This window comes from Ischnura elegans, chromosome 3 (assembly GCF_921293095.1).
Source record: "Ischnura elegans chromosome 3, ioIscEleg1.1, whole genome shotgun sequence".
Classification (NCBI taxonomy): Eukaryota; Metazoa; Arthropoda; class Insecta; order Odonata; family Coenagrionidae; genus Ischnura; species Ischnura elegans.
In genome coordinates this window covers 82,771,913-82,832,860 of record NC_060248.1, presented here as the reverse complement: position 1 = coordinate 82,832,860, position 60,948 = coordinate 82,771,913, and the positions used below count along the sequence as shown (strand labels likewise).

Here is a 60,948-nt window from a genome sequence, read left to right as displayed (position 1 = left end):
ATGGATGTGAAATATGTCATTTTTGGAGATTCGTGGCGCAAACCATATCTAATTGTGATAATATGCTTTGCATGCACGATACACAGTTATTTTTACATATAACATACGATTTCCATGACCATTTTCCAGGGATAAGGTTTTAAAAAGAATGGGAAACTCTAAGAGTGGTTCTTTTAAATCAATATCTCATGCTAAAATCAGTATCTCGCGCTTTTTTTTAATATGAAAAGACAAGTAGGCTGTTTAAATCGATTTTTCAATGAAGTAAAGTCTAAACATATTTCTAGAGCATGTCATATCATCCACCATAAGTTATTCAATATGGTGAATGATACTTGTTTTTTATGAAGATAATTAAATTAATAAGTAATGAAGAACCCGGAGCAATTATTAAAAAATTGATATATTATTATTCCTTTGAAAAGCCATGGCATCGACATTGACGTTCTGGCAGTGGCGGATCCAGAGAGGGGCTACAACCCCCTTTTCTGGTGTTCGATTTCCTCTAGATAAAATGATAATTTTGTTCAGTTATCGACTATATACAGGAGAGGAGAGTCCTCAGAGGACCCCCTTGTCCCTATCCTGGATCCGCTGCTCGTAACAGGTGATGGAGTATGCTTGGGATGAATCCGTTAAATCATTTATTTTCAAATCTAGTGACTTCTGCTCACAGGGAACCATTGCTCTAGGCGTCTAGACAAACGTCTCCCTCCTAACCGTCCTCACCAGACGCGTCCTCTAGCCTCTTCCCAGCTCTGCCTACGCCCCTCCGACGAGACCACAAGGGCTCGTTAGGGAGGGCAAGGGGCGGTTTCCCTGGATTCGTCCTTGATCCGCCAGCCGAGTCGGTCACGTGTGTTTACATCTGTGCCGCCTCCCCTCTCCTTTCCCCCTCCTTTCCCTCCCCTCCATCGCGCCTCGCACGTTCCATCCCTATAGCGACGGGCGCTCGTGAGTTTCAAAACAATCCACTGGGCGCCTCCGTGGTGGGACGACGCGAGTCTCCTGCTGCGCTCTCCTCCTTCCGGCTGGCCATCCCTGGGCGAGGCTCGTCCACCGCTTAGTGACGCTCCCGAGGCGTCCCTACATTCCCTAGAGAGCAAGCAGTGCGTCCACAGGATTCGGTCCAGCACCCTTCGAGCTGAAATGGGCTACGTCTCCTTCGCTCGAGTAGAGGTGTGGACGCTCCGGACCTGACCGCGGAGGTACTGTCGGTGTTTTGGAAGCTGTCTGGTTGTCGTGCGACAGCCCACTGTTGACTGAATCTTCAAGCTCTGCGTGGACGGTCAGGGAGATAGTTTTGCCCACAACGCGACCAGTTGATTAGTTTTCCCACCGATTCTGCCGCCAACCGTGCATCGTGGAGGGTTGGCGCGATCGCATCTCGTTCTTGAAATCAAGATAGTTGGTGTGACTGGGGCTGTGACTCCTCGAACGCTGCTGCTCAGGCTGACCTGGGAATAGTCTTAGTCACGACTTATTCAAAACCCACCTACCGACTCTACAGTTTTTCGGGCACCGAGGTATACGGGTGTGATTTCCCCTCGTTTCTGTCGTTAAGTGGGTACAACAAATAAATTGTCCATTTCCACACCTTTTGCAGCTTTAAATTCACCTAGATAACTCGAACAACTAGCAATCCATTGGAACAGTTCGGTGCAATTAAATTTTAAGCCTTGCTGTGCGCTCTGTAGGTGGACCGTTCTGTGACAGTCTCCGTGTAGAGCACGACTAAATTCTTTCCCCCTCGAGATTCTCATCAAACGATTTGTGAGAACGAAATCAAAATCTTAACAGTGTACGTTTTTATTCCTGTTGTAGTCAGGGATAACATCGTAACTTAAGGGAATTCGTGTGCCATATTATTTACTGGTTGTCGCCGCCGTGCTCTGAGGGTATCGTGGGTGTGTTTCTAAGTGCCATTGAAGAGAAGATTGAGTGTTCAAGATCTAAAGTGAATTTCGGGAGTGCCAAGCAGTAATACACAAAGAATGGTATCCAGTGCTTGTCTTGAATAGTGAAGGCGAAGATTACTGTGAACAACGTGAGTATTTCTTAAATTATATTCTTAAAATTGCCTTCTTTTTTTCTCCCTATGTTTTTCTAGGAAAACTAAAAACTTAAGAAGATAGGAGGAAGACGAAGCTAAGGCCTGTTGGAAATTATTATTACACGGTAATGTCATCTCACTGGGAAAAAGGATGAAAAAATACATTGAGCACGAAATGTTCTCCATTTTTATAAATTAACATTAGAATTGAAGGGATTAATGGAGCAAAGTGGTATCCCTCGCAAGGAATATAATTAAAATGATAGGTTCTTTTTAACTTGTAATACCTATGTTGGAGTAGAGTCGTGTGCATTTAGCTCATTTCTTCTGAATGAATACACTTTAGTTAGTCACGGCTCAAATGTTTCTGGTTTCAGTAAATAGCATGCAATATAAATCAAAGAATATAAAATAACGTTTCAGATAAATCCATTTTTCTCTATGCCATTTAATTAAGATATTATTTAGGCCTGTGATCGGAACCATACCATATCAGTAACAATTCATTGCAGGTGGAATTATGCAGTGTAACTGGCTGCGGTAAATTATTCGTGTAATGGAGAACAGAGGATATATTTTCCTTTCCGATTGTTTTGGTGATTATTCCTATCTAAATGAATTCAATCATGTTTGACTAGATGAGATGGGTCATTATGACAAAATTGTTGGCTGCCATAAGTATCGAACTATCTGATTGAACTATAACTAATGTTGAAGGTAACGATTTTATTGTGACATATATCCATTTCATTTGACGAAAATGATGCATCAACATTCTGTCGTTGTTTAGATACCTAAGTGTGAGTTTCACACTGATCGAAGTATGATTATTTTCAAAAGTATGTGTGATACTAATTTGAAATTTACATCTATATCTACGTAATATCCTGCGAGCCACCTTCAGGGTGTTTGGCAAGGAGTAATCAATCACGAGCATGCTAGAGGATTCCCACATGCACTCCACACGGTCATAAGAATATTACGCATACTAGCAAATTATATATCCTCATTAATGCAAAGGCAAAAATTAACTACTACTTATGAAGGCAATCTGACTATGAAGCTAGGACACAAAATACATGCTGTTAGAAATACTAGGAGCCTTTCCCATAAGTTATTGCTAAGAATAACGTTTGACTTCAAGCATTTTTATATTGATGTATTTAATGATAAAATTTGTCAGTGGCATATGCGATTTATTCGGGTAACAGGTCATAAAAAATGTTCACTGAAGAACTTAACGATCATGCCTATACGAAATCGAATTGAAAGAACGGTGGAAAATGTTTCAGTATTTCACGATTAAGAAAGGAGCTCAATTTTGCGGGTTTAAAAACACACCACAAATTGGTCATTTCTTCCTAAGCCTTCCATCGCGAATCCCGCCGAAGTTTGAAAGCGAATTTGGGCGAAACCGTCGTTGTGCCCTTGGTCATTTCCGGATATTTCTTGATCCGTTCAGAAAAGTTTCACTTTTAATCAGGTGCCTTACGTCTTTTATTCCCTCCCAAGGGTAAGACATAACTCTTTTTTTAATCTCACCTCATTACGTATTCTTGTGTTCCATTTTGAAACTCATTCGTCATGTCAAACTCCGCGCGGTCATATCGCATACAATTTTTATTTATTTCGCCGGGCACCATGAATTCAGTGGCCTTCGCGCTGGGTAATAAATTATTCTTATTGTTTTGTTTCAGAATCGAAGGTGTGAAGAAGTGATCTGAAGATTGTGAATTATTCACTCATCACAATGGAGGAGACTCATCCACAGTATTACGATCACGTGTCGGTAAGTTGCCTAGTTATTATATTTTATTTGTAACCTTATCAGCCTTTCCTGTGAGTTATTGCTAAGTATAACGTCTGACTTCGAGCTCTTTTATGTGTTTAAAGTTTTACTTTTAATCAGATGCCTTACGACTTATATTCCCTCTCAAGGGTAAGACATAACTTTTTTTAAATCTTGCCCCATTAAATATTTTTTGTTCCACTTTGAAAGTCATTCGTTTTGTCAAACTTCGCGCGGAAATACATATTCTTGTTTGATGTTTGATGCATAGTTGGATGTTGTGTTGGTGTTGGATACATGTGATTGATGGATTTTTAGACACGCAACTTGTGTATGTGGTGTTGCCTAGTGTAGCTTAAGTTTAATTTAATTACGGTTGAGGTGAGGAGGGGATGATTTAAAGCTATTTTTTTTAGAAAATAATTCTTTTGAACTACTTAAAATTAATAAATTCTGCGGTGAAAATGTAATTTTTCTGAGAAATATTAAAAGTGATCCACATCACAAGTTACAAGGTTACAAGCGATCCACGTTATTTAAGGATGCAACCATTTCTCATAAAATAAAAATCTGTCATTCTCGTGCATTACTGCTACGGATGCATCGTCAGTTCATTACACACGGAAAGTGAATTACGCGGGGCTCGATAATCATCCCAGAGATTAAGGCCGACATTGATTAACGTTTGCGTCAAACCTTGGGACATTTATGCAACGGGTCTTTTGTGAACTTGTTTTCCTCGGTGCAAGGAGAAGGTGGGTATTTGAATAGGTTCGAATTCCTTGTGTCAACAGCGTGCCACGGTGTCGGAAGCTGACGCATGTTATCGCTCGCGAGAAATCAACCGATCACCTGGGACTGGGGTGATTAGTGAACAGTTAGTGACTGCTGCAGACTAACGAAGATGTTCATGGTGCTGCCCCGTGCACGCCACAGGTTCTTCGAATGTCATCGCGTGAATTAAGATTAGACTGATGCCTCTAATTCCAATTGGGTGGGTTAAATGGTCGAAAACACCTGTGGGGGTACTCTGAATTGTTGAGTCCTGTACATCGTAGAATTCCATTTTAAGTGAGGAAAAATAACAAAATTTACTTTTTTTACAACTTAACATTTGATCGGCGACTAGTTTCGATACACTGACTTTATACTGTACTGTACAAAAGTTTCAAGACTAGTAGTACAAAATATAAATGTGTTTTGTACCATTAGACTTGCAAATTATAGAAACTAATCGACGATTAAAATTTAATTAATAGAAAGCATTTTTTCCTAGCCTTTAGGCATGTTCGTTGATCATTAAATCCTCTGGAAATTTTTATCACTTAAATATCTGATGTTTCACCAACGAATTATTGGAGTGAATTTTATCTATCGAGAAAATCGCTCGGCTCCGAAAGGCCGGATTCCGCTTCCTTTGCTCGACATTAATCGTGTGAAACAGTATATGCTGTCACTCATATTCGACACTTAAGTCATTGTATTCCATTCCAAGAAATCAGAAGAGAAAAAAATTCATTCACTCCGCCGGTTTTATTTCACACGGTCCAGGTTTCTATGTGAGTTTTGGTCTCAAGGTGCTGTGGGCTCCCGTCAAAACTCACATCGTGTGTAATGCAATGCGACTGCTGATATCATCAAAATGATTTTATTTTTCATTTTTAGGAGCATTTCATATTTACAACAGTTAACCAATAACCGATTATCCATAAACTAAATTGAAAAGAAGGGTACGAGTCCCTCAAACGATTCTTCTGAAAATCGGATTTTACAACCGTGACTTGCGAGATAGCGTTGCCAAACGACCAATAAGACAGGTTACCTTACACAAATAATCGTTAACTTGCTCTCTGTATTTTGAAAGCAGATACTTGATTTCATTGCAATGTGGCAAAAATTATCTGACCCAATGGAAAAAAGATTTCCGTCTTGAAACTGTTCAAAGTGAAGCGTTCTGTTGAACATATCGGGATGAAAATTACATGTGTGAAGACTCAAGTGACAATATATTATTTGGGGCGTAATGACTAAAAGATTTGGCACAAAACAGCTTATTATAACTGAATAACGTTGATGTTGTGATGAATATGAATTCTACAATGATATGTAATTCGCTACAACATTCCGTTTGTGAGATGAGTTGGCACCGAGCATGTTATTTGGTTGGATAAAGGTGCCAATAAACTCATCACGTGGTTTCAACGTGATGAAGATCTTATACGCTTACAAATTAGCCAAGCCTTACACCACATCTCTCTTGAACTCGACCATGAAAGAAGGCGGGACAGCCTTAGAGACTCCTACTCCTGAACTTGCCACACAATGGGAATCAGATGGATTAACTTGAATGTCTTGAGTTGATTGTTAGATAGACACGACCTCTCAAGGGCTGATCGGAATCTTCGGAATATAGCATTTGTTACCCAGCAGATATGCATGGGAAAATAATATTTCCATCTTGAGCTGTGACCGAAGCAATATTAGAGAGATTTTAGAGATGTATTCTCGAGAAACATTTTTTTTTCTTTTCCTTCTTATCCACACTTTCTCAAGATATGAATTTTCTATCATTTTATCGAAAAAAAATTCAATGAGCATGAGATTATATGCCAAACGGAAAACAAAAGCGTTTTAACTTTTGATGCTCTATGATCGCAACGACGTCTTTTTCTCGGATAGTTATGTTATAAATGTGAACAATTGACAATTAACGATATATTCTTTAGGCTTACACATTCAGAGGGATAATTGTAGTCAAAATTATCCTTTCGTTTGGCCTCTCATCCAATGGTCATTGCTTTAAAGCGACCTTGATGACTGGGTATTGCTTCTGTTGATACGGCCTCCGATAAGGCAGGGTTTTACAGCCCCTATAGAACGACGTAAGGCCAACAGTCGTCTACTATTACACGTTGCGTTGCAGGACTTCGACCTCTTCTCCCTTACTAAATTATGTTGATTCAAAATAGCTTCTTGAAATCGCTTTCCGGTCAATCCAAGTTCAATGACCATTCGGCGGAAAAGAGGACGCTATCTCATTGTTTCATTTATTAATATCACAGAAGTGGTTTCTTACCGAGCTCTCTTCGCGCTGAAAAAATTTAAATGTTAAATACGGCTATAAGTGATCTATTCTGGATATTGTTTAAAACGAGGATGGAGATGCTGGACAATGATAATTAATTCCTCTTAAAATAAACCTGCGTAATGGCTTAATTATATATTTTTTTAAATCAGCCTTAAGTCAGAAGAGAACTTAATAACGCTCTGACCTCCTCAGGGAGAAATGTTTGACAGTGATAGGATATCTGGTAATTTAATTGGCAATAATATATAATGGTTTAATAATTTATCAGCATGAACTAATTCGCTATTTCCTTAAAATTTCAATTCAAAGATAAATAGTTGCTTTGCAAGTTTTAAGAAAAAAATATATTAAATGTCAGTGTTGCCAACTGTGACATGACCAGGAATCCCCTTAAAATATTATCATTAATGTGCATGGTGACGGTATGACTGACGACACCCGTAGTTGGCAAATTTTATTTGGCAATATAGAAGTCACTTTCTTCATTGCTTGGGATTTGGATCCATCTCGTAAACACTTTGTAGGATTCATTAACATTTGAGAAGTGTAAACAATTATTAATGACATCTAATTGACTCCTATTAGAATTCAATCGATTTGATTCGTCTGATAATTGAAATGCTAGAATAACTTAACATAAAAAACACTCGAATTTACTGGGCCCGTTTTCGGATCACTACTTCAGGAATCCAATTGATGTAGACCTCTTGAAGACAATTTCCATTATCCAACAATCTATATCTTATAAACTTTTTTGAAATGGTCATCACTCTAGATCTAAGAATTCTAGTTTTAAAATAAACGTCTTAGTCTTCTTTAAAGTAAAGTATCTATCAAAAGGCATTGGTATTTATTTTATAAGAGCCACATCTCCTACATGTAGAGAGGCGATTCATATGCTCCTAGGTCACTGTTCCTTATAGATATGATACAAACTTATTTCTCTCAAAATAGACGAGAATGTTATTATTGCATCGATAGCTTCATTAATAATTAGTTTATCACATACATAATGAGCCTTCCATTTCAATAAATTATTGGACTAAATTTTCACCCAGGCTATGAAGGACTTTTTGTCACCTCTCTTGGAATATTTACGCATCATTTGTAGCGGCAGTCGCTGAAGGGTGACCGACTTGGAGTCTCTTGCATTGGGAAGGAAAAATAAAGCAGAAAATGTCTTCCTATGGCCTTCTTTGCTTATAGCAAGCCCGAAATCAAGGGTACACGAGATGGGAACCCAGCCATGGCAAGGTAGCCCAAGCGATATCGTGCTAATGACTTTTTCGAGACATTTTTCCACAGTGAATGCTTTATCTAAAATTTACGAGAAAGCCAAGGTGAGCGAATGATATTTCCAACTAAAAATTACCTAGTTTCATAAAAACATACGTACTAATAATACAATAGAAAGATTCAGTTTATAATTTGAAAAATTGTAACGCCATTTTGCTGCTGTATCAATTTTTACTGTCATGTATGATTTTCAATTTTCACTGGTGATAGCTCCCCTCATCTCATTGACGACGCGATATTATAACTTTCAAAACGCTTTGAAACCCTCTTAATTCAGGAGATCCGTCTAACCTGTTTAGAAAAGACCCTTTTCCCCCAATCCTTCACAAAATCTAGCCCCTTCCGATGACGGAGGATAAAAAGACGTTGACTTGTAGACCCTGTAGCTGAAATGTAAACTCTTGAGGTCAGTTAAAATCGATTCCAGGCAACTTCATAGATTATCGGAGACAAAGCTCCAAGTTTCTTTAAAATTTTCGACCTGCATGGGGCGAGTATGGTTTTTACGACAGAACTCCACAAGGAATGATTTTCCAGCATGAAAATGAAAAAAATACGTACACGCTGCGAATAGATATTTACTATCTATGAACTATTATCAACCATATCATTTCATGTAGCAAATCGCTGATTTGATGCTACCTTTAATCGCTAATGAACAGCTATTCATTGATTAAACAAGCTCTTATCCGGAATCTTTTTTACTCTAAGCGATTCCAAGCGCGTCCAACCGTTTTCGTTTCTCTTTATTTTTTTCTTTCCGAGCATTCACCTACAACGTTAGAGTTAATAACCCGCGAACCATGTCTTTTGATGTTAGAATCCAAGTAAAGCCAGAGATCACCTCACCTTGTTCAAAAGAAATTGCACTAACCAATCTTAAATATTTTTAACCGGAAATAAATTAAATTAACTCTCGCAGGATTTTTATTATTCGGATGGGCTCACCCATTTAGAACATTCATCAATAACTCAGCATTTTTGCTTTTTCATCGTATTTTATTTAAAGAATCATTTCCTAGATAACCTGGTTCCAAAGTTTTAGCGCAAATGCTTTCTTTTACTTTTACTCTGTCAATTCAGCTGCTAGTGTGACTAAATTATGGATATATTTTTCCTCACAATGAAAAATATAAGCTTTACAGATAACATCTACCAGATTTTGATCTTGTAAAGGAGCAAAAATCTGCAGTGCTAACAAGGGATACCGACTTACAAAAAATATTGGGGGGACCCAAACCGGGGATCTTGCCCCGGGAAGTTTTATAAGTAGTGAGTTTAAAGTTTTTTAAGCATTTTAGAAGAGTCATATCAACATTAGAACCTTGATAACTCCAATCTCGATATCTGGACACTCCAAGGAAAATCGACAAGCCTGACACATTTTTTCCTCACAGCCATAAAGAATTTTGAGGGGGCTCGGGCCCCCTCATGCCCCATGGAGTTGGCGCTACTGTTGCTAACCAAGATAGAAAATATCCCAATCAGAATTTTTCCCAACTCAATGGAATGATAATAGAAGGGAATTCGGGGACAAATATATGAACAGTTCAGAAAAAGAAATGAAGAAAAAGAGGATAAAGGGAAAAAATGATAAAATTTCCCGAAGAGGGATTTTTCGCACAACAAGAACGGGCTTACACCGCCGATGAAGCCTGGACAGATGATGCCATTAGGAACCAGAATTGCTGATGATGTTTAGATCGAAAACGCACCATTTTTATAAGGAAAGCAGTTACGAAATTGCCTGAGATAGAAAAGAATGGTATAGCTCGAGAGAAGTAGCTCAGGCGGAACTTTTCCGGAGAAAAAAATCAATCGCTGGGAACTGTTCCGGTCGTATACCTTACCATTTGAACGGCGAAGGGGATTCTGTCAGCATTGCACGATTTAAAACAGCAGAAAACTTTCACCGTTGTCATGGCTGAAGTTTTTGCCATCACTTTGATAGTCACGCTGTATTGTATCACATTTGGCCGAAGGCAGCTACACCACGGGAATGCTAAATCAGAATTCTTGAAATGTACCACGTGAGTAAACGGAATGGCTTTCAACGAATACTTATCCAGATCGACGAACCTGATACAGCACAACCAATTTAAATGTAAAAACTCAGGCAATTTTATGCCACCTGGTACTACGTCTTACGAATCACCTTCTTTAAACGTTTAGGTGATAACTCGTAGATGAAAGGTTTTACGTCGAGTAAGGGAATTCCCCTCAATCAAGACTTTAAAAACTATTCAGCATCATTAAAAAAGTGGTTGTCGAGTGTATCATAGGTGTTAATGATTTTCCTTTATGGAAAACACTACAACTCACGACAGTTACCCGCATGAAAAGTATAAGCATTACTTTTGTGTCCCTTTTTCAGCTTCTAATCCTATTATTTTCGTATTTCACTAGACTGCATGCAAACATAGTTGGGAAAACAGGTTGGACACGGCCAAGTCGTGAAATATGGGGCTTTTTTTGTAAGGAGTATGATCACGGCACACTATTAACTCGACAGTGGAGCCTATTACGTATCCCAGAGAAACTGCAGCCAGAATTTCCAAAGTCATTCCAGCCTGGGTTGCGTCATCGAGCGCAGTCGCGGAACATGTGATAAAAACCCAGGAGAGAAAACTTTCAGCTATCCCCCGCAATGACTCACTCCCGAGAAAATCTCATTCGCAGTGGCTGTTTGCGAGGGCGGATCCAGGATTTTTTCTGGCGGCGGAGGGAGTTAGGATCTGACAGGCAAACGGCCTTCTCATACTTAGAACAACATACAACAGTTACTGTACGAATTATACTTTTTATTTTAATATAAAAGTTATTACTATAAAAATATTAATACGTTATACATGAGGGGGTGATAAGCCAAGGGGTACAAGTGATTTTTCTCTAAACAGAGTTGGGTACAGAAATTATTTTAAGAAATATACAAGAACTAAGTGGCAAAGGTATACGAGTTAGTGCCTTTTATGTGCTGGTATCGAGTGAAAAATTAAATGCAGTACTAAATATCCAGTTGATATCGTTTCTTATCTTGCTTAATTCCTGTACCTAACTCTGTTTAGAAAAACAATCACTCGTACCCCTTACGTTCTCTCCTCCTCATATATAATAACGACAGTTTTCTTTTGCTTCCTTTTGAATACTTATTTTTTGTGATTAAATCGCGATCATTGGCGGATAAATCATTACGGATTATTTTCATCTTTGCATGGCATGCTCTATGTGGTCTCAATGATTTTCTGACACTCGCTCTATATCATCTCGGTTCGCTACCTTATTTTTTATTTTACTAGGGATATAACTTTTGATACCTTAATCATCGAGCGAAAGAAAAGCATTTCAAGTACCCTCTACACTTAACTCTATTACTGATTAAACAAATCAAAACGATAGCAATGATAACGGGACTTTTTAATAATCTTATCTATTTTTTAAACGTCTGCGGGGCGTCACGGGGCGCCCCCCACCTAAATCCGCTCATGACTTTTTGTTTCCGTAAGGAAAAATTTCCGCGTGGTCAAAAGTTCACCGGAAGAAATTGAGGAAAGTTATTTTGAGACATCAAATACTTCACCTTTTCTTTCGGGAAGAACGAGATTCCGGGATGCGAAATTCTAGGAAAATGGCCGATGATTTCTTCATGGCTTGCCGCGAACATCTTCATGTTATCATCCGCGGTCACAGCGGTGGTCTCTGCGGCGGAAGAGAAGCAGTCGGAAGTAGCGCACAGATTTTAACCAATGTCTGCGAGAAAATGGGGAACTCCCTTCATGAATTCAAGATAGGAGCCAATGAAGATCAGAAAGGCCACACATTTCCCATATGTCAAGGAACTCGTTTACAACAGCGATATTGATGGTTATGATTGAATAATTATCAGTGAAAGAGAGAAAGAGTAAAATATTTACCATGAAGATTAATAAAGTAATATAAGTAAAAGTTGGTCTTTTGGGTTCTCTCGCGTGTTGGTCGCTCAGTATGGCATACGTTGGAAACGTTTCCGTTTATATCCTACACCTAACGGAAGAAAATGGAGCGCCTCCAAAGCATTCCGTCAACTCTGACTTTAAAAAGCGGGAAGGAACCCGGAAGACCGTATTAGGTATGACCTATTGGTTGATGACATAATTTGTCTCATTTATGAATTCTTACATGCAGTATTTTTCATTATCATGATTAAAACTTTGCAATCCATAACTATTAAGCATTTGTGGAAACTCTTGGTTTAAATTGAATAATATTTAGCTTTTCATTAATAGTAGATACGATTCTAAAATACGTTTTGCTTGTGATTTTCTATCATTCTGGAAAGTATTTCTGATATATGGTTATAGAAAATTATTGTGGCGTACATAATTTTCTATGTGATTAGTATGTTTCTTACATGCTTGCGGTATATTGTACTGGTATACTGTACTGCGGTATTGTACTGGTATATGTTTCTTCTATGAATTAGATTGGGGCACTGAGTCATAATCGTCACACTCATGCATGTATTGATAATAATTCAATTTCTGCCTTGAGCGAAACCGTAATTAGTCAAGAGCAGATAAAACACTTGAGTATTTTCAGCCGATGGCTGTAACACTAACGGTCTAATCAGCATCATTTGCTCTCAACACCGCAGGGAAGCAAGACAACGTCCAAAGTAAAATAGTGAATCAGACACAAAAATACTTGAGCATTAAGTCTACAGTTAAGGATTTGACAGAAAGTTGTACACAGAATGAATAAATAAGGAAAATAAGAAAGGAAATGATTCATTTACAGGAATTATTTAGAGGATATTCAAGTATACATAGTAGAGAATGCATCCTCAACTTTCTCAGAGTTAGTGTTTTTTTGAAAGGTTCCCTTTGACACATGGATGATTAGGCATTTAGAGAAGGTGACTGACATCCGAGGTCATACGTGCGCTTTGAATAAAGGGAACGGAAGGGTGGCGAGGAATACAGCGTCAATGTTTGCCCCTTGTCAGTACTATGAGGCGGAAAGCCTTAATTTTATCGACCCAATTACCTTCATAATATACTCTGAGGTATCCAGAGAATTAATGGTCGTAATTATCGCATAATACCAAAGCGAATGGTTTAAATCCGTAGTATTTTTATACATAGATATGAATAACGTGCATTAACTTCTTGAACCATAATTTTTTCACCGAAAGTTTGAATAATAACTTCTCTGGTTATTTGATCGAGCCTTAATTTAATGAGAACTTGATCGAACACTTCGTTGAGAGAGGGGTTAAACGCGAAACGCTAACTACGAATCTGCTAACTAGTTATTGACTGAGTTCATATCAAATATGTAAACGTCGTAGAAATCGTGGAATCTGTAAAATCAGTCCTCTTTAAACATCCAACACAAGCGACGCCACTTCCAACTAGCTGCTGACTATGCACGTCATAAATATGTAATCTTCGTAGAGATCACGTAGTTAGGGTATTTGGAGGAGTCAACCATCCATTGGGTCATTTGTGCCAGAGGGAAGGAAAGGGAGGGAAGGGTGGAGAGAAACCCGGTGCCGCCATAAGGCTGCTCTTGGAGGCACGGCAGTGATGGGTCGTTCGCGATTGATTCGTTCAAAACGATTGAATCACCATGTGAATCAAAAGACTCGTGATTCTTTTCTCGTATAAGTAAGTTGATCATCAATCAGTACTACTTCCGGAAATGAGTGCCGGGACATCTGTGGGAATTTAAAGGTTTTTACTGGTTTGAAATTAGGGAAAACGCTCAGGAATTGATCGATAAATGGAATGCCACAATATTGATATCGAGTATTAGTTCCTGATTTAATTGTAACGGTTATACGATTTTCAATGTATGTAACGTCAATTGTGCTGATCATGAAAGATAGAACCTCTATTTTGGTGACCACCGAATCCTTTGAATATCGAAATAGGCACTCCTAACGAGAAATAATTCGATAAATGAAGGCGCATAGTCATGTAGATAAGTAAGATTTAATATAAAAACTCAAAATTTTAACTGTCAGCAGCGTGAAAGTGCATCTCAGGTTTGGTAACAAAATCTATGCATTAAATAAATATCAATACCTTAATTTAAAATAACCTATACATTTTACGAGTGCATACATCACATCTTATAACATATAATTGAATGCACTGCGTAGAAAATAGAGATTGTTTTTGAAAATCAAAGTCCAGCGTTTTTAATCAACCAATTAACACGTACCTATATACCAGGCCCATGACGATCGAGAACGAGAATCGTGAAGGGGAATGGTGAATCCCACATGAGAGAAGAATCATGATTCTTCTATGATTGAATCAATTCATTGAATCATTCAAGTGACTTGAATCAAAATTATTGAATCAGCAAAATGAACGACTTGCCCCATCTCTAACTAGCAGTGCCCTCCACAAAGCATCGAGGCAGGGATCGGACAATCTTTGAAATAATCTCCGTAATCGACGGACTTTGAACCCGGGCCTGTGAGCTGGGAACTCTAGCAACCGCACCAACCCTATTCTCTTCATGGAGATGGTAGAATTTGCTTATTCCCTCTGACCTGAATCCTTTCTATCATCCCTCCGAATCCTGAGTAAAAGACCGCTGTCGTTGCAATCTCCGGCCAATGACTTCCTTCGCCTTTCTCTGTAAGGGAGACGCACGAGGAAATAATTTCGCACCGGGGAAAGGAGAGGAAAATCTTCCAGGAAAAAATCACCGAGGCCAACTTTTCGAGAAGAGGAAGGCTTTATATGTCCTCAAGGGCATTCTCTTCGACTATTTCTGAATTTGACATGGGTATCCAAATCTCCCGTATCCATGATGAAAGTGTGTTCTCCTGTTCGTATTTTAAATTTATGCGGCATATTTTCTTGAAAACGTCACTGATTTTACCCCAGGACTAGGGAAAGTGGATGATTTGTAATTGCTTATCAAATTACGAAGAATTTTTCACCAAAAGTTATAATTAACAAAATTTAAATTTTTACTTGGAGTAGATTTTTTTGAAAATGTATGCGATATGATGTCGTAGTTTTTTTCAAGTATAGTTTTTGATTACAAAATTAATTAAAAATATTGTTGGTGTTTATGCAATTAGCTACTTATTGCTTGTCATGCCTACATTCTCAATGTAAATAATATTTAATCATTGGATACGATAAAATTTACTCTTACTTTAAAATAAGTAGTATTTCGTACATCAAAAGATTTTTTTCTCCACTGTCATTTTTACAGTGTAATTTTTACGGGTAAAACATCGTAAAATAGGTTGAATCAGTGCCCTGGGATGCCCATTGTCCACCATTTCTATACTTGTAATTATTATTCTCTCTGGCCTCAATTTCACAATGATAGTTTTTCGTAGATTTAACAAAAATGTATTTTGACATGAGACTAGTTAAAAAGAGTTACGTATTCGTCTCAAAATTATATACTTATTATAATAACTTTTTTCTGGAGCAAGATGTAAACAAATCAGCAGTATATATGACCAAAATTTATTAAATTCAATTTAAAAATTAAACTGAAACGAAAAGCTGTTCACACTGTTTGGTACTTTTTTTAGTTTACACTAGAATTTAAAGTAGAATATTGCATACCAATACAAATGCCTCAATACATCCTATTTTCCTGATTTCTCGCTAACCTTATCCAACTCCTCGATTGTTCTATCTGTGATCATTTTGTCTATTGGTCGACTGAACTTATGATGACAACTTTCTTAACATTATAAGTAAAGTAGAAATAAAGAATTACAAAACTTTGCTTGATGTGGTCATATTCATGTGTAGTGCGTACTCATTGCGTTGTCCTGTTCATATGCGTCAAAAGTGGACCAAACGTACCGAAAACGAGCCTTCTTTTTCGGAAATATTCAACCAATGTGGATTCTTCCGATACCATCTTAGATACACAAAGGGCTTGAAGAAAAGGCGGCGTAAGATACAGTCAACATACTTGACCACAGATTAAAGTCCATCCGTTTCAAGATAAGTACGTACTTCTCAAGTGGCTGAGAAACTATGCTTACTCACGTATATACACGAAAATCACGCGTTTATACCGACTCTGAGTACATTTATTTCTCTGAGAAAGTTGTGTCGCAGCAACACGATTTAAAGCACATATTTAATAACAAATTTTTGTGTACACTGCTAGTAAAATAATTCTTTTCATAGATTACATTCCTCTACGCAAGAAATTAGCCAGACATTTATTTTAGGGTTTGGGGGGTCTACTGCAAGCCACCCGCCCACTTGAAATGCCGAGACTGAACAAACCACACTGGTGCTTGTGCATAGAATTGCACGATACACACTTTATTAACACAAAATTGTAAAAAAATATGGATCTATAAGCAGCAGAAGTTTTTATACGACTGATCATACGCTAATAATGTGTGCCTTGGAAGTATTCTAAATGATAGGGAAAATGAAAATTATTTGGGGAGTTCCTAAAGTTCCCAATAAAGCACCCTACTCTTGGCTATGTCCGCGCCTCTATTGCAGGAACGAAATTACGGTTACTAAAAAATGGATACATTTTTGTGGGGATGCTAACCAGGTGAGCTGGTTACAGACTTTTCAAGGTCCGACTTTGTCCTCCCATTTTGGAGGTTATGAAGAGGATGTAGAGAACTTAAGAACGCAACCGTTGGCCATTTAACTAGGTTGAATCCTGAGCAAAATGAATTCAGTTACTCTGCTAAGAATGAGGTAAATTTTTTTCCAATTTTTCGATAAATATAATTTTTTCTAATTTTCTAGATAATTGACACTTTTTATTCAATTTTCCATGCAACTCATGCAGACATAGTACTCACAGCTATAGTGCTCAGCCAATAGCTAAAAATTAATTAATAAATTTTCAATTTTAATATTATTATGAATATCTCCTTTATTTTAGAACGTCTCTCGTGATGCACCTTGTATGAATTACTTTTCTCTCGTTAGAATTTTTTAAATTGTAACCCATAAATTTTTATCCATAATCAAGCCTGGCTTTGGAATTCTTTGAGTAAAGTTACGGAATTTATGTGAAATTTCCAAGATATGCAACACGAATATTTCAATAATTTTCTTGCGCAATTAATAAAATATAATGATGTAGACATCACTCTAAATTTTCATGAAGAATTAATTTATAATCCTGCACTTCATTAAAATTTATCATCCATAAATTTCGTCCAAGTTCTGGGGCCTGACACAATGATCAGCATTACATATGTCTCCCTGAAGCTATAGATCGCCTCAGTTGTGGATTAAGGCTGTCATCGAATGAAAGATCTTAGCATATGTACATACAGAAGAAAGACTCAAGGTGCAAGAGAATTTCCAGTCAGATATCCACTTCTTCCTTCAAAGATTGAAAGGCGGATCATCCCGGAAAATTCTCAGAATAACAGGGACGGCTTTATTGAAACGTTTCCGCGGAATCGAGCAGGAAAGTAGCGTGCAAAAAAAAAACGTGCACGGGAGGCCACGGGCGGATTTGCACAAGAGGATTTCGTTGCGACGCCCAGGAAATGTGTGCGATCATTAATTGCGTTGGGAAAAACGGGTCACCATGCAAAGCGGTAGAAAACCGGTTCCGGACCACGGCTCCGACTCGGGAAAAACTCAACGATGAATGATGATGGGAAACTTCGTAGGCATCCCGCAAAAGGTTTTGGGAATTCCACAAATTTTCGATCCGAGAATCGAGAATTGGTTCCACCCATTGTACACGTATTGCGTAGGGAAAAATGTGTTTTGCCCAAGGCCAAGGTGAGCGCCTCAGTTCGTTGCCTTTTGAGGGCACAAGTGACAACATAAGCTTCAATCCACTTTTCCACAATCAGAGTGACCTTTCACTTTGTTCGTGGCGTAACCCGCACGACGAGGCAATTGAGAATTGGTAACAAGTTTATGCAGTGCGTACTCAACAATGATGTATTGTTACATTATATGAACATTATTCCATATGTCGGTCTTAATGAGTAGTCACAAAATGTATCTATGATAAATTTTAAAATGAATAAATTGAATAAAATTGAAAAAAAAAAAAATTGAAAGAAGAGAGAGAATGCAGAAAACCCAATAATTATCTATCACCAATTTAAATCAATAGCTTTACGTCATAAGAGAGCAAATCAAGAGCAAAGCTATGCCACTTTTAGGTCTCCTCTACCGCTACACAGAAATAGCCGATCCCACAGCTTTAAAATCATATTTCTCGGCATTTATCCTTCCAGTCACCGGATATTGCTCTCCCATATGGTCCATCGCAGCCCCCTCTAACCTCACCTCTCTTGACAGTATAACAAGCTTCTTCGCCAGAATCGTAAGACGCAAAGTTCCCACCTTACGAGACATGTCCACCAGCTCACTCTTATCTTCCCTATTAATGACTGATCTCTCCCAACAAAGGATTAAAACAGACTTAAAACTTATTCACAATATTCTAAATTCACGCATTGATTGTCCTGATTTGCTTTCATCCATTAATTTCAGAGTGCCTTGCCGACCCACTCGTACACATTCCTTACTCCATACGCCTATCCCTAGACTATCCCTCGTTAAGCGCTCACTCCAACACCACCTTTGCTCCTTGCTCAATTCATTACCAGACAATATTGACCCGTTTTTTCTGCCCTTAAACTCATTGATCAAACTTGCCATGTCCCATTCCTCGGCTAATAAATAAACCTCCCTCTCCACCTCCCTTTCCTCGTGCCTTCTATATTGTTCTTTACTATCTTATGCCACTGCTCTCTGTTCAAATTTTATGTTTGTTACTGCGTCACTATAAATTGGCAGATATGCTGTATGTGAGCAACTCCTTAAATAAATAAGAGAAAAATTAGAGAGTTTTTTCAAGTTTGCATGCGTTAGCATATTAAGTTTCCCAGGAGTTAACATAAACTCCACTCTTTGTTTTCATTTTATTATTGCCAAAGTTTAAACCAGTATTTTTTAAATTTTCATTAAAATGGAATTGATTTAGAGACCGTTAAAATTAAGGTTACTAGCGGTACTGAAAACCTTAACGATGAAATTATTATTACTCAAAATTAATGAGGTTTCATAATATTTCCAAGGATGTATATAATTATTACGGATCGATTTTTCTCTTGAATACAAGTTTATGCAATAATAACGGCAAAATGAAGCTCGAATGAAGAATGCAATTTTTGGAGAAGTATTTTTCATCTTACAATATGACCTAATTTTTTTCATGGAATTCCGATGCATATTTTAACGCAATCTCACGCCCTCCACATCATTTTGCGTAAAGTTCATATTTATGATAAAATAGCATTTGTAGTCACTCCCAAATTATAAATACATATTTTCTCATACTTATCTTTTAATGACCCTAAAATTATAATTTATATACTATAGTCTATAAGGCCTTTATCAGATGAAGCGATGAGAATTATGTTTAGGTACTTACTGCATAAGTTTTAATTCTCTCTTTGCAAAGAGAAATTTTCCTTTCTCTCACATTTGATACTAAGTTAGGAGACCGTAATAAAAGGATCAAAAGCTCAAACAGATCGCAGATACGCAAAAAAAACTACCAACGAATGAACTAGAACTCGTGCTACCTCCCTTTATTTCATTAAGGCGAATATGTTAGGCTTTTTTTGCGATAGAGAAAGGAGATTACAGTAAAGCCACTGAGGATAGATTGCATCACAGCCTGGTTGAGATATGCTGCACTTTCCTTTTTGTTTCTTCGGAATCAACCACGAGAATGCCCCCATTTTCATTGTGCACGGCTCTACATTATAAATAATCTAACTCGCCGAGCTTTAACCTCGGGATAATCGCGGCTAGGGATTTGATATAAAAAAATGGCGCTATATGAGATATTTCAATGCTTTTTTTTTAAATCATATTTACTGTTGAAGCACATCAGCGCGCAGCGTGCAAGTAATCCTCTTTGGGAGTTGTTCCGGAAGTCAGCGATGTCAGGAAGCTGGTAGCGGGAACAAATGATATATAAGCAAGAAGGAAGTACACTACCAAGTTAAAGATAAGTTCATGGCTTCTTTGAAAATAATTTCATCAATTATTTACCTCATAATGGTTAGTTATTTAATGAGCGGGTAAATCCCCCTATGGATCCCCACTCATACAAGGGCGCGTCATGGTCGTCAGGCTAAAAAAATCACTCAGATATTCTGCGTCAGTGACGAAGAATACCACGCCAATAGGCCACGTTCGCATTGAGCCTAGCTTCAAAATAGGAAAGGTCTGGTCTTCAAATGGTAGAATGCCATGTATTTCACCAAGATATGATCGAAAATAGATAAGACTTTGGTATTCATTGTGCTGCGTACATCAAAAAATACCCACGAAATTTCTAATGAGCTTTTCCGCCATAAGATAATCGTCAATTTTTATCATCTACGTTCCATTGAAGTCTTAAGCCGGTCAATTAAGCTGCCTGGTCAATCATGATCACTGTATGTAGATCGAGGACATTTAATTCCAGTTCTTAAAGGATAAAGTACATTTGTACTTTGTATAAAAACTATGGTCATATATTGTCTTGAGAGCATACATATTTTGACCACCCATTGCCACACATATTCGAAATGCGTTCCATAGTTAAACAATTAACAGGATAACACCTCTTCAAGCAAAAAATAGGGCAGTTTCCTTCTTGTCGCTACAGTTGATTGCGACGAAGTGACTTTTAAGTAGTGAAAGTCTTTTTCACTCACAAAATATTGGCTAGACAATATCTTGGAGGGAATGTGTATTCTATCTACGACTAAGCATTTAAAAATTAGTAAAAAAAGTGGCAAAGTTATCATAATTTATGCGGATGTTCTATAAAAGAACGCTTATAGCGAGAGCTGTAATTTGTTGAAGTTTTTCCCATGAATATTTAAACCTTCAACAGAACTTTGGGCCACGGATAAACAAACACAAAATTAATCATTCTTTCGCACTCCTCGTTTTTTTATGACGAAAGATAAACCTCTCGCCGAAGCGAATGTTTTTTATGCAATGTATTTTCAGAAAAATCATTACTTGCGAGGGAATTTTCAATTTGCGATAAAGTAGAATTGCTGTATTTCCAGGTGATATACGTTAATTTCAGTGTTAAAATTTCACACGAGCCGTTTATACAAGATGCTTCAGCTGAGGGACCTCGCTTGAATTTGCTTATAGATCATATTTATTTATTTATAAAAACTTACATCTAACTAATCCTAAAATGAATTGTGGAAAACATGTGAGCAATTTAATTTTCTTGTTTAAAGCACGTTGCATAGTTTCCTTGAAAATTTGTACCTAATCTCCTTGAGTCAAGAAACATAGCCAATTGAAATGTCATGGCCGATTAAAGAATCTGCAAAACACCGCTTGAATCACATATTACAATTTGTACAAGAAGAATTCAAATAAGAGGAGACTTTATTTAGTGCTTACTAAGTGCCTGAAGCCAATATTAAGTCCAGGAAATTTTTTTGTGAAAATTCAATTTGAAAGAAATTTTTGCGTAGAAAAATTATTTTATACTTCATTACATTCTAACCTGGTGATTTTAGATTACGTAAATATAATCACAATAATACACAAACGATTACCACATACCCGCCGACATAAGTTCTCCTTAGTTTTTTCCCCAGTAAGTTGTATTGCGTAATTTTGCATGTTTTCGCCACCACACACTTCGAGCGTTATTCTCGAGCCACGCACATTCACAGCTCCCTCCCAAATTCGCAGGACGATTATGCTTGTCCTTGATACTCGCGTCCCACGAAAACACTCCGACCACTTGAGAAACAAGTTGGCGACATTTGGGGCGAGTTTTTTTTCTCATATATCAGCGCAGCTGAGCAATTAAATAATTCTTCCATGAATTTGGGAGGTATCGCACACTCCGTGTCGGGTATTCAGGCCTCTTTTGACATTCGGTTAACATATGTTCGAGTTTTTATGTAGTTTAAATAACTTAGTACGGAGTTTTAAAAAACAGCCACATTTTTAAACAGCTTTTTATGCTTAACATTTTATAATTGAAGCTGTCAATAGATTTTTATTTTTTTCCATTTCCACTGACATAAATTTCAATACCTTAATTTTTGAGCAAACATAGTTTAACTATGCATCATATGCGATATTTTAAGTATTTAATTATTTTTCTGTCTTCAGAAAAACATTTCGATAGTATTAATTGCATTAAGCTCATATTTTAAAATTAATTTTCAGCACAAATTTCTGAAATAAAATTTCAACAAAAAACTTTTGGAATTGGTTCATTTTATAAAATAGAATAAAACTACGCTGCGAAATTTATTATTTTTAAAGTACCAAAACGTTTGCCATAGTTTCTAAAAAGACAGAGGCCATTTGAAATATTGTGGGCCTTCAACTGCAATTTTTTAACCATGGAAATTGAGCTGAGAATATACGTCCTGAATGAATTGACGAATTTTTATCGGCTTCTAACTGTTTTCACTCGGAATGGGCGATTTGCTAGATTTTTAGCGATATTTTAAGTAGTTTTGGTGCATCAACAAATGGATCTTTAAGTATGGCACCAATTCTAAACGATTTTATTCTACAGCTCATCAAATTTTGAAGTCCATCATCAGCAAAAAATTAAAACACTATTTACGTATTTTTATTGCCAACTTTTGAGTCCTAAGAGGTTTGGATTAATCTCTTATTTCTTTGTCCTGTATATTGCTGCATCAAAATATACTATAGCGTTTCGAACGTACCAGCAATTAAGTAAAATTCTCGTGTAAGTGTACAGGCTGTGCAAGTATTCCATTGTTTTATGGTTAAATTTTCAGCAAAGAATGCGGTAGTGCATGAAGAAAGGAAGCGAAAAAAATAGTCAATTATATTTTTTCCAAGATCGTTGGGCTGCTGGAGTCGAATAGTGCGTGTAAGTTCCTCATGAAATAGGCCTCTGAAATATCTAGGAAAAACTGCTAAGGATCTATTGTTTTTGCCAATGTAAGAAAATCAAATTTTTTACTCTAAAATAAGTGCAAGATCACTTAGTTACGGAAATTATTCCATTAGCACCCAAATTAGGGTCTTCCTCCATTTTTACCAAACTTTTATCTTGAGTAGGTACTCTTATATAAACGGTCAGATGGACAATTAATAGACAAGAGTATTCAATGAATACAGTAAATAAATTAAAATAATTTTTTTCAATACGTAGTATGACGTTTCACTAAGGTCGCAAGGAAAAAGGAGGGCAGAGAAGAAAAACTTTGACCGATGATGTTGAAATGGTCGCACTCAGCTATGTTTTCATTGGAGACCACTTTCTTCATGCCATGGAATTTTGTATCATAAGTTTCAATATTATATTCAGCCATAACCCTAATAGGTACTTATTCATTATATTGAGGCATTCTTCATCATAAGGAAATTTCTAACCCTATCCAACTTTTTTTGGCCAAAAACAATACACCTACAGTTCCCAAGTGTGTACCCAGGATCAAAACTAGGGAGAGGTAAGCCATGGTTGCGCAAGTTGTAGGTAAGATTTAAGCTTAAAAAAGGTGTGTGAAATCAACGTTTGAACGAAGCTATAACAGCTCTTTATTAGTTTTTAACATTATTTACTTGAAAAAAATATTATTTTCTTTAAATACATTTGCGGTTTTTGCTTCTAGCTGCCCCCTCCTGCCCCTCATTGGGTGCGCCCATGACAGTTCCCACCATCCTTTTGGTTAGAAAGATGGCGTTACACTGAAAATATCTGAGGATATTATTTTGAAGTTAAAATATAAATTCGGCTAACGGACATTCATCATTTCTGCATGTATTAAGATATCATTTCTAAGTTAATATTAGCGCATTACGTGTATCAGGCCACAGCCAATGCAATCTCGGGAGGAAATGTTATTTTTTCCTGGTATGAACTATCATCAGACCGTCAACTGCGTCGCAAATGAAGAGCAGTAGGTTTCAGTTTTAAACAAACTGTTACTGAATGGAAATGCGAAAGAATTAGAGTATAATATTGCGATTTGGAGACGGTATCTTGAGATTTTTCAGTGTCATTCCTGCTACCTGAAGAATCTGATTACCTCTGACTGTATTAAAAACGATTTTGAGGTACCTATATATGATCATCTTTATTAATTAATGAAATAAATTTCCGACTACTTACACATATAAAATGAATGTTCCTACCAATTCTACAAGTTAGACCAAAACTTCCAAATTAATAATTGTGTTTCTCAAATTAATTTGGTAACATGCGCGGCTTATTTCATACATGACACTTGATTTTACAACTCTGACAGCTTGAAGATAATACCGAGGCTACTATAAAGAAACCCCACTAAAATTAGCCCCTAACAATTAATTTGTTATTACTTATGCTCACCTTAAATTACTGTTGCATGAGTACACCAAAGCCTCTTTGGACTGGGATGGTCAGTATACTTAAAATGCCTTCAATAGAACCCCTTCCAGAGGCCTTCCAGGGACTACCACGGACTGCATTATTGCTTTTGCTATCCAAGGATCGAGAAACGAAGTAGTTGGCAAGCATGTACCAATGAGTGATGCCACCCCACCTCATTTAGAAACCTGCCTCGCTTTAAAGCTCGTTCCGTCACCCAACACTGTCTCAATATATCCTTGAACCACCGATCACCTGTTTTTCTCAGCTCGACGTACTCAACTACGTACTCCTCGGTGAATGAATTTTTTTCTTTCTTTTTACTCTTAGGGAAGCTTTCCCCTACCATACAGCGCCGTAAGAACAAAAACAAAGCTCATATTTTTCCTCACGTGAAGATTTCAATGTAGCGTAGAATAAGTGATGGAAATGGAAGAACCTGTTCCTTACGCGTGAGCGTCATAATTACGAAGCAATGATGTAACTCGATGCATCCGGAACATTTAAATCAATCGTTTAAAATCAAATAAATCGTAACGGGAAATTTGAAAAGAAAAAAATGACCTCTGTATACTGAAGGGAAACTGAAATTATCCTGTTTATATCGAAATAAAGCAAAACATGGGAAGAGGACTTCAACATTCCATTCTGAAGTTCCCATGCATTTTTTTACTTTGGAAATGATAGCCAAGTTTCCCTCATCGGCTTGAAATGATTTTTCAAATTGCTTTATGGAACGGTTTTGCCAAAACACCTCCCAGTAGGTGAGACATTGGTTTGGATGATTAATAACCTATACGAAGGTTATAATCTTACAAAACGCTATTCATATGGGCAGTATTAGCTCCAGGAAAAATTATTATGAGATGCTTCGTGAACCAATATTTTAGCTTCTTGAACTTCATCAACAATTTTATTTAAAAATATTTTAACTTTAGACTATATTTTACACGAATATAGAGTACCATCAGCTCCGTAAGAAGAACTCTACTTATGGGCCCAGAACCATTCTTCATGCACTTTAAAATGGAAAAAACTGCATTCCTCTTGAGTGGCTTCGCTGATGGAGCCAAGGCCATCGATCGAGATGAAAATTGTAGATTCTTTTGGTTTTTGATGAAGAGGACCTTATTTTTCTAATATTTTCCTTCGCCAAAATTATTTGGATATAAAATTCAGGACCAGGGTCGTTGATGTGGAAATATAATTTTGACATTGCGATTGATTATTGATGAACAGAATAGTGAGTGTTCTTATAATATTATTCTTCCCCTTATTTACTAAGAAATGATTTTTCATATCCCCAGTGCCACCACCATCTATATAGAAATTTTATATTGGAATCTTTCGTCACAAAGCACTTCCTTCAAAATGACTCTTGGTCGTTGATATCGATCGGAGGTCTAATAAAAGCTGCGTGGAAAGTACGAAATTGTTACATTTACCATGCTAAACTTTAGGAATAGGGTGGTTTCCTATTATTTTTTTATTGCCTAAATCGAAATATTATTACTCCTGGAGTACGCATTTCACGCTTTTAGATTTTAAAATGACGATATCTATTTTTCGCGATTAAATAAAAAGTGAAAAATTTCAAGCGCGCGAAAACGCGATGGCTAAGTAAGAATGCTGGGAAAACCCCGTGTGACGTCATTCTGGTTCCCGCTGTCGCCGTGTGAGGTGATCTTGGGGCGAGGATATGTTCGCCGCTGCGATGCAGGCTGCTAGCAGGTAGCAAAGTGCCATGCTATCAGGTGGCGCTTGGCTTAAATAAGGATTATTAATACCTTATCAAAAGAAGAAAACTTTCCGACCTTAGCCAGTTTTAATAGGTGATTATTAAGACATGTTTCCCAGAGCTCTGTGCCTCATGCATGCCTTTGTAATCTCAGACGATGTAAATCTCTTATCTACTCGTATAGAAACTAGGTCCCTGTGACGTCACGTAGAGTTGCATCGCATGGGCGCCAATCTGGCCTCTTTCAAATAAGGATAAAATTGACCGTTGCCATTCGTCTAAACCGGTATTTCTAAAACCAAATAATTTTTATATTATACTAATGGTGGATAACGAGTCGCAATCAATGCCTTTCGTTTTCTTTGATGAAGGAAACTACCCTATTCCCACGAAATAGCGCTCTCATCCATTAATTTAATGGGAATTTTATATTATGGCTGAGTTTCGACGCACGTCGTAGTATTCTTCTAATGATAATCCTCCTTCCTTATATCACAGGAGAGGATCCGTCGCATCCTGGCCATCGTGGTCTCGGTGCTGCTGTGCCTGTCGGCCGCTGTCCTCGTCGTCGTGGGCATGCAGTCCATCACGGCGCTGGCGGCCGTCTTCACGCTCTTCGCCCTCTCCATCGTGTTCGTGTTGGGCGTGATGGGCATCGGTCGGGCGTGCTGCTGCCGTGCCTGCGACGGACCAATCAAGCGCAGCTTCTGGTTCATGGGACCCTCCAACGTCTCCCTCGTCACCAATTCCATGCGCGGATCCACCAGGGACAGCAGCATTGTCGAGGTGAGCGCAAAATCCTTCACGCGAATGTATCGAAATATATACTGTAAAACTCCAACTATCCCAATCAATTGGAACCTCACCCCATTCGGAAATCCAAAAAATTCGGATCATTGGATTCTTAAAAAATCACTAACTCTTGATTAACTTTTTGATATTCCAAATTATCATCATCTTCAGGCGCAAATTATGATTCATTGAAACCCATGTCGCGCTCTGTGAAAAAAGAAGTGGTATAAGTAATTGTGTGATATCCAGGAAAACTTATTGGATTTTTTTCCCGAAAATTGGAGTATTTTAGAGAGAAGATTTAATTTTTGGTGGTAAATGCATTTACAATCAATTTTAAATTAAAAGAGAACATTTTTACAGGTTATATTGCATATGCATACTACTGTACGTACAAGTGTTTTACGTAAGTTGTACCAAAACAAACGCTTCGTTAGTTGATGCTCCTATGCTTGCCTCAACTTCCACATTATCGTCATTGTCTTCCTCAGCACTTTCTTCTCTCAGACTTTAGTATTGATACTACCCTAATGAGATAATTGTGACTCATTACATTTCCTCTTTACAAAAGAAATTCTTTAATCTATGAAATGTTGTAGGTACTCATTAGATTAAATCGTAAAACACTTCAATTTCTCGCGTGAGAGTTGATGATTTACAATTAGTCGTCTCGCAGCAGGGTGTGTCTGCATGGTAAACTGCACAGGAAACGGCGCTGATTAATTAAATTGCCCAATGCCGTAAATATAGATTATGGCCTATCATGCGAGAGGAAGCCTCCCCCTAATTTTTTCATGATAAGATTTGTATATTAGTACGAGAGGAGAGTACGAGAGCACGCAAAAAATGTATGAGATAAAATAAATGTTCGGTGATATGATTTTTCGGTAAAGTCCTTCCCTGCCACGTAAGAGATCGCATATTCGAGTACTGCCTGGGTAGATTATCCTATCCATGGCATGGATGTTCTTGTCCGATTAATTGTTACGTTAAAAACTCCGGTGTAAAAGACCAAAGGTGCTGTTTTCGGTGGTATGGGAATAAATAAATAAAAAAACTTTGGTAGCCGCGAGGTTGACTTCTGTTTAACATAAAAACACAGCTGCCCAAGACTGTAATTGGCTAGTTCCATACAAACGATACAACAACTCGTTTACTCAAACCCGAAATCAAAATTTATCAAAATAATAACGTGAATGGAAGGATAAGATACATTAAGGCGAAAGAAAATACTTCCTAATTCAACCGTTCTCCCATAACTTTCCAACAAAAAGAACGAAAGTAGCCACCCACTTTTCATGAGCTGGTGACATCAATAGAGTTCCGGTTCATTAACTAATTCATGGAGAGCCAGAGGAAAGGAATAACTCACAAGAGTAAACAGCAATGAGCCACTTGGGGCTGATACCAGGAAGCAAGGGAGTAGCAGTGACCATCACGGCAAGAGTGCGTTTTTAATCAATTTGTCAGCGGAAGGTTGTAGGTCGTCGACAATTTAGAAAGAGAAATAGGCAAAGTTTTGAAAAACGGAGGAATGCGGGTCCTTTTTTTCAAACTCAAACAAAATTTCAATCACATCAAATACAAATTAAAACTACAACCTAAATTTTAAAAAAATGTTAACGATCCGTCGATCGAAGACGTTGACTTTTTTGCCCATTTACGCCTGAATATTTTTTTATTTGTACGCAATTTGTTGATATCGGGACTATTTAGGAACCTACAAGGTGAGCTATGACATTTTTACTCTTAAATGATCATTATTTTAATAATATACCGATGGGTTCCATTCGGCATATTTAAGCGTTTAATATACTTTGGTGTTAAAGTGTACCCTACGACGTAGGCAAGGTTTCAGTCGGATATGACATTACACGAGTTACAAGGGCGTACGCAGGATCAAAACTGGGGGGGGGGGCAATCCATGGTTGTTCAAAGTGTAGGTAATATTTAAGCACGGAAAAGGTGAATAAAATCTATATTTTAAGTAAACTAAAACAGCTCTTTATTAATTTTTTACATTATTTGCTTGAAAAAATATTACTTTCCTTAAAGAAATTTGCGATTTTTGCTTCTGGGGGGGCAGCTGCCCCTCCTGCCCCCCGCCGGGTACGCCCATGACGAGTTACGCAATCTTATGCAATATTTTGCAGACTGAATACTCCTTTTAAAATTTTTCTTCGTCTCCAAAGGCCTCCAAAATCTCAGTAACATTGTTTGCATGAAAAAGTCAATATCATGATTACTATACTGGTAGCACCACCGGTAACTCACGTGTTACGGAATGTTTTGGAATCAACCGCTGAGACGGCTTCGAAAATCCCGAATCAATATTGACGGCCAGTGTGTTGCCTGGTCGGTTTCGCCAAGATAAGAGACCTCCGCAAATTCTCACTCGGCCACGGACATGCTGTTCCTCGCATCTCAGAAGGCGACATTGGAATAAACACGACCCCGCTTGGAATTGCGCTGTTCAACACGCACGACTGCCGTCCCACAAGAGACGGCACGCTATTCCGTTTATTTTTTTCACGGCTAAGAAACCTCGTGCGCTGACTGCGGAAGAGTTTCGATAACAGTTGGCTGTAAAGCGACCACGTGATGTGAAACGAAATTCAAGAGCATACTTCAGAGATCATGATTTCATTTTATGGGCTACTCTAAAGCCTGCGGCGTACTTTACGGTTAGCACAAACTGCATTCGAGTTTATAGATTTCTTTGAGCTATTAAAGGCCATGGAGGGCAAAGTTCCTGGAAGAAGAGTTTATTCGGATGGATTCAGATATTTGAAAGTTTAATACTTTCATAACTGTTAAGTCATAAAATTTCAAATGCTTAAGATGATGTAAGTGTTTGGTTAGTTTACTGCAAGTGTATACTTAAGGATCCATACTTTTATTACTAGTGATTTTAAACACCATCTATACTGGTGATTTGCTGCACGACCTTATACTTCTATACTTACACTCGGGATAAAAGTAACTATCCGAGGGAATCTAATGAAATGTGTGGAGCTAAACTTCGCTTTTTTATGAGAGTTATTGTTTCGACTTGAGAAAACCGTTTGGGTCGAATATAATTAACTACTGTACTTTATTCAATGCTTTTCATTACTCTGGTTGTGAAGAAATAAAAAAAGAACATTTTGATGTCGCCTCACGCGGGATATTTCATTTCAAATAGTTTTTATCCAATTATTTTAATTCCAAGGCGGTAGTGACCGTCATCTCCCTCTCATTTGAAAACAATGTTTTATTGGTTTCTAAAATTGTCATCGCAATCGAAAATTAGCCAAGCGTAGATGGATCAAAATTTCACTCTAACCACTATTTCCGTCACTATTTTGTGTGAAATAGTCAAAATTTTAAACTATATAATGTAGGTGAATTTGCGGATGTCAATTAAAGCGACATAATTGGGCTTAAGAGGTTTCTTTCGAGCGTAAAATAATTTAACCTTGGACATAACACGGCAATGATGTATCTTTCCTTTCATATAGGAAAAATTTTCAGCTAAGTACTTACCATGGGGCGTAAGTTAATCGCTGACCCAACGAGGAAACATTGCTCGACTAAAAATAATCGCTCTTTCTTTCTTGAAACGCCATGCGCTGACTACACAGAAAACGGGAGTGATAAAATCGGAGTCAAACAGCTTTCCGCTAGCGGAGCGCCTGGGTGGCTTTTACCGCGATACCTTAGAGATATCTGCGCCACCGCGCCGCGTAATGTGACTAGGTTTAGGTAATACGCGTGCATACAATGAAAAAACAGAATTTCCATATAGGGTAAACGGAGTGGTGTGGTGGATAAAGAAATTTTTCGTTGCATCGTAAACTCACAGAGGTTTAAAATTCGTAATGCATAAGTTGGAAGTATTCTCGCCGGAGACAGTTCGTCGAATAAGAGAATTTGCGGTAACTCAACGTGCGGTAACTTTAAAACTGTGTCGAAATAAAATTCATGAAATAATTTTAATTTTTTAAAAAGAATGCTTTTTAAATTTTAATACCGCGAGCTGCGCGGAAGACTGAATTTAATTTTTTTAATTAAGAACTAATTGTAAAAATTGTTATGCATAAGACAAAAACACACTCTTGAATTAGGTATCTCCTGAAAGTACTTAGTACGGCCTAAATATGCCCGAATGTAGGATTAAAATATGATATTTAATAAATTCATTCAAACATATTAAATCGTGTAGCCATTTTTATTATTATTAAATAGTAAAAATAGCTATTAAAACTACTTTTAGACCAAATGCGTGATTGACAGTCACAAAAACTGATTCGGCTAAGCTAAGTAAATGAAAATATCCCGTCTTACGAAATTTAATTGCGACCAACCTTATCTGCTCCCATCACCAGCGAAATGTGCAGTGGCGCCGACTCCATGGGGCTTGAGGAGGCCCGAGCCCCCTCAAAAATCCGTTATGGGTGTGAGAAAAAAATGTGTCAGGCTTGCTGATTTCCCCCGGAGTGTCCATATATCGAGATTCGAGTTATCAGGGCTCTAATGTTGATCATATGACTCTTCTAAAATGCTTAAAAAACTTAAAACTCACTAACTTTAATATTTCCCGGGGCAAGATTCCCGGTTTGGCCCCCCCCCAATATTTTTTGTGAGTCGGCACCCCTGGAAATGTGTAATGAGAGATTGTTCCTGGTATCGCTTTTTCTTCGATAACGGTAAATTGAAAGCGCATGTTTTCTTCATGCAGTGACAAGAAGTCAGCAAAGCCCTTTCGTCACCTTCTATATAACCAACCCACCGAAGCGTGCCTCATATCCAGGATCACTATGAATTTAGTGTATTTTTTTAAGAGGACGCACTACCTCGGCTTAATGCGTCGCTGCTGGCCATCATTAATGACCATTCTGTATTCTAACCTTGGTTGTGGTGCGCTTAAATTTTTCACTATGCAAGAATGTTTATGCAGTTCCCACCAGACATGGTCCGTTCTAAAATTGATTTTGAGGAAATTTTGACATAAAGCAAACGTTTTCCCCCGTTTATCAAACATACTTTTGCACTATTTGACCCCAATGATATAATTATCACGAAATAGGTGTAAGTATAGTCCTTTATCGTAGAACCTAAACAGCATATCTTCCTTCATTTTTTAAAAATAAACAGCTATGCATAAAATTCAAACTATAAAATTAATATTCATAGTTCTTTCACTGATGCTTGTGTTATAGAACAACTTAAAATATGCGTTTATGTATTCTACACTTTATATATCATTAAAAAAATTGCAATATGGCATAGCGTATTCTTTTCAAACAAGTGGAGTATTTTCTGAAATTATTATACGAGAGTCGTGTTTTCCGCAGAATTAGCGTACCAATGGCATGAAAATAAGAACCTTATGTGTATTTGCCACACAAAGAAAGATGTGCAGTGAAAAGTATTGGCCGATTGGTGTGAATTAAATTATCAAGATGCCGCGCTAACTTTGTCATAACTTTTGAAATGAGATGAGACTTGCATGGAATACACCCAGCCCTTCTTGATGTGCTAAGTACCCACAGGCTTCGTCTCACCGCATTCCCGTGGGAAAAAATTCTTCTGGCCCGCAGCAACTCGTTTACCTTTTGCTTTCTCCCCTTATATTTACTCGCACAAGAAACTCAAGCTGCGAATTTCTTCGCCAGACACCCACTGAAATTATTAAAGTACACCGAACTCTTGGACGTGCGAATTTCCAAGTTTGAAAAGCGAAACTCTTTTGTTATGCACGAAAAAACTTTCTCGCGAGGTGCTAAAAAGAGTGTGTGCCAGTGAACTGCTGAAAAAAACACACTCGAACATGTTGGGAATTGATAACATGCTGCTGTTGTTAAAAAGTAAACCAATTGCACACTCCTGGGATTACTTCGCTCTTTAGATACGCCTTTATGATTAATCCAGGGATCGTAAATCGTATTCGGTCAGGATTTCACGCGGCAGAGCCTCAAAAGTTTCCCAGGAGGATGCATCACTTCCTTGCATTCGTTTTTCATTTAATACCAAACATTTATTCAATTTAAGCTACATTTCCAAATTTGCCTATGTCCGAAATTTAAATATTTATCAACTTAGAAAATATTCATCATCACTAGTCAATAATCCTGAGATTGGTTTGACGCAGCTCTCCATTTCTCTCTCCTATCCGCTAATCTCTTCATAGTTACATATTTCTTCTCTTTTACATCCTTAATAACCTGTCCTATATAACTCATTCGGGGCCGTCCCTTGCCCTTTTTCCCTTCCACTAGTCCTTCAACGATTGTCTTCATCAGACCATCGTGCCTCAAAATGTGTCCAACTAAGTTGTCCTTTCTTCTGCATAAGGTTTTTAGGAGGTTTCTCTTTTCTCCTACTCTTCTTAGCACTTCCTCGTTACTCACACGGTCAATCCATCTTATCTTCATCATTCTTCGGTAGCACCACATTTCGAATGCTTCCACTCTTGACTTCTCTGCTGCTGTCAACGTCCAAGCCTCGCTTCCATAGAGAAACATACTCCATATGTAATATTAATGAGGTAAATTCATCAATTGTAGGGTAAACGCACACATTTATAAGGTTCAAGTTACCAGTGGCGGATACAGAGAAGGGCTGGGTAGCCAATTTACACTAGATAAAACGGTAATTTTGTTCAGTTGCCGAATATATACAGGAGAGGATAGCCCCTTAGGCCCCCATTGTCCCTATCCTGGATCCACTACTGAGTTACAGGGAACATTTTAAGATGACAGTTGAAACTTTAAACGGGTAGTACGTTATGAAAAAGCCCGGTCAAGCGGAAGTGAAGTCTCGTTTTTATTTCACGTTTCATCATCACTGGTCAACAATCGTAAGATTGGTTTGATGCAGCTCCTCAATCAATTGTCATATCAGCTAATCTTTTCACACCTACGTATTTCTTCTCTTTCACATTCTTCTTTACCTGTTCCATATATTTTGTTCGAGGTCTTCCTTTTCCGTTCTTGCCATCCACTTGTCCCTCGACGATTTTTTTCACGTTTCAATGCCGATAAATCTCGATCTTTTCATGCTCCTCAAGGAAAATTTCGAAGTTCTCTCGTCGAATTTCACATTGAAATTTTGCAATAGAATTTACAATGGAAAATGTTCAAGTATGAAGAAAATGTCTTGCTGTCCGATAAATGATATTCGGAGTCATGATGATTTTTGTTTTTCATATTACAAATGGATGAGAAAATCGTCATATGAGTGTGATAAGGAAATTTCTCATTTGGTTGTTTCTTTTTCATCTTCAGATAAAGTTGCAGAAATAGATAATATAGTTCATATAAACATAATGCTCGGCTGATCAATAACATTGAAGTACCCGAGTTATCTTCGCTCCAACATTGATTGGGGTCTGGGTAAAAACAAAATTGCCTTGCCAACTTCCAAGTAGTCCTATTACGGGACTCACGGCTTTTCTGGTTCACGTAAATAAATTCGTGATTCGCTGTGAATATTCCAATACCATTTTGCCTTATATTTATGGGCCAAATATTTTCCTCGCAACTTCCAAGCAGTTCTTTTACGGGACTCGCGAGCTATTTTACTAGTTCATGCAAATATATTCGTCATTTGCTGTGAATTCTCCAATACTATCACAAATTATATTTTTGTCAACCGCTCGCCTATTATTTTAGTAGTGATAATTCAATCAAATTGCTGACTTTCTACACGCGTGTGGAGCGGTAGTAGATGCTCTGAAGCAGGCGCAGGGCTTTGATAATTCACGCTTTCCGAGGCCCATTAATTAGCATGCACTAAGACCGCGAGCGCGTGCGGAAGACTTCCCAACAACCTTCAACCTCTAAATTTATCTCGTAAAGGAGATAAGACGTTTTACTGCTCTGCTAATTTAGATCGTCACGCGCCATTATATGCTAATTGTTTTTCAACGACGCGGATTGAAAAGATTTAGTTGAATTACCGTTAATGGTAGCGGGTATTAACGCTGTTGTTAAAGGAAAATTACGAACATGAAGATTATAGGTTACTTCCCGTAAAATATGTCGCAACAAACAAATATATCCTCCATTTTCCAGATGAAAGTTAAATAATGCTTTTATTTTCCCTACCCTACCCTTCCCCTTTCTCTACCCTACCCACCTCCTTACGACGTAAGTACGATTCAAATTCTGTTTGTATCCTCGTATATGTCAAAGGCTAATGTTTTAATATGCCTGTAGAAGAGAAATATAGGCATTTAAACCTTGAACATTTCTCAGAATGTTGAAACCATGGTCGGTAGTGGGATTAAATATTAAAGTGTGGAAAATACCATTCGTAGTTTATATATTTCCATGGATCTAAATTTCTTGCCGAAATTTTCATTTTCGAAGTTTTAGGGTATGAGAAAAACGATGGAACTACTGTTATTTTAAAAAAAACTTTAACCATGACCCGTGCAGATGCTTTTGATCCCGAGAGTGCCATGATACGATTATACTAATTCTTTCTTTCGCTTTCCCCGGCAGATCCCATACCCGCACAGCACGGACTTGCCCTCTTGGGTGAGCGAGCAGAGCATGCAGCCACCGCCCGACTATTTCACGGTGACGCGGTGCAGCGGCCCGGGGTGCGGCGTCAGCCTACCGCACCGCGAGGAAACACCGCCCCCCTCCTACAAGTTCCTGCACGAGGCGGGACTCATCCAGGGAGAGCCGTTAGGAGAATCGGCGGACGATCCGCCGCTCTTCGAAGTCACGGCGACTCTGCCCTCGGACATCAGTCTGCCGACGACTCGGGTTCCTTTGCCGGGCGGAGAAGGTCCCGTCGCTGGGGAAACGGAGCCTCCGCCGCCGCCACCTCCTCCCATCATCAAGGATGAGGACAAACCGCAGAAGGGAGACGCCTTGCGCTGAGGAGTGAAAGTGACACGGTTCCCTTGACCCAAAAGGAGTCGCGAGGAGAAGTGTGACACTCTCTGAGCAGTCGCAGTTTTGTTTTCAGTATACCGATCTCTCTCTCCTCTCTTCGCTTTCGTTTTTATTTTGCGATTGCCGCGGCTGGACGGCCCGGCGAGGGATGGGTGGAAATACGGTCACAGACGATATCAGGTGGCGCCAGTGGCGGATCCAGGGGTTAGGTGGGCGTCATGGGGGCTAACCTGCCAGCCGTAGTGGGAGTCTGAACAAAATTACTACTTTACCTATTGTACATTGGATAGCCAAGGGGTAGGGGGCTATAGCCCCTCTGTGGATCTACTGCCACTGGGTGCAGCTACTTACCTACTTGGTGGCAAAATAAAATGCGCAGATATTTTTTTGGTGTCAGGGTAGGGATGTCGTGTGAAGGTAAATGCTCGCAAAAATACGTGAAGATAACGTTGGGAAAAGTGTGCATAAGTGCTCAGTCAGTATTCCAGCCAGGCAGGGGCGGATCCAGGATTTGTTTCGGGGGGGCACAAGCAAGGCCGTGTCCAGGATTTTGTTCTGGGGGGGCACAAGGATACCGCGTAATACAAAACGAACACGATGATAATGGGACTTTATTAAAATCTTCCATATTTTTTAAGGTTCTGGTGGGGCACGTGCCCCCCATAGATCCGCCTATTCAGCCAGGTATCTCGTTAACCTCCGTTATATTGAGATCGCAGCAAGATATACGTGTAATTCGTATGAAAGGCCAAATTAATAATGAACATTGTCCACGAATGTGTCATCCTGGATTATATCCTCGTCTGAACTCACCAATCCCATGTGACAAGATGCTTGATCCAGAACAGGAATTCTACACAGTTTTTTTTGCGTCAGGGTGAGGATATTGCGTGCACAAAACGCGTATACTATGGGTAAAAGAAGTGTTGATTGATGTTCTGTCGACATTATATAATTATCGCATTAAGCTTCACGAAGAGGTGATCGTAGGTACATGCAGTTTGTATGAAATTTCGAATTATGTATACAAATTCTGTCTTCCTGAATAGAGTTCTGGTATTAACATACCAATCACGTATGACACGATGCTTGATCCAGGAATACGGATGGCATGCAGGCCCGTATTTATGACCGATGTTCAAGTAATCCAATCCAGAAAGATTCCACTCATTAAATACAAAAAATTTTCGAACTTTTCTTACTGCCTACGAGACATGATGAAACAATCTAGTAAAGCAAAAAAACAGTAAACGGTATGAGTAATTAACGTGAAAAATGGCGCTTTTACCCTAAAGAAAAATGATCTTGTGTGTCCAACAAAGAATTTTCTGAAGTAAATAATTAATTTCGCGGGGGATCACTTAGGAAAGCTGATTGAAAGGTAGCATTCCATGCTGAATGATTTTAGGAAACTAATTTTACATCGATTATGAAACGATAAAGTTCATGGAGAGGAAAAGTTGGTCTACGTCCTGGTATAGAATCAAATGAATCTAAGTATCAGAATGACCAGTCTGAAAGTATTCATTTTGCTTAAAATTAATGTCATATTATCTCTAAAAAACGTTAGTAAATGTGAATATTCCAAGAGGTATATTATGGACGACTTGCACTTCAACCAAACGAGCACGTGCAGGAAACTTCACTCTCCACGACATCAAATATTTCGATTTTTAGGGCCACCAAGTTTTTGGACGTCTATGCTAGAATCACTTAATGACAACTAGGGAGAAAATAATAACACCTCTGCCACTAAATATGTACTTTTGAGTATGAAAAAATATGCATAAATATGAGTGCAAATTTATCTGTGATATTGTTCGCTTAGGCTGCTTCATTTTTTTAGTTTTATTTTTTTTATGATTTAGATCATTAATTTTCGTTTCGTGTGCATCTACGGGAGTTTTTAACGAGAACGGTAGACTAGGGGAAGGACTCCTGCAGCTTTGTACGACTGGAGAAACATTTATGAGCCACGCGAACAAAGGGCGCCATTATGGGACGCTCCCCAGTTTAAAAAAAAACTAGTGACGTTGCAAGTGCGTTGAGCCCAGAGGGAATATGTGCTTGCGGTGAGGCGAAAACTTTTCAGTGTGCATGTGGATTAAAAGAGAAAGTGTGCGAATTATTTTGTGTGTCGCCAGGTTACGAGTGACTGGGTCACCTGCATGCAGGTTAGGTGAAGTTCTGAAACATTCATTGTGATTATCGATCACAGAGACTTCGCTACACTTTTCTCCATCTGTTTTATCCTGCCTATTTCTGCTTCCAAAGGTGCGGATCCCGCATTTTCTATGTCTCATAGGAGTGTGATTTTTACTTAAGCTAAGTCATAATAAATTTGTTTTATTTATGAATCTTGGTTTCTGATTTTTTTTCTCCCAATCCAGAAGAAATTATCGATCAAAAGACCGTCCATGAAACGTCCAACGAACTAAGGAATTTGTTATAACAATATCAGCAATAATGATTTTTTTCTCCTTATCCTGAATAAATAATCGATCCAAAGAGCATTAATGAAACGTCAAAGTATTGAGTATTGAGCAATGGACTTCGACGTCGCACTTCCTGGCCTAGTGGATCATTACCAATACTGTTTCCGTTCAGTAGAAGAAAATGAATCATTGAGAGGAAAAAATGTATTTTCCGTGCAATTTAATACCTCTGTGATACACTTAAATTTGTATAACTAATGCTTCACCAATAGAGGGCTTCAATATCAGTGTACGAATATAATTGAAAGTGCCGAAATATCAAACTTATTAATTTTTTAACCTATTAATTATAATTAACAACTTACTTTTTGGAATTTTATCGCACTTACTATGGGGCATGGGATAAAGATGTTTCATGCCAACTCACAAAACAGTGTTATGATCTCAATCAATACCAATTATTAGGCAAATAATATCTAAGGAACATTGGGTTACAAAAGTAATGGAATTGCACGAAGTACATATATTCTGTCAGTCCACCCTGATTTGCAAAGGCTTAGTTGCAGCAATCAAAATAAGCCATCGGACGCTGTGTACGTGGTACCATTGATGCGATATGATACGAGTGCATTCAAGTATGTCTTGCCAGGAGTCATTGTACGCAAACGCTGGTAAAGAAAAGTTGTAAGGCGCTTTCACGGGACTTTTAATCAATAATTTACTCCAAGGAGATTAAGTTGAAGAGTTTTAGAATGATTACTCCTCATCCCAGGAATTTAGGTTCCAGTTTGGGCTGTGGAAAAGATTTTAAGAGAAAACCAGATTCCTAATTCCAACCTGTCCGCCAGTGGCGGCTTGCCCATAAGGACTCTCGGACGCCGCGGCGCGCCGCCCCTCCAAAGATTTGAAAAAGGAAAAAAAATAAATACCCATTCAACTATAATTATACATCTAATTAACCAAAGTGTTTTTTTTTAATCGCATACATCGAAAATGTAGGGAAAACACGCAAGTATAGCGCGAGAAGTTCGCATTTGTAGCCGCGGGGCGCTGGCCAGAACGTACCAATCCATCGTCATGCAGTTATATGAAGAGTGGTAGTGGTGGGGAATGCTGGTGCTATGACGCGTCTAAGCTTGTGCCCTAGGCAGGGCCGGACTGGGACCTCTAAAAGGGCGCTGCCTTCAACTTAAAAAAGGGCGCAGTCCGAGGGTAGGGCTGTGGGACATTGCTTTGAAATTTAAAAAGTAAATTTTGAAAAAATAGGGTATTTTTTTGCAATGGTTTCAAAAAAGTTATTTAACTATTACAACGCGTATGCGATAGAAGGTACGCTAATTTAACAAGCGAATACTCCAAATGATCATGTGTAATTGGCTTCTCCTTAACATGGATACATTCTAAATATTTTATATTTTAATATTTTCAAAGATATTCATTATTAATATTACAAATTACACTACAGCCACTATTTACAATGTTTGAATAATGGAAAAGATAAAACTTGTAAGTAAAATTAAGGCTATAAATGGGTTTTATTTATGTATAGGTACATTTATGCAATCCAAATCGTACATGAAACAAGAGACGTATTCAACTGTTTTATGAAATAAAACTAATACAAAATGAAACATATATTTGTATAAATACAAAACAGCCTCTGAAAACTGAAGTTATCACTAATTTTTGTGAAAGCCACTTTTTTGGAGCCCACTTTAATTATCAGAAGGAAAGTAGGCGCTTGATTTCCTTGCTTCGGAAACAGAGTTCATCTATAATTTTTTCATTGCTTATCTTTGTGACTAATTCTCGTTCCGACTGCATCAAGAGGAGAGCTTCCAAATTCTCATTGCTCATAGATGAACGAATTCTCGATTTTATGAGCTTGAGCTTTGAAAATGCACGTTCGCAGCTCACTTGGGTCATCGGTATTGTTAAAAGGAACTTGTAAGCCTTATGGAGTTGCGGATACATTAATGAGTACATATTGTACTGATAAAGTATCTTGTATGCACATTTAATACAGGAGTGGCATTTGTTGTTGCTTTTAGACCAAATTATTTCTTCATCTTCATTTTCTGTTTAGAACTTAAATTCACGTCAATGTCACTGGAGTCCTTCTGAAAGTGATCTTGTAAATTCATATTACAGATTGGCCATTGCTCAATAAATGATTCCAGTTCTTCCTGGAGCTTGCCTTTGTCAATGTTGGGGATCACAGAGCATATTTTTTCCTATGCATGTTCTGGTATTCCATTTGTTCTTAACTCAGAGAATCTTACAGGATCAAAGCATGAAAAATCTTGATAAACCCGAAAAACCTTGCTTCCATACTGGCGTTAATTTGGTCAACAACCACATAAAACACATAAACTTTAAAACTCTCTTCACTGCTGAATGGAGTTTCTACGACCTCATCACTTGTTTCATCTGGCATTTTTTCCGTTTTTTTCTGTCTTCTGGCTGGCAATTCACTCTCTATGCTGATTTTGTTGGAATATTGATCCAAAATTGGATTTTCTTCGATTTTATTAATCAGACTTTTTGACATAAACTTGACAAAGTTTTTTGCAGCATGGACAATGCCTGAAAACTCTTCTCTTGTTCTCTTAAGACTGTCTTGAGCTGATGAAATCAAATTCCAAGCCTGTGCATAATCTAAATTTTTTGTTAGAAGATAGTCCGACAAAGGCGTTGTTGATTTGAAAATAATCAAGAACATCATAGCAGTTAGGATTGTTTCAAACGACAAAAACTTTTGAAGAAGACTGTTTGCTTCATTTCTTGTTTTGGAACTGAATTCTTGGGTATTTGCCACGATAGAAAGAGAAATGATCCACTTATTGTACACAGTTTTAGGTTGTTTTCCTTCATCTTCCGCCAATTTCATCCAGTAATGGAAATAGCCAAAGATCTTAGAAGTGGCGTCACTCTTTGATCTCCATCTAGTTGCACCAATAACACCCAACCTATAACTTGGATGCAGCTCCAAATACATATCTAGTCTCTTGTGAGATTCCCTTACAAACACTTGAGTTTGCTGCAGTAAACCAAAAAACGAAATCGAAGCCGTCACAACTTGTGATGTGTCTACCATGAAAATGATGTTACTTCAAAAAATTTAATGTTATTGCATTTATGCTCTTTGAGCGACCTCTAAATGTTAAGCAATTGAGCTGAAATTTTTAGGATATCCATTCTGCACCACAGAGCATATTTTAAGAGGTAGAAATTAAAAATCAGAGAAAATATAAAAAAAAATAGGCAACACCCTACCGAGAAATCCCTAATAGCCGCTGGAAAAACTCGAAGAACAATCGCCTCTCGTTTGGCGCCATGTCGTCTGCATCATAGGTCTGCATTCAGCGCCGCCACAGCTGTCAACGTTGTCTCGTAACGCGCAAACCTTAGCAATGGCGCAGCGTGTCATTGCAATCATAGCATGTCGCTGTCGTCTTAGTTACTGTGTTATCAGTATAAGTTGTTTTTGTATACAAGTGTTGCGTTTTTAATTGATTGGAGCACCTTTTAGAAAAGACGTACTTGCGCCTTGCGGGCGCAGGAACGCATTTTTCTAAGGGCGCACCCTAAGACCACGTTGGTCTAAGGGCGCACCGGCCCACGGGCCGATGGGCCGGCGGGCCAGTCCGGGCCTGGCCCTAGGACGCCGTCCGAGCATGAGCAGAGCGAAGTATCTAGTGAGATGACATCGCCGCTATGGCTAGCGGCATTATAATCTGGTGTCTACTTGGTACTAAAGAGTCGTAGAATACCTTGTTTTGGTTTAAATTTTATTATTGTAAATATTTAAATTATATTATTTTAAATTAAACAAATTTAATACCTAGATAGCCATAAAAACTCACTAAAATACACAAAATATTCAAACATTTTGACCCTCCGGTGAAGTGTGCCCCCCCCCGAGCATTTGACTCACGAGCCGCCACTGCTGTCCGCATGCCACTCTGTTCGTCGGAATGGCAAATTTCGTTACATACTTGCGTCATAGTTTGAGAATTTGAGATTATTTGAAATTAATCTCAAATCAAGCTGTGAATTTTAGCCGCCTCTCAAATATCAATTTGGAAATGAAAGGAGTGCAAGCGGCAAGCAAGAAATTAACTTTTACTAAAAATTCTCCACAAAAAACCATTGCTGTGTTATTGCAATATAATGCGAACTTCGAATAATTCATATTTTGTTGAGGATTTAAAATTAGTGCAGCGCTAAACTCGATTTTATCAGCATGCCATAGTCGTTGTTTTTTTTAATTTGAGTATTTCATTTTTGTAAATATGTGCGATATAATAGTGGGATGCGGGAGCAATTATCAATATCTTGCTAATTTCCTCCATCTAAAAACTACTTAACTATGATAAAACTTTAGCTATTTCTAGTTTTAAAGTAAACGAAATATCATCTTGTTTCATAGAAAAAATGCAGTGAAAGAATAAATTGAATGAAACGAAAAGAATATGAAATAGCAGGCATAACTTATTCACTCCCAAAAAATTTTGATGGCACACACCGGTAATACTAACAAAGGAGAGGGAACTTTCGGTGGTCTCCAAGTTAATAATACCTGAATTTAGTCACCAGCAAATAGCAAAAATGTATGCAAACAATAAATTCAGTAACAATTACGTAAGTATTGTTCCCATGAAATAACATCAAAATGAATGTTCAAATATTGTAAGATGCGAGGAATTATGACCCTCTGAACTCCTCGGTAAGTTTTTTAGGTTTTCCAAAATATTGTGCACGTCTAAACCACGCATGAAAAAAACAACATACATTCACAATAATTATAATAATTCAGGGAACTAAATTACAACTTATTTCATATATTCAACTTCATATTTTTTCGACAAAGACTCAGCAAATGATGTAGGCTAAACAATCCGTGACTGGTGTGCCAATTATTTTGGTACTTCCACAACGCAAAGGGGAAGGAATATGTGCTACAAATTGCACTAGATTATCCCTATTCCCCCTCTCTTCTGAACCAATTCTGACAGGAGATGGGTGTGAAGGATAAAATATATGGCCCAAGTGAGAATCGAAGAGGCCTATAAGAGATTTGGAGAAGTAAGATTGATAGATTGCTACGGAGAATGCAGCATAGGGTCTATGTTGATTTTTGCACCTAGAAAAAACAAATATACTAAAATCATGATTAACCATTAAGGGTTGAGAAAGGTTTCCCGGGAAATATCAATAATAAAGACATAAAATGAGTTGAAGTATGAAAACTATGTTAAATGAAGTAACGTTATAAATTTTTGGGAACAAATGAATGTTATGATTCATGGGGGAAATGAATTGATGCCAATGCTGTGATAGAAACTCTAGTCTTAGCTCATGCGTGAGAAATCAGTACTTCATTTAGGGAAAATTATTTTTTGCATGAGAAAACTAACACTATGTGACTATGGCTTCAATCTTCTCGAGATATACATACTAATGTCTTTCTTCAGCATTTTCTCACTCGGCATTAAGGATTCTTTCCCGAAGCTATAACACTAAGACTCTGTCCTGAGTCCATAGCTGTTTATACTGTTTGTAAATTCCAACAGAGGCAATAAATTAGGTTAGCTTAAGCATCTCCAACTCATTGAGCAACAAATTTGGTGTGTAATTTGAACCCAGGTGAGGCGAAACTCAAGGATCTCTAAAGACAGTACTTTTTGTTCGTATAAGCAGATTATAACGATTTTATAACGATCCAACGGCAATTCACTGACTCCTGCCATAAACATGACACATTTACCTCCACTTTCAAGGGCGTTGATAATTTCTAAGTTAATTCTGTACATTTTTGCTGCTTTTTATTACTCTTTAAGTCTCGCCCTTACATCATTACAAGGCTATAGTCAGGGTTATTGGCAGGGTGAGGGTGCAGACAGGTTGGGCTACAAGAACACGTTACCTACTAGGTGGTATAATGAATATAATTGCAAAATGCTTGCAGTTCAAGTTGTCCAGGTCGAGCGGAAATTCTCCTAGGTCGGGCGGTGCCAAAACTAGGAGAATTTGCACCATAAGCGCTTGGTTCCATTTATTTGAATATCCATCTTAAAATTTCTTTGATCACCAACGCCATATACACATTCCCCAGCGCTCTTCACACTAATGGCCCTTAGCACTAGTATCACCAAGCTACTCCAATGTCACTCCTCTTTTTTATGAATGTGACACCCGACGTGGCCAAGTTTTAGGCAAGATTTCTATTTACAATGCATCGCTAAAACAGTTCCAAGTATATTTTTTTGTTTTTCCTGCCCCACTGTGACAATATTTTTGTTGTTAGTATTACATATTTTGTCATTTTTGGATGCAGAAGATTCTTCAAGAATCACTTTTCAAAAATTATGTTGATTCCATACAAGTCGAAGTGCACCCTCATGGAGATCTAATAGTCTGTGACGTCAACGCAGCTGCTGAACTCCTCATTAAATAGGGATGATGTTGGAAACTTAAATTTTCCTTAAAAATGCATCCAGTAGGCAAACAAATTTAAAATCTATTGCCATCTATTACCTATGACAGCGAATATAGCCTCTGATGATTTATAAAATTGAACATACACAATGAATATTTGGTGAAATAATCTTTTGGAGGACACATATAGAGGTTAATTATAAAAGTTTATTCGCCTGAATTTCATTTATTTTATGTTAAAAAGCTGTTTTGATTATCATATTTTTAATTTACCAAAAATAGGCACGGATTAATTTTTACCGATAATTATTTCATATGGAAATGAAAAATGCGATTACAGACTGTGAACTATTACTCTATAGTGAACATCTACAAAATATATTTTTCAGGCAAGGAACATTACAAGCATGGATTTTCATTAATTCCTAGTTATATGTAATTAATTAACTAAATGCTTGTATCCGAGAACTGAAATTATCAAACGGGATTCCTTTCCTTATCAAACGAGAACCTTAAAAACTCAAGACATACCTGATAAACATCTAATTCGAGTAAAATAATACAAATAGATAGAAATTATGCCAGTCATTCGTTGGTTATCACGGAAGGAACATAAAGCGCTAATATGATTTATGTAACACAGCTTTCTAACAAGTCATGTGTTCTTATCGCAGCTTAAAAAATTTTGCACTCCACGTTATTTTCGATAGTAAAAGGAGTTGCTTCGTAGCGGAGATAAGAACTGCATATTTCACCACTTATTTTCCCACGAAACTGTCACAGATTCCCAACCTAATCACCACACTAAGGATTCACCCGTAAGTCCATTCGATGCGTAAACCTTGAAAAGCGATACAAATATAACACGTTACACCAAGTGGACTTTGTATAGTTTTAATGAAAATAATTACCAGATTTTGTGGGGGTGCACTTCCGCAACAAAAAAATTCGCATAATACCTTCACAATCTCCTTTTCCGAAGCACCAAGCTTGCTCTGGTCCATTAAAACATTTCAGTGCACTTTAAGAAAAAGGTGGATCCGGCAGTTATTACGACATTTTTCCTTATAATGCATATGCTGAAGAGAACTTAAAGGAGCAGTATAATGCTGTTGTCAAGTTTTAGTGCTCCATTTTTCAACATGCATTTATGACAGTAAAAGTTGTTGGTTGGATAGTGACAGAGAATATTAAATTGAATGCAAACTATAAATGAAGGTAACATGAGGAACAGAATCCAGCATTTATAAAAAGATACGAAGCATCACTGTGGATTACTCAAACGCATTAATCAAGGGTTTTCACTGACGAATTTTTTTTCACGTACATACCAAAAATACAACGATTATAAAATAAAAACATGGAAAAACATGATGGAAAAATAAATAATTATTATCCAAAACTGCTGGATCAATCTTTTCCTTATAGTGCACTAAAAATTTTAAGTCAGCGCTGGCGATTGTGAAGTGAAAACCAGCAAGTGTGAAGCTTCGTGAAGGGAGACTGTGAAGGTGTTGAGCGAAGTTTTTCACTGCGGTAGTGAACTCCCTAAAAACCTGGTTGTTATTATTATTCCTCAAACTTATGTACAGCCCACATTGCGTAAGCATTAATCCTATGTTTGCATTTAGTAAACTTAATTAAAAATAACAATCGAGATACAGATAAAATCGTTATAAAATAATTAGAATATTTCATTGCCATCTAGTTCTTAATTATGTTCGGCTTGGTAGATAATCGGAAAGGGGGTTAAAATTGAGTTTCAATTTTGACCCGGACAATATGACAGACAATAAAGCGAGTCTATAAAAACACGTCCTATTTTAATTTTCCAATCTTCAACGAAAATTGCGCATGGTGAGTGACTGTGCCGGCCGGCGCGGCGTGTCGTCGTAGCGAGGGAACCGCGAGACGCATCGCTGCTGTCTCTATTTTGATTTTTTTTCCGCATGACCTTTACGGCACGCCTTCGTCGGGATGCGGGTGGACTGTTTGGCCTTGAGGCTGAAATCGAAATGCGAATCCTTGATTTGCAGATAGATTGCGGATCAAGATCGCTGCTGTTCCGAGTGCAAGTGTCATCAGCTGAGGTCGGGAGCATCCCTGGTCGAGGGTCGTACTTCGTTGACAGACGACGACTTTGTCACCGATAAATCCATACGTTTTTCCCGGTCCACCTTGGACCATGAAGATTGAGGTCGAGTTTTTTTTTCGATGTACTGCATACGTTCACGGGGAGTCCCAGCGTTTCATTTGTATTTTAAAACCGGGCCCCTTAGATTAAATGCTTCGCCAAAACTCTAATTCTTCAAAAGAAATTAATAATCTTTCTTTTATGTGAAACTTAATTTTAACTTACAATTATTGATGGAATTTCATGTAGGCATGTACTGAGTTTTATATAATTAACATTTTGACGTTTGACTTAGCCACAATGCGTAAACGCAGATTTTTTATACGGGGGGACCAGGCTATTATAAACATAAGCGCGAAATTTAACCACTTAATAAAGAAGTACTAAGACGAGTTGGAAAAAAGAGAAGTCTTCTAAAAACCCAAAGAAAAAGACGGCATCAAACTTTGTCGGCTACATAATGAGATACGGTGTCCTAATGAAGACAATCGTCGAGAGGCAAGTGAACGAGGAGAAGGGCAAAGGGCGGCCCCGAATGAGATACATAGGACGAGTTATTAAGGACGTAAAAGAGAGGACATTCGTAAACACGATAAGACTACCACACAGGAGAGTTGAGTTAAGAGCTTTGTCAAACTTATCTTCGGAATGCTGTCTTATCATGATGATAAGGCGCGAAATAGCTCTACCTGAAATATAACTAAATCGATACATTTTATGAAAGGCTGCAGAGCAAATGAGTACAAATAACCCCTAAGAAATTTTAGGAAATACTGTTTTCAGTGCACCCACTCTAAATAAACTTCCTTTCGAAATAAAACACTCCCTCAACCCAAATTTTTATTTTTATTTTGGGTACAGCCTTGCACCGATAGAGTGTTCTCTAATGGAGAGAGACTAAAAAAAGGCGACAGAGTGACACTCCTCTAGCGCAAGGGCCGGCAACCTTTGGAGACGGAAAGGCCAAATGTTATGCAACCAACTTTTCAATAAGTTTCGCAGCTACTTTTCGACGGAGCTTTAATTTGACCAACGGCAATTTATGTATTACAGGGACGCGTAATCCTCTCTGCTTCCTACGTTCACGGTTTTTATCCTGTTTGCAATACTTCTTTGAGTTTTGAAAATAAAATAACATAATTAGTACTTTGTAAGCAAGGAAATGGAAGCTCGTATATAATTTTTTTCGTTCCCGGCGATAATACTGGCGAAATCTTATCGGGTTTTCTACCGTGTGAGTTGTTTGCAGGCCGACGTTTGATGGCTACATCTGCCATTGACATGACAATCAGAAAATGGTGCCTCTGCTATTGGCATGACAACCAGAAAATGGTGGCTTTTGAAAGCCGATTAAAATGCGACCAAGGTGGCAACAGTAATCAGCATTCAAAGGGATGGAATTGGGCCTCCTCTATGCAGTCCCCTTAGTGGAGAGAACAAAAAAAACCGCACGTATCGCGACCTGCAGTTCAGGTCCGAGCAGCGCTTCCCAATACATCGCCGCCCACGGGGTATTTCACGCTGCAATCCGAAAGGCAGGTCACCGCACTGCACAGCACTTCCTCCACGGCGCAGGCAGAGCGCGCTTAATCGGGTCGGCGAACACTACACGATCAATGCCAGCCACGCATAAGCACAATGTGCAGAAGTTGTTTGCCTCGATCGCCTCGGGCAAAATAAAAAAGCATTGTCGTTCCAAGCACACGTGCGAATACTAGAGAGTGTAGAAATGTAATTGGCTGTTGCGTATTCGACTGGAGTTGCCTTATGAAACGAATGGTGGAGGCTGATACATTGTGGAAATCCACTGTAGGATATGAAGTAATTATAATTCGCTCTTTCCTTCAGAAATCTTTTTCTCAAATGAGTCAACGTGTTTCACTCCATGTGCCTGTCAGCAGTCCTGATGATGTTGCAGTGCAGTGAAACATGTTTACTCCTTTGAAATAAAGATTCATGTGGCAAAGTAATCTAATGATATAGAATAAAGATATTTATTTCACTGCCCAAAAATTACACCAAAATACATATAAATCAATGAAATTAGGTACTCCAGAAGGTATAATCTTGTTTAGATGTTGCCAATCAATGAAAATAAGGCAATTCTTGTCAGTACATTTTATAAATAAGATTTAAACAATAGTAGTTCATCTATGACTCATCATAGTAATGTGTCCAAATATTATGAATAAAAGTATTTGAACGAAATTAAAGAAATGTTACAAAATACAATAACATAAAATTATTCATGAACAAAATTATAATAAAATAAAATATGTAGATAAATAGGAGGGCATTAGCAATTAAAATAATCAGTGGAACCCTTGTCGAATTGCCAAGTATCATTACTTCATATTCTGGAGTTGCCATATTTTCGCTTCATCGAAATGAAAGCAAATAGTAATTCAAAATGTAAAAGCAAATTAAGACTTTTTATTATGAGCTATGTAGCTGGGACCCTTACCATTTCCCAAAATCGCATTCCATTCATGAAGAAGCAAAGATTCGCAGTGATCTAACCCGGAGGCTAGTTTGAAGAGGGTAGGACTTACCGAACTACGTCACAGGCCCGTAAATTTGACACATTCAGGGTAGGGCGATGCTTAAATTCGGCCTGAACGGCGTTCCGGCACCTCTTGGGTAAAATTGGGTCTTGTAAAAAAATTTCGTTATTTTATATTTGGTTTGTCCTAGTCTCCTCTCTTTTGCTGCATGCCAATATCTTTGTCTTATTTTTGTTGATTTTCAGCTAGATGTCAGCTGAAAATCAACTAAAATAAGACTAAAATATTGGCATGCAGCGAAAGAGAGGACGCTAGGACAAAGATAAACTAGGGAAGCATAGGCTTGAAGAGGTGAAGGAGTTTTCGTACCTGGGAAGCCGAATTACCAACGATGGACGAAGCAAGAAAGAAATATTCAGTAAAATAGCGCAGGCGAAGAGGACTTTCTACAAAAAGAAGAATCTTCTTACAGCTGAGAGTACAATCATAGGAGTAAGAAAACAATTCATCACATGCTACATATGGAGCATTCCTCTCTATGGAAGCAAGGCTTGGACGTTGACTGCAGCAGAGAAGTCATGAGTGGAAACATTCGAAATGTGGTGCTACTAAAGAATGATGAAGCTAAAATGGATTGACCGTGAAAGTAATGAGGAAGTGCTAAGATGAGTGGGATAAATGAGAAGTTTTCTAAAAACCTTATGGAGAAGACGCGACAACTTAGTTGGCCACATTCTGGGGCATGATGGCCTAATGAAAACAATCATAGAGGTACAGGTAGAAGGGACAGTGGCGCCGACTCCATTGGGCCTGAGGGGGCCCGAGCCCCCTCAAAGATTCGTTTGGGGGGGCGGAGCCCCCTCAACAATTCAATAAAATAATTAATTTATATCATGCTTTGTGAAATCACAAAAATATATAGGTAATTTTTATTTCCCATGTTTGACGATAGTTACCTTTTAAAATAAATTCAACAATGTGTTAAAACAAATAATGATAAGGTTAAGCAAAACTGAATCAAGTGGTGTGAATCATGATAGTGTTTCGGTGCTGCGACACACTTTGAATTTAACCTCTTCCTGGGGCAAGACCTCCGATATGGGCCCCCCAATATTTTTTATAAGTCGGCGCCCCTGGGAAGGGAAGAAGGGCAATGGATAGCCTCGAATGAGTTACATAGGACAGGTTATAAAGGATGTATTATTTAATTATTCTACCGATTAAGGTAGGTTTTCATGGAGTGCTTAAGAAGAATTCCGGGATCCTCCCCTTCCATCATGCACTTCTTTCTTCAATTCACAATAAGACCTACTCCCTTTCATTCTGTCTAAAAATCCTATTCTTTTCCTTCCCCTACCTCGTTTACCTAACATTCTACCCTCTAACACTGTTTTCAACATCCCCTCCCCGCTAAGTACTCGCTCCATCCATACCTTCTGTCTCCTCCGTATCTCATCTAAAAGCTGACTCTCCTCACCCACCATGTCAAGCACTTCGTCGTTCTTCCACCTCTCCGTCCACATCACCTTCTCCATTCATCGCCACACCCACATCTCGAATGCCTCGAATCTTCTCTCGTCCTCCTTCCTAAGTGTCCACGTGTCTGCACCGTAAAGCGCTACACTCCAAAGAGAAAAAATTCGTAGCTATGACAAGGCTTGTGGATAGTGGAGAGGAATGAAAAGCTGCGTCAAACCAATCTTGGGATTGTTGACTAATGATAATGATTTCGTATGATATGATTCCTCATGGTAACTTTTATTACTAGTTTAAAAAAGTCGGAAGTTTTAGGAGGGGGGCTTATGTTTGAAAATCGTGTGGATTAAATTTGTCGGTATGCGTTACGGCATCTAGAATTTTAGAAATTAAGCACGGGGGCAGAGGGCCCGTTCCATATTTTTGGGCCTCGTCGCACTTTACGGACTTTTGATTTGGAGTGTCCGAAGGCCACACCCAGGGTTTAAACCCGAGTCTCCTCGATCGACAGCCAAGCGCTCTACCCACTTGGCTACCACGCTCCCTAGTAAATGCTATCAATTGATAAAAGTTCGGGCGCCGCTGAAAATTCTCCCAGGTCGGGCGAGAATTTTCGCTCCATCTGGAAAACTTGAGCTGTAAGCATTTTACGATTCCATTCATTAAACCCTCCTCCTCAGTAACGTATATTTATTGTTCGATATGTCCAGTGGCGCAGCGAGGGGGGGGGGTGGTTTTAGGGGATAAAACCCCCCCCAGAGCTCAGAGAAATGTTTAAGTTAAACCCATTTTACTTATTTGGGTCAGTATTACTCATAGAATAGTGTTAGAATTTATCAAATACCCCTCAGAAAGCCGTAAAACTCGCCATTATGAACCATTATTCTTCAATTTTTTCTGGAGAAGGCCCCCCGCAACTTCTGCTTATCTTGGTGGGCATGCGATACCCCCATACCCGTAAGTATTAGTTGCGCCTAAAACCCCCCTAGCCTTAATTCCTAGCTGCGCCCCTGGATATGACCACCTGTCTCCCCCCCAAGGTCAATAATCCTGGTTACGGTCCTGACTTGAAAGCATTTTATTTTCTAAGTTTTTCCATTTCCCATAAAAATATACCGAAGTTGGAGCCTCAATATCATCCTCTTCTTTTATCAATGCGCAGCCGCATTGATCGCTCTCGTATGTACATATACATTGAGGATTCACGCGGTGGCAGGATCGATGGAACTGATGGAAAGCAGAAGAGCATCAAGCCAATCACAATACGTCCCTTACCCAGCAACCGCTTAACGCTGACCTGTAATTGGCTAGATGGCTTTCCGTCCGTTCCGTCGATTCCGACTCAATGGGAATCCAGATTCACTCTGAAGGAAAAAAAAATCTTGTCGCACGTGTCTCTGCACACCACGGAGTAGCTACTCCGTTAAACACAGACATACCTGGTACGAAATCCATCCGCTAGCGTACGGCGGCGTCCATCTAGCTGTGGTAACCCAACGCACGATTTCACAGGCAACTAATTCGTTCCTCCTCGACATTCTATAGTCGCCCATGGACGTCAGCCGCAGACAGGCACGTTAGCGAGTCTACAACAAATCCGTTCTCGTCACTCACCGGTGCATTGCTTCCTCGTTTGCTCGCAGAGGGGTGTCGAATGGGCCAAATACAGGAGTAGTGACAGACCAGGGGCGGATTCAGCATCAAATTTGGGGTGATGGGTTCATGACCTGGTTCTAGGGAGTATTTAAAACCCCAATTTAAAGAGAGGGACATTTTTCCGCATAAAAATTTTGATAATACCCACATTTTACGCATTTTGGAGTCTAAAATTTCCTTGTATTCTTAGCAACAGATTAATTTTTCAGACAGAAAAAATAATTAATTACAGAAAAAAACAATTAAAGATTTAATAATAAGAACAGTTTCAAACACTCAAGGCTACAAAAATTATTAAAATAAAATTGCTGATAAAATTTAGGAGGCCACGGCCCCTGTCCGCCCTAGGATGATACAAGCTTTCGCGCAAACGAGATTTTTTTGTGGTGGAGAATCGGTTGGGTGTGAAAAAGGTTCTGGTGTAGAATTGGCCTATATTCCGCTGTAGGTACTAATGCGAAAAATGAATCCTTGCGATTGCCGTCGTCAGGGGAGAGGAGACGATTGAGGGGAAGGGTGGCATTTGCTAATCATTGTGAATGAGAAGGAAGAACTTGGTAATCCCAAATTATCAATTCAACCAGCAATGATTTCAACGCAGAAAGCCAATATCAGCTACATACACGTAACATACAGATAACAAATACACAAATTAGAACGATAATGTATTTTCTAATGACGGCGTTTTACGTTGAAGCCGTGTCAGGTTAAATAAATTATGTGGAATTACGAAGTTCTTGCTCATCATTCGCAATTTTGGGTATGAGTAGGGAGTTTTGATCATAACCCACTTCCAACTATAGCCCATAATTTCTGCGGAGGAAGCGAATGCCTATATCTACGTGCTCGGTAATGTAATGCATTCTCAAGGATCGAGGCAAATCTTTCGTGTCTTTATCTTTTTTCTTTCTTTCCAGCAATTCGTAGAGGAATGAGGGGACCCCTAAAATAGCATGAATAGATATTTTAAGAATTTACACCATTGGATTTCTGAAACTGTTTTAGGAAAAAATAACCGCAACAGCTGAAGACCATTACATCAGGAAGGTAATGGCCTAAAGAACGGGAGAAAGTTTTGAGAGTTGCGAAAAAGGTGTACCTGCATATCCTTCTAAATCCTTCAATATCGCGCATTCGTCGAAATATTCCAATATTGTCCACGTTAAATTTTGCCAGTAGAGTAATAAATCGTTCCTCGCTACGTATACATTATCTCCGACAATTCTAATAATACAAATTCGATGAGCTTCCAAAAAAACGCAACGTATCAAAGTAAAAAATATATTTATATAATACCCTGGAAAAAAGGCTTTTGGCAGGGGGTGTTAGGACACCAGCCGTTTACAAATAAAACGCAAATACTCTTATGAAATTACGCTTTGCATTTATTAAATTCCGATATTGTTCGGGGAAAAACAAATTCCCGCACCTATCCGTTCGGCAGACATAATTTATCCCTTCCGGTGGACATAGAAATATAGTGGAGCTATAATATGATGTTCTCCGTGTTGCTCTATAACTTTCGATATCTTTTCTCAATTGCTCAAGCAATTTAAGCCTAGAGCGTAGCCTCCGCGTATCTAGCGGATCCCAATTCGTTTACCATTCGTGTAACGATCTCTGTAAGCCTATATATAAGCAGTTTTTGACGAATAACGCAGCTTTCCTTTGTATTTTATTCAGTTTATGAACTAAGACTTTCTGCACTGGATCCCATATGTTTGCAGCATATTAAAGGTGTGGTCGGGCGAGTGCGAAATAGCACCTCTCTTTCACTTTCTCATCCGAAAATCTTACCCTCAATACGCTTGACGAATCCAAAATTCTTCGGCGCTCTGACACAAATACTTATTAAACGTTTTCACCACCATAGGCTCGAAGTTTTATTTAAATAAAAAAAAAAACAAAAATATTTCATATGTAAAAACAAGGCTCTTTTAGGTCACTCGGGAGGCAACATATAAAAGTCCGAAAACACTAATTCGAACACACTTCGGAGCGAAACGACAAGCACGCAATCTCGCAAAGAAACACTGATATCAAGGCCGGGAATCGGACACCGCGGGTGGTAGAGGGACGCAAATGTAGGCCCAATCAAGTCCCAGGGACTGGCGAAGAATTTTGGGCCAACGGCGAGTGAAATTGACAATGACATTGACCGCTTCCCTCCGCGGCGGCTAAAAAGGAGGTCAGGGACGAGTTGGCGAATTCTTACAACTTAGGGAGGATCCCTGATCCAAGAAATGTTTTTCGCCTGAGACTTATAAGGTCTCCGAAATCACCTTCAGCCCCAATCGTTTGCGTATACTTCTTGAATCGTGCGTAAATGATGTATCGCATGTCTTGCAAACGCTATTCATGGGAGGCGCGAGGCTATATTAATCTTTTTCAAGCCTTCGTAATATTTTCAGCTCGGATTAAGAGACGATGCTATAACAGTGACCATCAAAGTTTCTTCTTTTCGAATTTATTACGGGACGGGTGACATCACTTAACGTACAAGGATATTCCCAGCGCTTCTCTGATGACTGGATATCGGCTTATATGGCCGGCGCCAAATAACTTTCTGTGGAAGACAAGTGGACGGTTTATCCTCCAGACGCAAAACTCTTATTTTATTCTCCTCATTATTTTCATCTCTCATGGTTACTTCACTCAATCCCAAGTCCTCGCATAAAGTCGATCACAACGTCCAGGGCCGCATTTAAGATAAGTGGACTCTAAAGCTACACTATCTTTTCTTCAGACCGTGGCTACACCTATATTGCACGGCCCTGATGCTTGCAAGTGTGACACGGAATAGTATAAAGCCATGAAAAATAATTCCGAGGCATTTTATCAAACAAAATAATTAAAGAACACAAACTGGTGCCATTTTTTCACATCAAATAAAGAGACTATGTTAACTTTTTGCGTGTAAAAATTAAGTCACGTGGAGTCCAGTGGGAGATACATATGGGGGCGCAAGGGGGCGCGCGCCCCCCCCTTGCGGGGCCACCCGCATTGCCGAAAATAGGGTAGTTTCCTTCATCAAAGAAACCGAAAGGCATTGATTGCGATTTGTTACCCACAATTACTGTATTCATAATGTACAAATTATTTCGTGTTACAAATACCGATTTAGACGAATGGCAATGGTCCATTTTTATCCTTATTTGAAAAGAGCCAGATTGGCGCCCTCGCGATGCCACTCCACGTGACGTCACAGGGACCTAGTTTCTATACGAGAAGATAAGAGTTATACATCGTCTGAGATTACCAATGCATGCATGAGGCGCAGAGCTCAGGGAAACATGTCTTAATAATCACCTATTAAAACTGGCTAAGGTCGGAAAGTTTTCTTCGTTTGATAAGGTATTAATAAACCTTTTTTAAGCCAAGCGCTACCAGACAGCAAGGTACTCAGCTACCCTCTAGCATCCTGCGTCCTATCAGCGCTCAGAGCCTCGATCAAGGTCACCTCACAAGGCGGGAGGGGGAACCAGAAATACGTCACACGGAGAGATTTCCTTACCCGTCGCGTTTTCGCGCGCTTGAAAATTTTCACTTTTCATTTAATCGCGAAAAATAGATATCGTCATTTAAAAATCTAAAAGCGTGAAATACGTACTCCAGGAGTAATAATCTTCCGATATGGGCAATAAAAAAATAATAGGAAACCACCCTATTGCAGAACCACTACGAAACGTTTTTATATCATAAGATGGCATTGTCTTGTATGATCAGTTTGAATAAAACTTTCTTAAACTTCGCGTATAACTTGATTATTTTTTCATTACGATAAAATCATAGGTAGATCAAAATATCTTTTGCGCCCCCTCCCTTGAGTTTTTTCTGTATCCGCTGCTAATGGAGTGTGATTCTACCAAACGCATTACTGCATCGCTGGATTACCTTGGAGGGATCGCACCACTATGATGAATAATGGTATTTCTCTTCATTGTATTTTAATACTGCACTAATACCTAGATATTAGTGCTGCACAGCTGTGTGCAACCTTTTGAAGTGATATTTCTTCCTTGGCGAGTTTTAACTCCGATTTAAAAAATTAGATAGTAAGAAATAGTTACATACTTTCCCACTCACATTATTTCCATCACACTCATTGCTACGAACGTAAATTTCATGCTCTTATTGCTTTTCAGTTATTACGAGCGTTCCCAGCGGGCTTCCCCCGCTCTTTTCGATGCAGGTCCACAGAGAGATTTGCGCGTTTCTAATTTTAAAATGTAGAAAAAAAGGCAGGGTCTTATGTACAAATATAATTGGAATGTTCATGTACAAATTGAGGTCTCATGAGGTCGCACATGATGACTCATACTTACGTATCAACAGGAGACTTGAATGTGGAATCAGCCGCATTTTGATAAAAGTTATTTAGAGAATGCGAGATATTGTTGCAAATGAACAAATGTATCAGTTTGTGCGCCGTTAACGCCAGGAATATTTACCGGTTTTTGTTTTTTTTTATTATTTAAAAACCAATTTTAGGAAACAATAGCAATATTTAGGAAGTAAGGTATGCCGTCGCATGTTCTCTGATAAATTCTGTGCATTTTGGTACATCATTTGTAGAGTTTTGTTCCGTATAAGTTGAGAAAAAGGCATCTATTCAGTAGAAATAATACAGAAGATCATTGACTTTGATTTTTAGTTAGGATGAAATCTAGTCTGAAAAAAAACTTATAAAACCTGTAAGCATACCTATCAAACAATTTTGATTAAACTGTTATTTATTAAATGAACGAAACAATAAAAATTTAGCAACAAAGAAGTTAAATCTTACTTTATCTATTGTGTTCTAAATTTTTTATCATCTGATACCCAAATTTTGCTGAGAGAAATATTTCATGTTTCAACAATGTGATTTTTCAAAACCTTAGCCGCACCTTTAGCCGGTCCAGTACGATTTTCGGTGGCTTTAGATAAGCCAACTAAGGGAGTGACTTTGCATGGTCTCCAATTGCTAATTATTTGACATTAATCTAGCTCAAAAGTCGTCTATGGCTCTTGGTAGGTTACGAATTACTTTGCATATCAGTGGTGGGAAGGTTGGCCAGCCAGTTTTCCATTTCTTACTTAGCCGTTTGCATTTTGCTACCGATAAATCTAAAGAAAAATAATTTTGTGCACTTTGGCGGATATAATTACTTTATCAGCTTTTGTTGTGCAGGGGGACAACATGCGATTTCCTTTTCTTTATCGCGGGGAGCTTGAATTTGATGAGAGAAGCTCGGTCGCGGCAACTAACGTTTACAGAGTAGAAGGATTAAATCGGAAACGCAACAGTGGTTTGTCAGCTAATTGAGCTGTTCCTCCGAAGAGCCGCAGATACCCCTAATCAACAGCCGCAGGGCATTCTCATCTTCCGAGAACTCCCTTACACTATCAAACCCCGGTCTCATCCTTCTATCTCTTCTAACACCCTTATATCGGAGCCTTCATTAGGTCACGGTCCCTAAAAATACTCTGATAAGGGTATCTTCTTTTCTTATCCGTGTCTATCAATAGCTCCTGTTTGGGAGGCGGCAACGATTCTGCGGAGTGGCACAAATGCTGCTCACTTAGGGGTGACTAAGAATGCTTTCTTCCTCCGCACATTACGGACATCAGAACACTTATCGGTCTTGTTCGACCAATCGAATTTTGTCACGATTTCCCGACAAATAATGTGTTTCAAATTTGTTTTTACTCCTTGCAATTTTCAGAGCATGCATAGTAGACTCGTGTCAACATCTCAAGCTTTAGGGTTACGTCCAGTGGCGCGGACTCCATGGGGCCCGAGCCCCCTCAATAATTCGTTATGGGTGTGAGGAAAAAAGTGTCAGGCTTGTCGATTTTCCCCGGCGTGTACAGATATCGAGATTAGAGTTCTCGGTGTTCTAATGTTGATCATATGACTCTTCTAAAATGCTTAAAAAACTTAAAACTCACTACTTATAAAATGTCCCGGGGAAAGATCCCTGGTTTGGGCCCCCCCGATATTTTTTCGAAGTCGGTGTCCCTGGTTACGTCTGCGTATGTATTCATCAATGCCTAATCATACACACTTTATCGTCTAAAAAGTTGAAATAAGTAATAGGTAAAATTGTTTTTAAATGACATGCGATTGTTTTCGAGGATACAAGTGGTCCATGGGTAGCTGATTCCAGATAAAAGGATAAAATCTAAAAAGCCAACGCCCTAAGCTTTTCCTAAGGATAACATGTACTGCCCTTCTAATTTATAGCGTATATTGGCCCCAAAAAGCTTCTGCTGACTCATTTGCAATGCTGCATTGCCATTTTTTCCTATTTTGTTTTGTGTCAATCACTTTGTTGTGTATTTTTTTCTAGTCAAATTTTTGCCATCTCCCTTCCCTCACCCTAAGGATCTCTTATGCCCACCTCAGGATGTGGATTCAAATCCATTTTTTTAACGACTCTTATTGTCTTGGGTTTGCCACCGGTGAGTAATTAACCACAAAAATCGGAGTCATGATTACATTATATTCAATTTAGACATTATTACTTGAGCACATATCACTACATGTTCATCTACCATTTCAGCCAGCCGTAAGAAGAGACTACACACTGCATCACTTCCCGTTACTTGGTGACATGAAACATAAAACCCTCGCTGAACATGTTCAACAAACTGATAACAACAAAACATACACTCTGGGTTATTTATACATGCACAAAAACTCTTCTAACACAATAAATCTTCTTTTTAGCTATTGCAAGGTAGCAGTTCCCAAAATTGGCACATAGTAGAGCAGTACTGCTCTCATAGACAGGGGCGCAACTAGGAATTAAGGCTGTGGTGGGTGGGGGGTTTAGGTGCAACTAATACCGGGGTGTGTGGGGGTATGGAATACCCACCAGGATAAGCGGTAGGTGCGAGATTAATAAATTTCAGAATTTTAAGATAAATGGTTCAAAATGGTGAGTTTTACGGCTTTCTGAGGGATAATTTACTAAACCTCACACTATTCTATTAATAGTATCAATCTATTTAAGTAAAATGAATTAAACTCAAAAATTTCTCTGAGCTCTGGGGGGGGGTTTATCACCCTAAACCCCCCCTCGCTGCGCCACTGCTCATAGATGGTGTTGTTTATATATGTATATGGAAGGGGGTGAAAAGAAACAATAAGACAATTGGGGCACATACAGGCAGAGTGTTCAATTAATAGCAGCCATTATTGATATTTGCGGTTATATTCTTATTCTGTATTGAGACAAAAGGGTATATTGTAGAACCTGACTCAATCCTGAATCCTCAACTCTTCACCAGTGGTTCAAATCCCAAACAAGTTCAGCTTAAGTTGGAGTTCATTTTTTAGAAAGTAACTCCAAATCAACTCAGTTAAGCCAGCGTAATTGTGATAATGTTCCACTTAAGATTTGCCTAAATTCTTGTTACTCATGGTCTCCCACTCATCAAAACAGAGCCTTACTGGAGAACTGTTTCATGTATTTTTACAAGATATGCTCGACTTTAACCTATTATAGCCCTATGTTGCATCTAAGACACATTAAAAATGTACAATTTTCGGCTCTATTCAAGAAAGTGAACTATGTGTTCTTTAGTGCTGTAAAGTTTAATAATAAATATGTAGCTGCCACTGTGATTATGATTGAGTACAAAATTTTCACATTTTTAACATGAGACGTCTTGAAATTTAATTTCTTGCAGAAGCAGCTCTGGGTAAGAAAGGGTAAAAAGGTGAGGCCAGGAATCAGTGGCGTGGCCAGGAATTTTGTTCGGGGGCAGGGGGGTCCAAAAGCAGGGGGGAAAACTTTCGAAAAAAAAAGGATACCTGGTAGAGGGTTTTAACTAATATTAACACTTTTCATAATCAAAAAAACTTCATTTGTTAAAGAATTAATTGGTGTATTCATTATTTTTCATTTTGTTTTCTTTTATGAAGGAAAATAATTGTGGTTTTATATTTTGGGGGGGTTCCAGACCCCCCTGGCTACGCCACTGGCAGTGGTCGAGGACGGTACATCATGGGACTTGGTGATTCCATTGGAGATGGGACTCATTGTATCCCAACGAATCAATTAGTTGGTAGGAGGAAAGGGTGAAGTGAAAACGTATTTTTAACATGAGAAGTCTTGAAATTTAGGGTTGTACCAAAATAAAACTACACTAAATACAATAAAAAATAAAACTAAACTAAATACAATACAAAATAAAACTACACAAAATACAATAAACCTTGTGCATACTTTTTTAATCAAGGCCTTTTTTGTCAACATTTTTCACCATTTAATATCTTCCTTTTTGTTAAGACAAGCTTCTA

The 60,948-nt window shown here is 38.4% G+C and overlaps 1 protein-coding gene across 1 annotated transcript; it reads left to right on the top strand.

Annotated features, from left to right (window-relative positions):
- The first annotated feature begins 978 nt into the window (after positions 1-978).
- On the top strand, positions 979-36,574 carry LOC124156074. Its single transcript, XM_046530386.1, has 4 exons — positions 979-2,047; positions 3,751-3,842; positions 26,825-27,112; positions 35,608-36,574. Exons 2-4 carry the CDS (start codon positions 3,804-3,806, stop codon positions 35,992-35,994), a joined length of 714 nt encoding a protein of 237 aa, XP_046386342.1. The 5' UTR covers positions 979-2,047; positions 3,751-3,803; the 3' UTR covers positions 35,995-36,574.
- The last annotated feature ends 24,374 nt before the right edge of the window (positions 36,575-60,948 follow it).

What these genes read in the sequence shown, in the direction of transcription:
- LOC124156074 (XM_046530386.1), top strand. Translation starts at nt 3,804, where the DNA reads ATGGAGGAGACTCATCCACAGTATTACGATCACGTGTCG. An exon ending in AGTATTACGATCACGTGTCG is followed by an intron (nt 3,843 to 26,824) that starts GTAAGTTGCCTA and finishes CTTATATCACAG; the next exon opens with GAGAGGATCCGTCGCATCCT. An exon ending in GGGACAGCAGCATTGTCGAG is followed by an intron (nt 27,113 to 35,607) that starts GTGAGCGCAAAA and finishes TTTCCCCGGCAG; the next exon opens with ATCCCATACCCGCACAGCAC.